The 60,948-nt window shown below is 37.8% G+C and overlaps 5 protein-coding genes across 5 annotated transcripts; 2 read left to right on the top strand and 3 right to left on the bottom strand.

The window, feature by feature from the left end:
• The first annotated feature begins 5,875 nt into the window (after positions 1–5,875).
• On the top strand, positions 5,876–6,817 carry LOC105733816 (olfactory receptor 5G9). The gene has a single exon (XM_012476461.1). It carries the CDS (start codon positions 5,876–5,878, stop codon positions 6,815–6,817), a length of 942 nt encoding a protein of 313 aa, XP_012331884.1.
• A 13,512-nt stretch (positions 6,818–20,329) lies between these two features.
• On the top strand, positions 20,330–21,307 carry LOC105733815 (olfactory receptor 9G4). Its single transcript, XM_012476460.2, has one exon. The coding sequence runs from the start codon at positions 20,369–20,371 to the stop codon at positions 21,305–21,307; it is 939 nt and encodes a 312-aa protein (XP_012331883.2). The 5' UTR covers positions 20,330–20,368.
• Positions 21,308–29,619: 8,312 nt separating this feature from the next.
• Positions 29,620–30,543, bottom strand: LOC105733785 (olfactory receptor 9G19). Its single transcript, XM_021676482.2, has one exon. The coding sequence runs from the start codon at positions 30,541–30,543 to the stop codon at positions 29,620–29,622; it is 924 nt and encodes a 307-aa protein (XP_021532157.2).
• A 13,292-nt stretch (positions 30,544–43,835) lies between these two features.
• LOC135270175 (olfactory receptor 9G1) lies at positions 43,836–44,831 on the bottom strand. The gene has a single exon (XM_064365507.1). The coding sequence runs from the start codon at positions 44,829–44,831 to the stop codon at positions 43,911–43,913; it is 921 nt and encodes a 306-aa protein (XP_064221577.1). The 3' UTR covers positions 43,836–43,910.
• Positions 44,832–54,057: 9,226 nt separating this feature from the next.
• On the bottom strand, positions 54,058–54,978 carry LOC110569455 (olfactory receptor 9G1). Its single transcript, XM_021676480.2, has one exon. It carries the CDS (start codon positions 54,976–54,978, stop codon positions 54,058–54,060), a length of 921 nt encoding a protein of 306 aa, XP_021532155.2.
• Positions 54,979–60,948: the final 5,970 nt, after the last annotated feature.

A 60,948-nucleotide genomic window follows, 5' to 3' on the forward strand; every position in this document is an offset into this window, starting at 1 on the left:
GTATTAGTGTTATCTCCATCTTAGCAGGTATATTGTCAATTTGTCTGTTTATACTATTTTCTGCTTGTTTTATCTTATCGATTCTCAAATATAATGTTGGTGGGAAAATATAAAATCTGCAATTGTACAAAGCATTTTTGCTTTAGCTATTGATTGCATAAATTTGAAACACAGTTTTCAGAATCAATCTGATACTACTATAAAAAGACTGATAAAATCACTTTTCTTTTTTTCCCCTCATTTTTAACTAAAAATGTGCAAATCTTTGATGACATAAGGTGAATATTCTGTGGTAAGGCATGGCATAGTTTGTACCTTTCTTTCTCTCTTTTGCTAACCGTTTCTTGCCCAGTGACATGGTTTGGCTGTGTCCTCGCCCAAATCTCATATTGAATTGTAGCTCCCATAATTCCCATACGTTGTAGGAGGGACCCAGTGAGAGATAATTGTATCATGGGGACAGTTTTCCCCATACTGTCCTCATGCTACTGAATAAGTCTCACAAGATCTGATGGTTTTATAAGGCATTTCCCTTTTCATTTGGCTCTCATTTGCTCTTACGCCTGCCACCATGTAGCCTTTTGCCTTCTGCCATGATTGTGAGGCCTCCCCAGTCACGTGGAACTGTGAGTCCATTAAACCCCTTTTTCTTTGTAAATCACCCAGTCTCGGGTATGTCTTTATCAGAAGTATTAAAAACGAACTGATACACCCAGTAAATCATTTAGGTAAAGGAAGAAAATGATTTCGAAAGCACACACATGGCTGGGCATGGTGGTTCACACACATGGCTGGGTGCGGTAGCAGTATGTGAAGAAATAAAAAATCCAAAAATTTGTGAGGCCAAGGTGAGCAGATCACAAGGTCAGGAGTTCAAGACCAGTCTGGCCAATGTGGTGAAACCCTATCTCTACTAAAAATAAAAAAATTAGCTGGGCGTGGTGGCGGGAGCCTGTAGTTTCAGCTGCATGGGAGGCTGAGGCAGGAGAATCACTTGAACTGGGGAGGTAAAGGTTGCAGTGAGCCGAGAGCACACCACTGCACTCCAGCCTGGGCAACAGAGCAAGACTTCATCTCAACAACAACAACAACAACAACAAAAACAAAAACATATACATTGAAAATAAATCTAATTATCTACCTTTTCTTTGATATATGGGTTTATTCTGTAAGTTTAACATCTTAACTTTAATCACAAGTAATTATCCCATTATGGCTAGAAAAGCACTATCTAGAAATTTAAAAAACTTAGAAATATAGATTCTAAAGATTATTCAGCACAGAATTATACAAAGAAATTAAAAATATGTGATAAGCAACATAGGAAGAATTAAAATACTAATATTGATTCTTATTTAAATCAGTGAATGCAATTTCAAAGCAATTAGAAAATACAAATACCCTCATGGAATAAATATTTATCTGTTCTTCAAAGAAAAGAGTTTTAACCAACTATTAGAAAGATGGTAAATAGGATCAGAAAGCTTCCAGTAAGATCTCAGATGTGTTTGTTTCCATGAAGAGGGAAAATGTCATAGGCAAAATTATAGTAAAGAAATAATGAAGAGGATTTGTGAACTTAAGGAAACTACAATGTAACAGCAGAAATGAAAGCCACATGGGAGGCTTTAAAAGGAATCGACACTTGGAGGATCAAATTTTTGTGTGAGAATTTTTTTTTTTTTTTAAATGGAGTCATCCTCTGTCATCCAGGCTGGAATGCAGTAGTGCGATCTCGGCTCACTACAACCTCTGCCTCCTAGGTTCAAGCTCTTCTCCCACCTCAGCTTGCTGAGTACCTGGGATTACAGGCATGTGCCACCACGCCCAGCTTTTTTTATTTTTTTTTATTTTTAGTAGAGATGGGGTTTCTTGAAAAGTTCTTATAAAATGCAGAGAGAAAAGAAAACATAATTAAAAGGATGAAAAGACACATACTAATATCGAAAACATAGGATAGAGATTCATCCCACAAATAGTGTGTGTATTTTTAGGATAAGTCAGAACAATCAGGGCAGAAGAGGAAATCAAGGCTACAGAATGTTTTCTGGGCTAACAAAGGGTCACATACTTAGGTCCGCAGTGGTAGCTCACATCCGTAATCCCAGCACTTTGGGAGGTGACAGAAGGTGGATCACTTGAGGTCAGAAGTTCGAGACCAGCCTGGCCAACATGGTGAAACCCTGTCTCTACTAAAAACACAAAAATTAGTGGGGCGTGGTGGCGCACCTGTAATACCAGCTACTCGAGAGGCTGAGGCACGAGAATTCCTTGAACCCAGGAGGTGGAGGTTATAGTAAGCCGAGATTGCACCACTGCTCTCCAGCATGAGTGACAGAGTGAGACTTCATCTCAAAAAAAAAAAAAAAAAAAAAGAAAGAAAGGCACATATTTAGATTTAAAATGTTTACTACATTTAGACAAAAATCAATAAAAAGAAGCTCACACCTAGACAAGTCCTAGAATAGATGGTTCTGTTGTAAGGTTGATAAAATAATTATTTATGTATGAAGCCATTCAAAACTGCTACCCCATAAGGGGGAAAGGTTAAATAATTCTTAGTATTTTTAACAATATTAAACATAGTAAAAATTAATGTATTTAGTAATAATGAGTAATGTTAATACTATTTTAGACATAAAAAAATTAAGAGGTGATACCTAAAGGATTTTCAGGAAAAAGGTAAATTTGTTATTGGTACATATAGTCAATAGACTTATCAAAAATTTAAGTTTTATAAAAATTGCTTTAAAGAACATAGCAGTATGTGAAGAAATCAAAAACAAACAAAATTCTCTAGAGTAGGGACGTTCTGTTGTATGCTGAAAGACTTGTAGTTGACTAGAACCAAAATTCAGGGTTCTAGTTTGACTTTTAAGTCAGGCTAATGCTATTTTCACTGGAGGTAAAACTTAACCATGAAGGTTGTAGTGAGCCAAGATTGTGCCACTGCCCTCCAGCTTGGGTGACAGAGTGAAGTGTTTTGTTCAATTGCTTTTTATTCTTTTCTTGGCAACACGAAATGTGTATTCTTTACTATACTCCAGCGTTTCAGATATAAGCTGCTGAAGTTTAATGATCAGTTAATACATCATCAGAAGTCGTCTCCAGCTTAAAATAATTAAACTCTTTGTGTGTTTTGGTAAAGGGAAAATTAACTTCTTCAGCAACATGTGTTAAATGCTGTATCTAAGGAAAATCCTTTTTGTACAAATTTTGCTTGTGTTCCTAAGATATGAATGCAAAACAGAGTAGGGACAGAGATAGCTGAGGTCCTCCAGTGGCCCTTCCTCTCCTGTGCTATGGCAGTTTTCAAAAGATACTTTGTAAATGGTGTTTCCTTGCTTAGCATGGAACTAGAGAGAATTGGAGTTACTATATCCAGTTAGAAGCAAAACACAAAGTTATCAGGAAACAGATCTCACCGGACTTATTTAGATTATGAAGCAACTTCAATTGCACTTTACCTTAAGGAGGCTTATTCCCAAGATATGGCACACTTTGGGGATGGAGTGCCTTCAATAACAACAGCAAGAAGAAAATGACGCAACTAGTTCAGGGAACTTTTATCTAATTGACAAATAATCTGATTATGTTTTACACGGAAGTCTTCCACATTTATTTGGAAGAAGATAAAGAATAAAATCAAATGAGTAAAGTAAATATTGACCCATTCTTTATGTCAAGGTAGCCACGTGAAGAGCAGGGATGAAACTTGAGACAGGGCTTAGTTATACTTCAGTTTCTTTTGTTGTTGAAGAGGGAGCCCATTAAAATGTAAGTTGAGAACTTTAAAATAATCTCATTTTGTTGTTGTTAAAGAAAAAGGAACCTATTAGAATGTAAGTTAAGAACTTTTAAATAATTTTCTGCTTTTTAATTATCTGCTTATTAACAAGCTCAAGAGAATGTAAATTTTTTTCAAGTGGAATTCAAGTAGATTATATATTTGGTTCATGGCAAGATCAACATGATCTTGTCATTGATGGATGATTCAGCAAGAGCTAAGAAGAGATGATGTGTGTAGGGTTAAGTCAAGGTCCTGCAACCAGATCAAACTATGATCACATAACTATAAAGTGGGACAGAGATGCTTTAGCAGCACTATAATGGGACAAGACAGCACTGAATTCCATTCATTTCATGCCTAAACCCCACTGGGTGATTTCCTTGCTAAGCGAAGGCTGTTGTAGGTTGTGTTGCTGGTACGCTAGTGCCCTGAATATGAGAGCCAACTGTGTTTCTCACTCTGTGTGGTTTGATCTCTATGGAGCACTGTATTATATTCTAAGTACTGAATAAAACAGTTCTATGGAGCACTGTATTATATTCTAAGTACTGAATAAAACAGAAGCGGAGAAGCCAAAATGTGTCTAAAGAGATAGAAAGCTTGAACAGTTATAGAAACCAAGATTGACAAAGAAAGGGTGAGGAGCTTTGGACAATTTTCAAGTCAAAGGCTGAAATACAGTGTGATCCTGGAGAAGTTATGAGACTCCTGATTTAAGCAAGAGGTGAGTTGATGGGTGAACACTTAGACTGGCTACCTCATCTGTCTTTTTAATTCCTCTGAAACAAATGATGTAATGCAAAATATATATGTTATTGGCCTTAAAGGAGGTCTGTTAAAGTCAAATAATAAATCTCATGTTAGAAAAATAAAAGTTTCTATCATAGGTATGCTATTGAACTTCCATATTCGAGGCTAACAAAATTTTTAAAAAGTAAAGTCTAAGTAGTTTTCTGTACTTGTACATTGATCCTCTCATTTTAAGTGGGTGATAATTCTCAGAGACCAAAGAGCAAGAATTTTTGCCATATTTTATGAATTAAGCAGCTAAGGTTCAGAGAGATCAGCTGAAGATCACCCTTACAGTGGGGGACAAAAGAATGTACAGAGGATACAAAATTTGGGCTCTTTTTCTAGATTTTTTTTTCTTTTCTTTCGGATCTCTTTTAAGAGCAAAGGAACGATGAAGGCACAGGAAGCATTCAAAAGTGTGAAAAAGGAGTACAGTCCTTCTTTTGGTTGAAGTCCAAATATAGGGTCCATGTTTGAAGTTTGACAGACACATGTTCAAAGCTCACCTCTGCCAGTCACAAGATTTATAAATGAGGGTTGAGCTTCAGTGTTTTTCGTTGGAATTAAAATACAATACTTAGCATGCAGGCTTTCTAGAGGGATTAACTACTGTGATAACATGAGTAGTAATTATTGAGCACTTATCTAGGTGTTCAGTAAGACTCTTCTAGATCTTTTGCATGCATTATCTCATTTAAACCTCACAACACTTACACGGTAGATATTGTTATTTCCATTCTAGAGTTGAAAGTGAGTTACTTTTTCAGGGTCAGAAAAGGTGGACTCCAGTGCATTTGGAAAACATGCATTTAGCCTTAGGTTGTAATCATAAAGTGCACAGCATATGGCCTAGAAATGAGTGGCTGCTCATTTCCTCTCCAGCTTGCTCACTCCCACTCTCCTGCATCCCTTCACCAGGTGTGTGTCTACCTGGTGGACTCAGGTAAGGGTCACTAAAGTGGAAGTTATCAGGCAAGCATTCTGGAACCAACTCTGCCAGTCATTAGTTATGGGACCTTGAGCAAGCTGCTCCTCTTTGGTAGACTTCTATTTTCTCATCTACATACAGATGGATTTTCATGGAATCTTAAATGTCATAGCTTCAGGTCTGCTATTTTGCACTGGTGTATATTTCTCACTTTCGTTTGACTGCATGGTGTCACTAACTTATATCATTCTTAACTTTGACTAAGTTCCTGGTGTATTATTTGCTGTGTCTCATTTTTGAAGTCACATTTACCAAGTCTGCTGTGAATTCTTTGCTCTTCTTCTAGTAGAGACCAGAACCAGCCAATGGCCAACGAAAACTACACGAAGGTCAACGAGTTCATTTTCACAGGCTTGAATTACAGCCCCCAGTTGCAGGTCTTCCTCTTCCTACTCTTTGTGAGTTTCTATGTCATCAATGTAACTGGAAACCTGGGAATGATTGTCCTCATCCGACTCGATTCCTGCCTTCACACACCCATGTACTTTTTCCTCAGCCACCTGTCCTTTGTGGACATCTGCTTCTCCTCAGTCGTGAGCCCCAAGATGCTCACTGACTTCTTCGTGCAGAGGAAGGTCATTTCTTTCCTTGGCTGTGCATTGCAGCAGTGGTTCTTTGGGTTCTTTGTTACAGCAGAGTGTTTCCTCTTGGCATCCATGGCCTATGACCGCTACGTGGCCATCTGTAACCCATTGTTATACTCAGTTGCTATGTCCCAGAGACTCTGCATCCAGCTAGTGGCGGGTCCCTATGTCATTGGATTCATGAACACCGTGACTCACACCACAAATGCATTTCGTCTCCCTTTTTGTGGCCCTAATGTCATCAATCATTTCTTCTGTGATATGTACCCCCTACTTTCCCTTGTATGTGCTGACACCAGGCTCAATAAGTTGGCAGCTTTCATTGTGGCTGGAGCTGTGGGTGTCTTCACTGGACTGACTATCCTGATCTCCTACATTTACATCCTCACGGCCATCCTGAGGATCTGCTCTGCTGATGGGAGGTGCAAAGCCCTTTCTACCTGCTCTTCTCACCTGACAGCTGTTTCTATCCTGTATGGTACTCTTTTCTTTATTTATGTACGTCCTAGTGCAAGTTTCTCCCTGGAGCTCAATAAAGTGGTATCTGTGTTTTACACAGCAGTGATTCCTATGTTGAACCCACTTATCTACAGCTTGAGAAACAAGGAGGTCAAAGATGCCATTAGCAGGACTGTCATTAAGAAGACGTTTTGCAAGGCCTAAATTCTTATCTAGGGGGAGAAAAATTTAAAAGGACAGAGTAATTGTGTGGCTTCCTAAGAGTCCAAGACACTTGCGAGTGTTTGGGGGCTGTTTAGCATGCCTTTATCCATTCAACCATCCAACTATTCGTTTATTTAGTCAATCCATGTGGATTTATTTAGCCCTATATGTAGTCTTTTTCCTATAACCTACTAATATTACAGTTCAAACCCAAGGTTCATTTAATTTTACTTCCCTCAGACATCTCATGGTCCAATTATTTTCAACAAAGCTTTACTTTATTATTTATTTTTTGCTATTTTTTAATCACTCTGCTAATGTAATTTTTGATGACTCCCTGGCATTAGAATATAAAAATTCAGTGCTGTAAGTTTGGCACTCATGTCTAACTCCCATCAATAGGAATTTGTAAATAAAAGAAAATGATGTGGGATTCCATCATGAATGGAATGAAACTCTCGGCTGTATGTGCCAGGTTTTTTAGGGTGACCTTGACACAAAGAACTATGTATATCTCTGGGACTGAAAACAGATCTGTTTTGAACTCTATGACAAATGAAGTGGACTACTGGTCACATTTATGGCAATAGAGTGACTTGTGTGCATCTCAAGTTAATTTCATACCTGAAAGAGCTTCTGATAAAATCGGTTCCATGTTTTCTCAGGGTTTGATTTTCTGATAGATGTTTAGAGGCCGTCTTGAACTTATAGGTTGTGGTTTTGTTGTGCATTTGAGAATGTCTTCTATAACCTGGTAATGGCCCAGCCAAGAATGCTATAGTAGAAAGTAGGCCCCTTATAGATCTGCTGGTTCTAGTGAGGTCAGTAGATTTCCAGCATCTTAAAGGAACATATCCATGCAACTCAATTTGGTGGGCATGACTCCTGGGCATGATGAGTACAAAGCACCCTTGTGGTCTGTAGCCCAGTGATATGTCACCATGGCATGAGGAGAGTGGGCACCCATGCCAAGGGCTTCATGTTCTCTTAGAGACCTAGGAAGATTACCCAATTCTATCTTGTCTCTCCCAACCTAGCTTTACCTCTTGACTTTGTAATGAAGAGACAACAAAGAGAGAGCTTCACTAAGGAATAAATTAGCTTCCTAGACGACGTTATAAAATCATAGCCAAATTATTACAGAAATGTCCTAAGATTTTTTTTTTTTTTTTGACAGAGTCTTGCTCTGTCACCAGGCTAGAGTGCAGTGGCACAATCTCAGCTCACTGCAACCTCTCCCTTCCAGGTTCAAGTGATTCTCCTGCCTCAGCCTCCTGAGTAGCTGGGACTACAGGCACACACCACCACGCCCAGATAATTTTTTTTTTCTATTTTTAGTAGAGACGAGGTTTCACCATGTTGGCCAGGATGGTCTTGATCTCTTGACCTCATGATCTGCCCACCTTGGCCTCCCAAAGTGCTGGGGTTACAGGCATGAACCACTGCGTCTGGCCAAAAAATGCCCTAAGATTTTTAAGGAACTCTTGGTTCCACCTATTTGCCCAAAATGAATTTGGCAAGGATAATAAAAAGTTTTCTCTGAAGGTGATAGTCTACTGGCTAGGTAAAAAAGTAAAGTTTCTATATTTTAGAGTACATTATACATACAAAGTATTATGAACTATTGTTATTGATTATTCTATAATACACAATTTCTGAAAACAGACAATTGCTCAATGAGTGCCCACACAATTATAATGTGTTTGGCTGGAGGGCCTTAGAGATCCTAGCCAGATAACTGGCTAGTTACGGAGGCTTGGGAAAAATCTTTTTTATTATCTTGTGGTTTATAAAAATCCAAAATTTGGCTTGCCATAAAATGTATTTATGGTAGTTCCATTTGGAATTCTGGAACCTTGGGTGAGAATGAATTTCCTAGGTAAGATAAAGTTTCTCCCCCAGATAGTAGAATATTTGTTGATTATGGTAGAGAAGAAATGTGATGTAATAACAATAATTATAGGATTTAAAATTGGAAGACTTCATATATTAATTTATTTTAACAAATAATTATTGAGTGTCTTCTGTGACCAGACACTGATCCTGGTGCTACATATTATGGTGAAAAATGTGAATATCACTCCCGCATCTGTGGAGTTTATAGGATAGTGGATCTAAGATACATTTCTGGTAATTACACTTTTTTATGTGTCAGTCAAGTCCATGATGAGATAAATGGAAGTAATGACAATATCTACCACAACATAGGGCTTCTGTGAAGATTAAATTAGATAATAGATGTGGAATTATTACATAACCTCTAAACATATTGTGCTGCTTCCTAATTAAACTTATTCAATGCAAACAGCAAAATTTGGAACTAGGATGTTACCCTAAGTGTGCCAGATTCCCAAATATTGGTTCCTTTGCAAGATCTTAATGTGAAATAATGGAAGGGGTGACGGAGGCAGCATGGGTCCAGAAAGAGCTTGGGTTTTTGAGACCGTCTAGTTCTAACTGAATTCTAATCTTCATTTTATCACTTGAAGTTTTGTGGTTTTAGACGTGTTTTTAATTCAACCTGTAAACTTGGGATAATACCAAATTTGCTGAATTTTTTGAAGGAGCTGAAGTACACAAGAGGAAACTTTATTATTTTTATAATTGGCCCTTTAAAATGCTATTATCTCAAACCTTCCTACCACTCACTGACATTGTAGCTCTAATTGTTTTCTCTTTCACTCAGAAGTAAAAAACAAGTGATTTTAAGTATTAAAAAAATTGAGTCCACTGTAACATCAAACTGTACACCCTATCCCAATTAAACATCCTCACTACCTTTTCTCGGGCTCTGGAGCGTTTGGTAGAGAAAAGAGGTAAATCATATTCCCCATTTACTGCTGTTCCTCCTTTCTGACTCTGTAGTTGCTGTGTGGCTAGCCCAGGATCAAATGCCAGGATTGAAAGAAGAGGCAGAAGAGAGCAGAAAAATGTGACTTGAGTAGTAGGAATCTGGTGTCAGCACATTCTAACAATGTGTGCATGATTGCTGATTCTTGCTCTTGGGAGATGCTTTCATGGGTTCCTCAGAACCAGAACTCCTGCTCTCCCTGCCCATCCCGAAAGACTTCACCTCTTAATTCAGTACTTTAGTTTCTTGTGAGGCCAGTGCTTTCTTTGGCTGGACATTATTGTTCCTCCAGCAGTTCCTTAGCTTTTGGCCTTGACTTCTATACCATGATAATCTCACCCCCCAGGAGGTTGCCTCGAAAGAGCTCCTTTTTAAGGTGATACAGAATCTTCCTGCTTCAATGAGACTCATATCTGGCTCATGGGAACACAGACACCTCCTGGTCCCTCCATACTCTGGAAGAGCAGACTTTTCCTAGAGATGTGGATCTTTTGCAGGCTCTATCACTTGGTTTAGGTAGAGGGAAAAGAAAAGCCATTGACAATTCTCTCCAAGGAAATTCTCCCCCAGTTCTCTTCACTCCCTCTTCCCAAATTCTTTTCCTCTAGGCTTAGAGAGTTCAGAGGTGAATGATTAAATCTACTAATGGTAAAAGGAACCAGTATGGGATATTCTCATCCCCTTAGCAAGCAGATGTCCATATACTAGCTTTAGAATTCAGTGACTTCAGACATCCAGCAGTTTGCCCTTGATTTGGGGACCCCTGCTGAAACTCAGAGACAACATTTATTATCCTGTTATAATTTAAATCAGATAAATATTAGGTCCTAGTTTTGTGCCTAGATGTAATAAATGCTCAAGAATAATTTTATCATTGCAACACTGATTGTTTTTTGACAGGTGTCAATCTGTAAATGTTGCCGCATGTCAAATAATTTGATTTTTATGTTATTAGTAGCCACTTCACCAATACTTTAAAATTATAGTCTATATTGCTATCATCATTGCCTCATGCTGAACTCACAGATTGCTATCCTAGACTACATTTGTATATATCGCTTTCTTCTCTTTTGGTTCATGTTTGTCATGAATGGTTTCCTGTGACATTTTTACATACTCCAAATGGACTTTAGATGGAATGCAGTCTGCTAAATGAGGTGGTCGGTATTTACCTGACTGTTATGGAGCCTGTGTCTACTAATACTAGAAACCAGTGAGCTGTGGGGAATATACTGACAAGTATGCAGGACTCCACTGCAGTCAGTGCCTTAGTTTGGGATTAGGTCCTCTTTAGTATATCACAAGCGTCCTTGTTCTTTGGCCCCTATGTGCCGGGGATGGAGGGAGAGAAAGATACCACAAATACTGGAGGAGATTCCCAAAGTAGTCTGCCCCAGATAGTTCTTCCCCAATTGTGGAGTGAATGGTAGACAGAGAAAACAAGTTCATAGTAAAGTATTTTGGAGAAGGCTGTGTCTTGTATGGTCTAACTTCCTTCCCCTTGGTGATTCAAAAGGAACTTTAGCATAGAAAGTGTTTCCAGAACTACAGCATTAAATAAACCTGTTTAAATGGATGGAGTCAGTGTTATTTGACAACGGAACCCTTTGTCTGAGTTATAGGCAGAAGTTCTGTCCCAGGATTACAGTTTGAGTAACAATGTCATTTAGGGAAAAAAAGAACATGATAGGAATACGAATCTTTCTTGTCACTTGAGGCAAAATAAATTGAGTTTTGAGAAATGATAGAGAGAAGCTTTGCCACTTAAAAAATATGAACTGGCAACCAACAGAATGGGAAAAAATTTTTGCAATCTACCCATCTGACAAAGGGCTAATATCCAGAATCTACAAAGAACTAAAGCAGATTTACAAGAAAAAAACAAACAAGCCCACTCAAAAGTGGGTGAAGGAGATGAACAGATACTTTTCAAAAGAAGACATATATGAGGCCAACAAACATATGAAAAAATGCTCATCATCACTGGTCATTAGAGAAATGCAAATCAAAACCACATTGAGATACCATCTCACGCCAGTTAGAATGGCGATCATTAAAAAATCTGGAGAAAACAGATGCTGGAGAGGATGTGGAGAAATAGGAACACTTTTACACTGTTGGTGGGAGTGTAAATTAGTTCAACCATTGTGGCAGACAGTGTGGCAATTCCTCAAGGATCTAGAAATAGAAATTCCATTTGACCCAGCAATCCCATTACTGGGCATATACCGAAAGGATTATAAATCGTTCTATTATAAGGACACATGCACATGTATGTTCATTGCAGCACTGTTTACAACAGCAAAGACCTGGAACCAACCCAAATGCCCATCGATGATAGACTGGACAGGGAAAATGTGGCACATATACACCATGGAATACTATGCAGCCATAAAAAACGATGAGTTTGTGTCCTTTGTAGGGACATGGATGAACCTGGAAACCATCATTCTCAGCAAACTGACACAAGAACAGAAAATCAAACACTGCATGTTCTCACTCATAGGCGGGTGTTGAACAAGGAGAACACATGGACACAGGGAGGGGTGCATCACACACTGGGTTCTGTCAGGGGAAATAGGGGAGGGACAGTGAGAGGTGGGGAGTTGGGGAGAGGTATCATGGGGAGAAACGCCAGATATAGGTGATGGGGAGGAAGGCAGTAAATCATACTGCCATGTGTGTACCTATGCAACAATCTTGCATGTTCTTCACATGTACCCCAAAACTTAAAATGCAATAAAAAATTCAAATCGCATATGTTCTACTTTATGCAAACTTGTATTCTTAGTTTTGTGAACAAAAGTTTGAATGAAAAACAAAAATTTGAATGAAATACATTACAGTATAATGTACTTCCAATGGTATTATAAAATGTGGTTAGAATAATAGATTTTTTTTTCCATGCAAATCTCTGAGAAAGGACAAAATAAACACCTGAAAAGATGTCAGAACATTCTTTTAAACTCCCCCACCAAGAAGAGAAGATACACAATTCACCTTCTTCCCAAGAGGAGGAAAAGTTAGATGTAAAACAGGTGATGTGCAGCATGTTCTGTGCCTAACAGCTAATCTCTCATTGCAGCTTAGAACTGATTTCACAGCCATCTAAAAGGAATGATACCAACTTCAGCACAAACATTTCTCACAATGAACTGACATGAAATGATGCCAATTTTAGCATAAACACATCTCACAATGAACTGACATGGACTGACGCCAACTTAATTGAGTCTCACAATGACCTGATATGAACCACTTGAATTTTTCAGTTTTCCGGAAAGGAAATGATGGGGGAATCATACAGTGAGTGCTATCTGAAGTCATGGCATCTGTATTAATATTTTCACAGAAGGGATTCACAGAAACCCAAAATTAATGGATGAGAGAAATTTCACCAAAGTAAAGGTGTTTATCCTTTTAAAGTTCACAGCAGATTTGGGGTTACAGCAAGTGCACTTTTTCATATTTCTCACCATTTATGTCATAAGTCTCTCAGACAACATCATTCTGATTTCTCTCATCTGTGCTGATTCTTGGCTCCACACACCCATGTATTTCTTCATTGGAAACCTATTGCTTCAGAATCTCTGCTATTTTTCTATATCCCCCAAATCCTGATGACCTGCATCTCTGATGACAAAATCATCTCCTTTGCTGGCTGCCTGCTCAGTTCTTCTTTGCTGAGCTGGCCTATAGTGAGTGCTACCTGCTGGCTGCCATGGCTTATGACTACTGTGTGATAATCTCCAAGTCCCTGCTTTATTCTCAGGCCATGTCCCCAAAGTTATGTGCCAGTCTTGTCGTTTCATACCTTGGTAGCTTTGTAAACTCAACCGTCATCACCAGTGAGATATCCCTGAGCTTCTGTGGCAGTAATATCATTGATGATTTGTTCTGTGATCTGCCCCCACTTGTATAGTTGAAGTGTGATGTGAAGGAGAGCTATCAGGCTGTGCTGCATTTTATACTTGCCTTTATTGTCGTCATTTCTACTGTACTTATTCTTGCATCCATCTCTTCATCATTGCAGCCATCTCGAAGATTCCTTCCACTGAGGGCCACCTCCAGGCCTTCTCCACTTATGGGTCTCACCTGACAGTTGTCACCTTGTATTATGGTACTATATTCTTCATTTACTTCTGACAAAGCACTAGCTTTGACCTAGAAAGGGATAAAGTGGGGCCAGTGTTCTATACTCTGGTGATTCCAATGCTAAACCCCTTAATCTATAGCTTAAGAAATAAGGATGTCAAAGATACCTCGAAGAAAATGTTAGTCTTAAGTTTCTTAAATAAAAATAGTTGATAAACGATTTTTTAACAGAATATCTCCATGTCATTGTTTTTGGTTTATATTCTCAGAAATAAATGAAAGATAAAATCATTTTATAACGTGGAAACAGAAGTCTGCATTTGTGTTTTTAAGTTGGAAGTAAGATATTTGAATGTATTTTTTAAATAAATGAGGCTGGGGCATTTGCAAAACCTACTATGCATGGTAGTGTGGAATAGAGTCTTTAAAACTGTTAGGAGTCTGAGAAGATTGAAAGAAAGGAGATTAAATGTTTTTTTTTTTTAAATTGACATTTCATAAGTTTCCTATATGTATAGTATTTTAAACAATAAATGAGAATACTATAGCTTGTTACGTAATCATTATCAGGATTAAATAGATTAAACGATTTACCTGAAATCATAAAGTTCATTGGTGAGAAAACAGAATGTAAACTCAGAACTTACAAAAAATAACAAGAAAAACAAAAAACAAAGGTATTTATCTCAGCTGTTAGATGAGAGAGTGAGTTAGGAAGTCTCACACAAAAAGTATATACTGTATGCATTAGCTATTTTTCCTGATGTGCTCCCCTCCCTGCCCTCCCCTACATGCCCCAGTGTGTTTTCTTCCCCTCCCTATGTCCATGTGTTTTCATCGTTCAGCTCCCACTTATAAGTGAGAACGTGGTGTTTGGTTTTTTATTCCTGCATTAGTTTTCTGAGGATAATGGCTTCCAGTTTCATCCATGTCCCTGCAAAGAATATGATCTTGTTCCTTTTTATGGCTGCATAATATTCCATGGTGTATATGTATATCTAGGTGATGGGTTGATAGGTGCAGCAAACCACCATGGCACACATTTACCTATGTAACAAACCTGCAGTTCCTGCACATGTAGCCCAGAACTTAAAATAAAATAATAAAAAGAGTACTGTAAAATTCCTCTAAAAACAAGTTTTTTTTTCTTTCTGGTTTTAATTTTTTAGCTTGCCATTATACAAAAGTGACAGATTTCCTTAGCAATAGACAAAATAGACAACCAATATCAATACTTAGAATCACTGTGTACTTTCAATAAAAGAGTATTTTCCTCAACAATGAAAGAATTAAGGACAGAAGTGGAGCAGTCATATGAGATAGACAGAAAGGAAGATGTAGGTAGGACACAGAAACAGATCGAGAAGTAGGGCCAGAGGGAGATTTCAGAAAACTTTACGTGCAAGGGAAGATTTAGAGTGAAAATCTTTACCAGGAACACAGTGACTGATAACAGTCAAGGATATATGAATTTTTGTATGTTGTTTTTTAGTGTTATGCTATAAATTAATAAAAATCAGAGACTATTTAACTGAGAAATATTAAATTTCCCAGTTTTAGTAGTCTTTTTACAAATAAAACATGAGATTGTTCCAACATAAAAAGGCCCTCATTCTGGAAATGCAGTGCATTAGTGTTCAAGTGTTGCTATAACAAAATAGTGTAGCCTGGTGGCTTACAAAAGAGAAATTTACTCTCCCATCGTTCTGAGGGCTAAGGGTCCAAGTTGAAGGTGCTGGCAGGATTCTGAGATCTCTCTCCTTGGCTCTCAGGTGACACTCTTGCTGTGTTCACACATGGTTTTCTTTCTGTGCACTTAAATCCCTGGTCGCTGTCTATGCTCAACTTTCCTTTTTTATAAAGACACCAGTTAGATTGGATTGAGCCTGCTCTAACTTATTTTAACTCATTTTAACTTAATCACCTCTTTAAAGGGCCCATCTTCAAATACAGGCAGATTCTAAGGTACTGTAAGTTAGGGCTTCAACATATGAATTTCCAGAAGACACAATTCAGACCATACCCCAGGGATAGGTAGTAGATTTCCAGTGGAGGAGACAAGGGTGGGTAGTCTGGACAGAGAAAAGAGCATATGACATGGAAAAAAATATAAGACCACATGATACTTTTTAATACAATTTAAAAATTCAATTATAAGACACATCCAATGTAACAGAATTATATTATGACTTAGATCCATTAAGAGAGTCAACTTTTAATGAAATATTTACTCATTTCATCATATTCTAATTTATTTAATATCCTTAAACTCCCAATGAACTCTAATTGAGTCTTTGGAGACAGAGGCACATATTTCCGTGCTTCTGTGAGGGAGGTGTCTCAAAGGGCTGTTGAGGAAATACATATGTTGAGTGCAACAAAGGCACATCAAACACCAGAGGAGAGGGAAAAGTGCCACTTCCAAGAGCTGACCTTCCAAACCAAGGGTAAGCACCTGGGATCAGGGCAGCTAGGTAGTCTGGCCTCTCTGTGACCTCAGCTGCAATTCAGAATGGGGATACAGAATCTGGCATGTATCTCAAAGAATTACTGCTGTGCCACACATGCACACAGGTGCACAAACACGCACATGCAGACTCCCTAGTAAATCAAATTCCATTTAATGATACATCCTGCTCTCCCTTAGAATTTGAAACACAGTCTTATATCTATGCTGAACCATTATATATTCACTTACACAGTGAACAAATCAAGAGGACAAAAGAATGTGACTTGCTTTTTGACTCCAGTGACTGTGCTACTCTAAACTGCTAATGTATGGCATTTTCACTTCTTGGCACTAATTTTCAGGTGCCAGAGAGGCTCATTCCTTCCAAAGCATTTTTCTCGCTCCAGTGAAGGGAACAGAGACCTGGGCTGCAGCAGGGGAAGATGCATCTTGATAAGCCACTCCATAGGAGATTCTTTAGCATGATCGGCTTGGGCATTTTCTGTGCCTTTTATTTTACATTCAGAGATATTTGGTAATTTGTTTCAAATTCAAGATGGACTTGAGGTCTTGGGAGTGAGTCTTCTCTTTTATTTACTCTTCCTTTTTATTATGATACAGCACACTGTGCTGGAAAAGTCTACTTGAGGATAAATCTTGATCTGAATATTTTGAACCAGCTTAGAAATAGGCAGTACTTTGTTAAACCAGCTTCAAGATATGAAGGTAATTAAGCAATTACTCATTCGAGAAATATTTACTGAGTGTCAATTTGTTACTAGGAACTGTTCTTTGTGCTGGAATACAGCAATAAACAGGACAGATAAACATTTTGCCCCATTCTGGTGGGGAGAAGCAGGCAATCGATTTAATAAGCAGGAGTTAGAGGATGACAATAGATGTGGAGGATAACACAGCAGCATCGGAGTAGAGTAATAAGGATGAGGATTGTTGGAGGGAAAGGGGCGTGGAATTTAAAAGGCGTGGTTAGTCTGGACCTTTGTCAGAAAGTGACATTTGAAAGGAACTTAAAGAAGATGGATGGGTGAGCCATGCAAACATCTGGAGAATAGTGTTTCAGGCAGAGGGAACAGATAGTCAGAAATCTTTGATGCTGGGACAGAGATGGCACATTTGAGAAAAAGTAAGAAAGCCATCAAGGCAGAAGGAAGGAGGAGGTGGTGAGTGTTAGGAGGAAAGTTTCTTTAGGTAAGAGAGGAACAGAAAATGGGTTTTAACTTCGAATAAATGGGGAGCCTTTACAGGGTTTTAAATACAGAAGCAATTTATTTATTTATTTAATGGCCCATGCTGGTCGTTGTATTGAAAATATACCGTAGGGAACAAGGGTGTAGATGAGTTAGAAGGCAACGGCAATGTTCTTGGCAATAGATCATGGAGGTTTGAACAAGGGTGGTAGCAGTGGAGGTGGGGAGAAGTGGTCAGGTTTGGGATACATTTTGAAGGTAGGAAAATCGCAATTTTCTGAAAGATTGAAAAGTAGATAGGAAAGAAAGAGAGTAGGTTGATTCCAAATTTTTGACTTCAGACACTGGAAGAGTAGAATTTTATTAACTTATAATGAACAATCAGTTTTTGGAACTGAACATTAGGGGTTCAACTTTAAACATGGTTAGTTTTAAATACCTATTACTTTTCTCTTATTACAGAATATTAGCACCGGATAGAAACTTAGTTATCTTCCAGTGGTAGAATTTTTAAATATGAAATCATAACTAGCAAATTAATAGATTTTGGGGAGTTTGTGAACTCATTGAAATTTCAGTGTTTTTACATATGTACATTTAAATATTTGAGAATTACCATTGCTAATTTTATCAAGTTCTCAAAGATTTTCATGAGTCCAGAAATTTAAGAGCCATTACTTATTTGCAGATAAAGAAATTAAGAAATGCAATGGTTAGAAAATGTGCACATCATAGAATTAAATTTTAAGGAAACAAGAATGTGTATGCAAATCATGAGATGAAAAGAAGGATGCAATTGTTTGCAGCAAACTTCATTTCTCACTCCAACCAAGACAGTGGTCATGTCCTGTGTATCTGAAGGTACTATTTCATGAAAGTTTTTCTTTTTCTTTCTTTTTTTTTTTTTTTGAGACAGAGCATCTCTCTGTCACGCATGCTAGAGTGCAATGGTGTAATCTCAGCTCACTGCAACCTCTGCTTCCCAAGTTCAAGCGATTCTTGTGCCTCAGCCTTCTGAGTAGCTGGGATTACAGGCATGTGCTACCATGCCTGGCTAACTTTTAGTAGAGACAGAATTTTGCTATGTTGGCCAGGCTGGTCCTGAACACCTGGCTTCAAGTGATCCACCTGCCTCAGCCTCCCAAAGTGCTGGGATTACAGGCATGGACCATGCCTGGCCCATGACAATTTCTATAAAATATTTTAACAAATTGGAATCATAGAAATTTGGTGCTTGGAATAGTAGCAACCAAAATTTTCAGATGGGTGAATTGTGTTCCTGAGATGAGGAATTACTTTCCTAAGTCAGATAGGTGATTAGTGTCATGGATATGTACCAATTATTGGACTCCACAATCCTAAACCCTATAATGCCTTTGTGAAATTACATGGGAGTAGTTTACAAAAACATTAAATTCTAGGATCTTAGCAAGATACAGAATGATACCATCATTCTGGCTTAAATTGCTTATTTATATAAACTTGGCCTTATTTATTTATTTATGTTTTACAAGCTCAGACTTTATAAATAAGTTGGATAATTATCCTCTCACTCAGAATAATGATAGTTACAATTTTATACATTGATTTTCTGTCCAGAAAATGGGCTTTTGTCTTAACACAGATGTTCTCTTACTGTTTTGGATGTGAATACATGTATGTTGGGGATTGTTAGGATACTTTTCCAAGATTACAGAACTAAAAAGTGAGAAGATCTGGTTTTAAACTCAGACTCCATATCACTTGGGAAATTCTGCTTATGCCAAGTCTGTCTTTTCTCAGCTGGGCTTGCTCATATGTCTGTGGGTAACTCTTAGCTCCACTGTAGGCTGACTCATATAGAAGAGTCCCACCTACATATTTGGGGGACTGCTTGCAGCCAGCTAGGGTGACAGAGAGAGCACAACCAGATGTCTCATCCAGCAAACTAACCCAGGCTTTTTTACATGGTGGTTGTAGAATTCTAAAGTGAGAAGAGAAGCATAAAAAGCCTCTTGAAATCCAGGCTTTGAATCTATATGGAGCTGCCTATCTTTCAATCTATTGGCCAAAGCAAACCACCAAGTCATCCAAGTCTCAAGGGGTTAAGTATAAGAGTTAGAATAGTATCTGGTACATTGTCAGTAATGTATTTATATTTGTACTAATAGCAGCAGAGGTAGTACAGTATGTTGGCATTTGTATACCTACCACCAAAATACTTGACACATAACAAATTTTCAATAACTTATGGAAACACAGTGAAATTTTTTGAGTGCCCACTAATGTACTCAATATTGGGTTTGGTTATTTTTAGGTATGTTTTCTTTATTCAACCAGACAGTCTGTCGAGAAGTTATTAGTTGCTGTGCACGGTGGCTCACGCTGTAATCCCACCACTTTGGGAGGCTGAGGGGTGGATCACCTGAGGTCAGGAGTTTGAAACTAGCCTGGCCAAGATGGTGAAACCCTGTCTCTATTAAAAATACAAAAATTAGCTGGGTATGGTGGTGGGCACCTGTAATCCCTGCTACTCGGGAGGCTGAGGCAGGAGAATTGCTTGAACCCAGGAGACAGGTTGCAGTAAGTGGAGATCATACCATTGCACTCCAGCCTAGGTGGCAGAGTGAGACTCCATCTCAAAAAAAAAAAAAAAAAAGAAGTTATTAGTTATTAGTCATCTTTTTGAGCTTCATTTTTCTCAAGATTTATGAGAATATGGGACTTGCCTATAATAAATAGTTAATAAGTAAAATTCTTAATTTTCAAATTATTTCTGACTCCAATTCCAGTAATTTTTCCAAGTCATGGACTGAAGTCCTATAATTCTAGATAACAAGGGAGAAAAATCTACAAGCTTCTTAGTAATTGTTGATTTAATTGATGCCCTTGTTAACTTATGTCAATAGAAAAATCACTAAATGATACTTCTCCCTTCTCATGAAAGTCAGGCTTTCACCTCTGTGGACATGGAAGTAGGAAATCGCACCATCCTGACCGAATTCATCTTGGTGGGTTTCTCAGCAGACCCTCAGTGGCAGCTGATTCTATTTGGAGTGTTTCTGATGCTCTATTTGGTAACCTTGTCAGGAAACATGACCTTGGTTATCTTAACCCGAATCGATCCCCGCTTGCATACGCCTATGTACTTTTTCATTGGCAACCTGTCTTTTTTGGATTTCTGGTATACGTCTGTGTATACTCCCAAAATCCTGGCCAGTTGTGTCTCAAAAGATAAGCGCATTTCCTTGGCTGGATGTGGGGCTCAGCTGTTTTTTTCCTGTGTTGTAGCCTACACTGAATGCTATCTCCTGGCAGCCATGGCTTACGACCGCCATGCAGCAATTTGTAACCCATTGCTTTATTCAGGTACCATGTCCACTGCCCTCTGTACTGGGCTTGTTGCTGGATCCTATGTAGGAGGATTTTTGAATGCCATAGCTCATACTGCCAATACCTTTCGCCTGCGTTTTTGTGGTAAAAATATCATTGACCACTTTTTCTGTGATGCACCACCATTGGTAAAAATGTCCTGTACAGACACAAGGGTCTATGAGAAAGTCCTCCTTGGTGTGGTGGGCTTCACAGTCCTCTCCAGCATTCTTGCTATCCTGATTTCCTATGTCAACATCCTCCTGGCTATCCTGAGAATCCACTCAGCTTCAGGAAGATGCAAGGCGTTCTCCACCTGTGCTTCCCACCTCATCTCAGTCACGCTCTTCTACGGATCGCTGTTGTTTATGTATTCAAGGCCTAGTTCCACCTACTCCCTAGAGAGGGACAAAGTAGCTGCCCTGTTCTACACTGTGATCAACCCACTGCTCAACCCGCTCATCTATAGCCTGAGAAATAAAGATGTCAAAGAGGCCTTCAGGAAAGCAATACAGACTATACGACCACAAACATGAAGGTTGTTCTCTTTGCAAAAGCTTATTGATTTTTTCAGATTATTGGTTTATAAATGTGTTCATATACATTTCTGTAGTTCAATTAAATCCAATAAGTCACATCTAAAACATTAAAAAGATTGAGCAAATGACTCTTTAATTGTTATTAGTTTGTTGTGATGTAAACAAAACAAACTAATCTTTAAAACTTATAGTATTGGGTTGTTTGACATTCTGCAATATGGTATTTTGTCTCAGCAGTATTATATTTTTCATAGATTTCATTGTGTTTGCTGCCTTTGGGAGATCTTGGGAACAAAACAAATTTTGTGGTTTAATGAATATATTTTGATTTTGAAGCTAGGTAAGCAATCTTTACTAGGTGAGAAGAATATCTGAAATGGTGACACTTCTGGAAATATGCTCAAGATTTTATAAATATTTAAGAAAATAATTTCCTCAAAATTTCTTCAGAAAGCTCTAGTTGAGCATATAGGAAATATCTTTGTAAACCTCATGCTTTATACGTAAAGAAAATATTAGGAAAATGTTTAAGAGTTGTTTAGATTACAAACAACAATGACAATAAAACTATTTATAAATTTATGAATAAATATGTGTCTTTAGAATTGCATACCATCTTAAAAGAGTGTTCTCTCTTACATGGAGTGAGTACTCACTACTCTCTCTCAGACCACACAGCGAAAGCGATGTAACAACACCAAAATGAAACATATGAACAACAACAGTTACCACTGTTCCCTAGTTCACTTTCTTTTTCCTTTGTCTTGACCAAAAAACATAAGCTGGATGTTTTTCCCTGCCCTGCACCAAGCCTGGGCCTTGAACATTCATAAGAACTGATAAACTTGTTTAGGTTGATGTCTGAAACCCTGAAAAATCAAACATGTTGCTAACCACATGGAAACTAGCCCTGTGAGCCAAATTCCTTAAACCCTTATGCAAACTCCATAACTGAACCCCTCTTGTGATAGCAGGTTGGGTTGATATTTCATTTAGTAGCCTTTAGAAGACTGCAAGTTAAGGAATATTGGTAACATTTTTCTTTTTTCTTTTTTTCTTATTGCATTTTAGGTTTTGGGGTACATGTGAAGAACATGCAAGATTGTTGCCTAGGTACACACGTGGCAGTGTGATTTGCTGCCTTCCTCCCCATCACCTACATCTGGCATTTCTCCCCATGCTATCTCTCCCCAACTCCCCAGCCCCCACTTTCCCTCCCCTATTTCCCCTCAACAGACCCCAGTGTGTGATGCTCCCCTCCCTGTGTCCATGTGTTCTCCTTGTTCAACATCGGCCTACGAGTGAGAACATGCGGTGTTTGATTTTCTGTTCTTGTGTCAGTTTTCTGAGAATGATGGTTTCCAGGTTCATCCATGTCCCTACAAAGGACACGAATTCATCGTATTTGATGGCTGCATAATATTCCATGGTGTATATGTGCCACATTTTCCCTGTCCACTCTATCATCGATGGGCATTTGGGTTGGTTCCAGGTCTTTGCTATTGTAAACAGTGCTGCAATGAACATTCGTGTGCATGTATCCTTATAGTAGAATGATTTATAATCCTTTGGATATATACCCAGTAATGGGATTGCTGGGTCAAATGGAATTTCTATTTCTAGGTCCTTGAGGAATCACCACACTGTCTTCCACAATGGTTGAACCAATTTACACTCCCACCAACAGTGTAAAAGTGTTCCTATTTCTCCACATCCTCTCCAGCATCTGTTGTCTCCAGATTTTTTAATGATCGCCATTCTAACTGGCGTGAGATGGTATCTCAGTGTAGTTTTGATTTGCATTTCTCTAATAACCAGTGATGATGAGCGTTTTTTCATATGTTTGTTGGCCTCATGTATGTCTTCTTTTGTAAAATGTCTGTTCATATCCTTCACCCACTTTTGAATGGGGTTGCTTGTTTTTTTCTTGTAAATCTGTTTTAGTTCGTTGTAAATTCTGGATATTAGCCCTTTGTCAGATGGGTAGACTGCAAATATTTTTTCCAATTCTGTTGGTTGCCAATTCACTCTAATGACTGTTTCTTTTGCTGTGCAGAAGCTGTGGAGTTTGATTAGGTCCCATTTGTCTATTTTGGCTTTTGTTGCCAATGCTTTTGGTGTTTTGGTCATAAAGTCCTTGCCTACGCCTATGTCCTGAATGGTTTTGCCTAGGTTTTCTTCGAGGATTTTTATGGTGTTAGGTCTTATGTTTAAGTCTTTAATCCATCTGGAGTTAATTTTAGTGTAAGGTGTCAAGAAGGGGTCCAGTTTCTGCTTTCTGCATATGGCTAGCCAGCTTTCCCAACACCATTTATTAAACAGGGAATCCTTTCCCCATTGCTTGTTTTTGCCAGGTTTGTCAAAGATCAGATGGTTGTGGATATGTTGTGTTGCCTCTGAGGCCTCTGTTCTGTTCCATTGGTCTATATCTCTGTTTTGGTACCAGTACCATGCTGTTTTGATTACTGTAGCCTTGTAGTATAGTTTGAAGTCCAGTAGTGTGATGCCTCCTGCTTTGTTCTTTTTGCTTAGAACTGACTTGGCTATGTGGGCTCTCTTTTGGTTCCATATGAAGTTTAAGATGGTTTTTTCCAGTTCTGTGAAGAAGGTCATTGGTAACTTGATGGGGATAGCATTGAATCTGTAAATTACTTTGGGCAGTATGGCCATTTTCATGATATTGATTCTTCCTAACCATGAACATGGAATGTTTCTCCATCTGTTTGTGTCGTCTCTTATTTCATTGAGCCGTGGCTTGTAGTTCTCGTTGAAGAGGTCCTTTACGTTCCTTGTTAGTTGTATTCCTAGGTATTTTATTCTCTTTGTAGCAATTGTGAATGGCAGTTCGTTCTTGATTTGGCTCTCTTTAAGTCTGTTATTGGTGTATAGGAATGCTTGTGATTTTTGCATTTTGATTTTGTATCCTGAGACTTTGCTGACGTTGCTATCAGTTTCAAGAGATTTTAGGCTGAGACAGTGGGTTTTTCTAGATATAAAATCATGTCATCTGCAAATAGAGACAATTTGACTTCCTTCTTTCCTATCTGAATAACCTTTATTTCTTTTTCTTGCCTGATTGCTCTGGCTAGAACTTCCAGTACTATATTGAATAGGAGTGGTGAGAGAGGGCATCCTTGTCTGGTGCCAGATTTCAAAGGGAATTCTTCTAGTTTTTGCCCATTCAGTATGATATTGGTTGTTGGTTTGTCATAAATAGCTTTTATTATTTTGAGATATGTTCCGTCAATACCTAGGTTATTGAGGGTTTTTAGCATAAAGGGCTGTTGAATTTTTTCAAAGGCCTTCTCTGCATCAATTGAGATAATCATGTGGTTTTTGTCTTTGGTTCTGTTTATGTGGTGAATTATGTTTATAGATTTGCATTATGTTGAACCAGCCTTGCATCCCTGGGATGAATCCTACTTGATCTTGGTGGATAAGTTTTTTGATGTGCTGTTGCCATCGGCTTGCCAGTATTTTATTGAAGATTTTTGCATCTATGTTCATCATGGATATTGGCCGGCAGTTTTCTTTTCTTGCTGAATCTCTGCCAGGTTTTGGTATCAGGATGATGTTGGTCTCTTAAAATGATTTGGGAAGGATTCCCTCTTTTTGGATTATTTGGAATAGTTTCAGAAGGAATGGTACCAGTTCCTCTTTGTATGTCTGGTAGAATTCAGCTGTGAACCCATCTGGACCTGGGCTTTTTTGGGGTGGTAGGTTCTTAATTGCTGCCTCAACTTCAGACCTTGTTATTGGTCTATTCAGGGTTTCGACTTCTTCCTGGTTTAAGCTTGGGAGGATGCAAGTGTCCAGGAATTTATCCATTTCTTCTAGGTTTCCTAGTTTATGTGCATAAAGTTGTTTGTAATAATCTCTGATGATGGTTTGAATTTCTGTGGAATTTGTGGTGATGTCCCCTTTATCATTTTTTATTGCATCAATTTGGTTATTATCTCTTTTCTTTTTTATTAATCTGGCTAGTGCTCTATTTTGTTGATCTTTTCAAAAAACCAGCTCCTGGATTTATTGATTTTTTGAAGGGGATTTTTGTGTCTCTATCTCCTTCAGTTCTGCTCTGATCTTAGTTATTTCTTGTCTTCTGCTAGGTTTTGAGTTTTTTTGATCTTGCTCCTCTAGCTCTTTCAATTTTGCCAATAGGGTGTCAATTTTAGATCTCTCCTTGCTTCTCATGTGGGCATTTCTTGCTATATATTTTCTTCTAGAGACTGCTTTAAATGTGTCCCAGAGATTCTGGTATGTTGTGTCTTCATTCTTGTTGGTTTCAAAGAACATCTTTATTTCTGCCTTCATTTCATTGTTTATCCAGTGAACATTCAAGAGCCAGTTGTTCAGTTTCCATGAAGCTGTGCAGTTCTGAGTTAGTTTCTGAATTCTGAGTTCTAACTTAATTGCACTGTGGTCTGAGAGACTGTTTGTTATGATTTGCATTCTTTTGCATTTGCTGAGGAGTGATTTACTTCCAATTATGTGGTCAATTTTAGAGTAGGTGCAATGTGATGCTGAGAAGAATGTATATTCTGTGGATTTGGGGTGGAGAGTTCTGTAAATGTCTATTAGGTTTGCTTGGTCCAGGTCTGAGTTCAAGTCCTGGATATCCTTGTTAATTTTCTGTCTCATTGATCTGTCTAATATTGACAATAGGGTATTAAAGTCTCCCACTATTATTGTGTGCGAGTCTAAGTCTCTTTGTAAGTCATTAAGAACTTGCCTTATGTATCTGGGTGCTCCTGTATTGGGTGTGTATATATTTAGGATCGTTAGCTCTTCTTGTTGTATTGATCCTTTTACCATTATGTAATGTCCTTCTTTGTCTCTTTTGATCTTTGTTGCTTTAAAGTCTATTTTATCAGAGATGAGAATTGCAACTCCTGCTTTTTTTTTTTTTTTTGCTCTCCATTTGCTTAGTAAATCTTCCTCCATCCCTTTATTTTGAGCCTTTGTGTATCCTTGCATGTGACATGGGTTTCCTGGATACAGCACACCAATGGGTTTTGGCTTTTTATCCAATTTGCCAGTCTGTGTCTTTTGATAGGGGCAATTAGGCCATTTACATTTAGGGTTAATATTGTTATGTGTGAATTTGATCCTGCCATTTTGATGCTAGCTGGCTGTTTTGCCTTTTAGTTGATGCAGTTTCTTCATTGTGTTGATGCTCTTTACCATTTGGTATGTTTTTGGAGTGGCTGGTGCTGGTTGTTCCTTTCTATGTTTAGTGTCTTTCAGGAGCTCTTGTAAAGCAGGCCTGGTGGTGATGAAATCTCTGAGTGCTTGCTTGTTCACAAAGGATTTTATTTTTCCTTCACTTATGAAGCTTAGTTTGGCTGGATATGAAATTCTGGGTTGAAAGTTCTTTTCTTTAAGGATGTCGAATATTGGCCCCTACTCTCTTCTGGCTTGTAGGGTTTCTGCAGAGAGATCTGCTGTGAGTCTGATGGGCTTCCCTTTGTGGGTAACCCGACCTTTCTCTCTGGCTGCCCTTAGCATTTTCTCCGTCATTTCAACCCTGGTGAATCTGACGATTATGTTCCTTGGGATTGCCCTTCTTGAGGAATATCTTTGTGGGGTTCTCTGTATTTCCTGGACTTGAATATTGGCCTGCCTTGCTAGGTTGGGGAAGTTTTCCTGGATGATATCCTGAAGAGTATTTTCCAGCTTGGATTCATTCTCTCCGTCACATTCAGGTACACCTATCAAACGTAGATTAGGTCTTTTCACATAGTCCCATATTTCTTGGAGACTTTGTTCATTCTTTTTTACCCTTTTTTCTCTAATCTTGCCTTCTCGTTTTATTTCATTGAGTTGATCTTCAACCTCTGATATCCTTTCTTCTGCTTGGTTAATTCGGCTGCTGAAACTTGTGCATGCTTTGCAAAGTTCTTGTGTTGTGTTTTTCAGCTCCATCAATTCATTTATATTCCTCTCCAAGTTGTCTATTCTCATTAGCATTTCATCAAATCTTTTCTCAAGGTTCTTAGTTTCTTTGCATTGAGTTAGAACGTGTTCTTTTAGCTCACAGAAGTTTCTTATTACCCACCTTCTGAAGCCTGATTCTGTTGATTCATCACAATCATTCTCCATCCAGCATTGTTCCCTTGCTGGTGAGGAGTTGCGATCCCTTGTAGGAGGAGAGGCATTCTGGTTTCGGGTGCTTTCATCCTTTTTGCTCTGGTTTCGTCCCATCTTTGTGGATTTATCCACCTGTAGTCTTTGAAGTTGTTGACTTTCTGATTGGGTCTCTGAGTGGACATCTCGTTTGTTGATGATGAAGTTATTTCCTTCTGTTTCTTAGTTTTCCTTCTAACAGTCTGGCCCTTCTTCTGTAGGACTGCTGAGGTCCACTCAAGGCCCTGCTTGCCTGGAGATCACCTGCAGTGGCTGCAGAACAGTAAGGGTTGCTGCCAGTTTCTTCTTCTGCTATCTTTTTCCCAGAAGGATAACCACCAAATGTCAATCTGAGCTTTCCTTTATGTGGTGACTCTTTGGATATATGGGGGTCAGGGAGCTGCTTGAGGAGACAGTCTGTCCTTTATAGGAGCTCAAGTGCTGAGCTGTGATCTCCGTTTTTTATTTAGAGCTGCTGGGAAGGTACATTTAAGTCTGCTGCAGCAGAACTCATAAACCCCCTTTTTTTTTCCCGAGGTGCTCTGTTCTGAGTAGTTAGGGCTTTATTTATCAGTTTCCATTGTTCTGCTGCCTTTTCATCAGGGCTGCCCTGCCCAGCGAGGAGGCAGCCTAGTCACTGTCTGCCTGCAGAGGCTTTGCTGAGCTGCTGTGGGCTCCACCCAGATGCCGTGTGAATTTCCCTGCAGTCCTGTTTATACGGGTGTAGTTAGGACTGCCTCGACAAAACTGGCCCACCTCTGTAATGGTGGAGTCTTTCTGTAGTGGCGGGTTGCCTCAGCAACGGTGGGCTGCCTCAGCAATGGCGGCCTACCTCCATAGTGGTGGAGTGCCTCGGTAATGGCAGACACCCCTCCCCCACAGAGCTGGACCTTCCTGTGTTCAGCTGTGCTTGCTGTGAAATTCTCAACCCAGAGCATTTACAATTGCTGTTTTTTTGTAGGGGTGGGACCAGCCGAGCCTGAGCACCTGGCTCCCTGCCTCAGAGCCTTCTTTTTCAGTTGAGCGGTTGACTCTCTCCCAGGTGTTCCAGTCTCCCATTGAAAAGGTGCCAGGATCTGTGTGATTTCCTGTGTGGCAACCCACTGCACCGGCTGAAAAAGCGGCACTGAGATTTGTGGCATTTTTTTTGCCCGGGAATCTCCTGGCCTGGCTCCCTGTTTCAGTCTCCTTTTCAATCAGATGAATGGGTGACTCTGCCTTCCTGGAGCTCCAATTGTAAGCTAAAATGTTGCCCGGACCTGTGTATTTTGTATGGAGAACCACCGCCACAGGGCACCGGCAAAGCAGCCATGCTGGGCAAAGCAGCTGCGCCAGCCAAACCAGCCACGCTGGTGACCCGTGGGGCTCCTCCACCTGGGAATCTCCTGGTCTGTGGGCAATAAAAATCCGTCTGGAAATGCGGCGTCCACTCACCCTCTGCACTTTCACGGGGAGCTGCAATCCTGAGCTGCTCCTAATCGACCATCTTGAATCTTCCTCCCCAACATTTTTCAAATCAGAAGCTTGCAGCTCAGATGTTATCACTTGGTTAATGAAAGGCTATAGCATTTGCTTTAATGAGCATATTTACAAAATTAATTAAAATTAAAAAATTTATGACAAATAGTTGTAGCCATTTCATCTGTCTTTGCTTTGACATTTCTCATCTTTCTGTTCAGCTGCATTTATTTTCTAACATGTCCTACCTCTTTGTATCAAAATAATCTTAACATTCCTTATGCCTCTATCAAAAAGGAAGCTTTTTGAGTACTTGACTAGAAGGATTTGGGGTGTATTCCCCAAATATTAATGATCCATATTATGTTTTCTTTTCTTCTCCATAATACTCTCTATGTAGGAAAAACATTAGGGGAAAAAACAAAGTAAAATATAATTTTACTTTAGGATGCCAGAAGTATTACTCTTTCATTTTGCATTAATCGAAGATACTGATATTTAAAAACTGTATTAATATCGAATGGAATCTACAATTCTGTAGTATATATTATAGTCTAATCTCAAAATCAAAACAAACAAACAAAAAATGCAAAGAAACAAAATTTTTCCTGTTGAATTTTGTTCAATGGTAAAAAAGATACAAAAATCCAGTTCCGCAACCTCTCTGAGCAGTTTGTTATCACTTAGCACTGATTTGAGAACTTTATGTCAATTCAGACTTTGGATTATGCTGACTTGAAGAATTTTTTCAGAGCTTCTTTCACGTCTTTATTTCTCAGACTGTAGATCAAGGGGTTCAACATGGGAAACAGCACAGTATAAAAGGTAGAAACTATTTTGTCCCTCTCGAGGGAGTAGCTGGAACTTGGCCTAGAGTAGATGTAAAGAATGGAGCCATAGTACAAAGTAACAGAGATCAGGTGGGAGGAGCATGTGGAGAAGGCTTTGAGGCGGCCCTGGGTGGAGCGTATCCTCCGGATGGTGGCGATGATGGAGAGGTAAGAGGCCAGGATGAACACTGTAGGGGAGATGACATTGGAGGTCAGCAGGAAGCACAGCACAGACTGGTAGCTCTCTCTCACATTGCATGCCAGCTTCACCAGAGGTGGGACATCACAGAAAAAGTCATCAATAACATTGTCACCACAAAAATCCAATGTGAATGTATTGCTGGTTAATATTATTGCATTGACAAAACCACCAGCATAGGAATATAAAACCAAACAGATGCACAATCTCCTTGGCATGGCCTGAGCATAAAGCAGGGGCTTGGAGATGGCCACGTAGCGGTCATAAGCCATGGCAGCCAGCAGGTAGCACTCACTATAGGCAAGCCCAGCAGAGAAGAAAAATTGACACAGGCAGCCAGCAAAGGAGATTCTTTTGTCTTCAGAGATGCAGGTCACTAGGATCTTTGGGGTGTAGACAGAGGAGTACCAGAGATCCAGAAACGACAGATTTCCAATGAAAAAATACATGGGTGTTTGGAGACGGGAGTCATTACAAATCAACACCATGAGGGTGATATTTCCTACCACAGTCAGAGAGTACACACCCAGGAACACCACAAATAGTCCCAGCTGCATCCCTCGATCTGTGGTGAAGCCCAGCAGGATGAACTCAGTCACTGTGTGATTGCTCCTCTCCATGGCTTATGGATACTGCACCTACAAATAGAGTAGAAAAGAGTTTAATTGCCTCAACCAATACCAAATGACGGCATTTTCTATGCTAAGCACCTGACATGTCATCAACACTAAGGAAGAATTTTGGCTACTTTGGGCAGGTGGTGGGAGTTTTCTGAGCTTCACTATATTTCTTGTGATAAAATGCATTTAATAACAGGAAAGCCTTAATGCTATTAATATGGTTATTAATTTTACTTGAAGAACAAAATTTTTATTGAGTCTCATGTGCTGTTCCAGACAGTGGGATATAGCAGTGAAGATGACAGGCTGACTCCTATCCTACTGAGCTTTTATTCTAGAAGAGATAGATATGTAAAAAACAAATAAGTACAGTGTCAATTAATGTTCAATGCTAATAAGAAAATAAAACTAGATGATGGGATAAAAACAAACTAGGAAGAGTTAATCAAATTTAGACCCAGGGAGAAAAAAATCCTTTTCCTATTCCCAGCTGTGGATGGACAAATTGTTCAGTGCCTGTGAGATCTGGGAAGATTCCTATGGTTTAGAAGATGGTAACGATGTATTTTTCCACAATCACAGAAAAAATTATCCTCTCAGTTACTCTGCAGGAGTCTATGGTACATTTATCTTAAATCTCAGGGAAGGAATCAGATTGAGAATCAAGGTGAAGCTTGGGTAAAAATCAATGAATTTATCTGTTTCTGCCAAGTAAAAAAATGTGTGATGTCTTTATGGTCTTTAGCGTATAAAATGTTGAGACTCAGCATTATTTCTTGGTCTCTGTAAGTAGTCATGGACATAAAATGTAGCACATATACACCGCGGAATACTATGCAGCCATAAAAAATGATGAGTTTGTGTTCTTTGCAGGGACATGGATGAACTTGGAAACCATCATTCTCAGAAAGCTGACACAAGAACAGAAAATCAAACACTGCATGTTCTCACTCATAGGTAGGTGTTGAATAATGAGAACATGTGGACACAGGGAGGGGAGCATCACACACAGAGGTCTGTGGGGGGCAACTAGGGGAGGGACAGTGGGGGCTGGGGAGTTGGGGAGGGATAACGTGGGGAGAAATGCCAGATATAGGTGATGGGGAGGAAGGCAGCAAACCATATTGCCATGTATGTACCTATGCAGCAATCCTGCATGTTCTTCACATGTACCCCAAAATCTAAAACACAATAAAAAAAGAGTTATTCCAAGTTGATATTATCTACAGAAATAGTTCTGAATGCTATTAAATTGGAAAAATCTTCTTGTAAAACAAACATTTAGAAATACTTCCTTTAGAATCTTGAAATAATATGTATAGTTAATGTAACCTAAGTATAAACATATGTATGTATGTATATGTAAACTATCTTGTCTAATGTAAAAGAGATATAAAAGAAAAATAATTCATAATACAATTATTACATGTAATAATTATAACATAGGATTCATTATAAAATAATTTGAATTTCCATATATAAATGCTTGATCACTTGGTGAGATATAGAGAGTAAAATCGACACATATAGAATCATCATAAATGTGTTGGTGACTCAAATATCAGGAGTCACATTTACATTGGTGATATTTTTCTGACAAGTTGGTCAAGTCTTGACAAAGTTCCAAATAAAATATATGACAATCTTTCTTTGGTTTTATTAAATTATTATATAGAAGAACCTTGCAAAATATAAGTTTTCTTTGTAGAGTGGATTTCAAACTCATGTAATTATAACAATCTTTCTAATGTACAAATATGCATTGAGAGTCTGGATGAAAGAAATGGAACATTTTTCTTTGCATAGGGCTGTCTGTATAAATGCAGGATGTATTCATACTTGTCTACTACATATTAAATATCCAGCAGTCCTCTGATCTTTGTGATCACAAAACATGCAACCACACACTTAAGAAATGCCCATCAATGATAGACTGGATAAAGAAAATGTGCCACATATACACCATGGAATACTATGCAGTCATAAAAAGAATGAGTTCATGTCTTTTTCAGGGACATGGATGAAACTGGAAGCCATCATTCTCAGCAAACTAACACATGAAAAGAAAACCAAACACCACATGTTCTCACTCATAAGTGGGAGTTGAATAATGAGAACACATGGACACAGGGAGGGGAACATCACACACTGGGGCCTGTTGGGAGGTGGGGGGCCAAGAGGAGGGAGATCATTAGGACAAATACCTAAGCATGCAGGATTTAAACCTAGATGATGGATTGATAAGTGCAGCAAACCATCATGGCACATGTATACCTATATAACAAACCTGCACCTTCTCCACATGTATCCCAGAACTTAAGAGTAAAATAACAATAAAAATAAAGAAAAATAAAAACCAGCAGCCATGAGCACACATGATGCACAAGTTTTGGTAACTAAATACCATTTTTCCACTGAAAGGACCAAAAACTCCTTGAAGAAATGGCTAACCCAGGTTTGGATTAAGGAATGGAGAAGATGAGTCTGGGACATCTTGTGGCAGAAACTTATATTAAAAAATTATAGGGACATGTTAAAAGGACCCCGAAGCTAGCTTGAAGAACCTTCCATTGGATACATTTTAGACAATTTCATATCAAAAAGTATAATGACAATAATTGAATAAAACATATTGAATATAAAATAAAAAAGAACACTCTTTAAAAGATGTTCTCATCTATGGAGACTCCACCCCAAAACTTTGCATTTTACTTTGTGAATCTTCATAGATTTTTCCAGGAATTATGTAAAGAAATACAAAATAATGAAAACATTCTGAAGTGGTCGAATTACCTGTGGCAATACAGCTGTCAACTTGCTTTTTATCACTGGGTTACTGGGGTGAAGTAGAGATAGAAGCCAGCAGGATAAACTCTGTGAGAGCACGGATTTTTGTTTCCTTTGCATGTTACATATCATACCTCCACTGCCTAGAATAGTACCTGGCATATAATAGACATACAATAAATATTTACAAAATAAACAAATGGGTAACCCTGACTCAAAAGAGAAACAAGTCAAGAGAATTGATTTTCTGGGTGTCCTCTAATGATGTCATTACACTCTAAAACCATTAAAGAATTGCTTGATATTCCACATGCATTTTGTGGCACAAGCAATCCCAGGTCATTTGTGTTTTTTGAAGACAGGTGCAGGGACAAACAAAGAAATCATTCCGTAATATAGTCAGCCTAACCAAATATTTGCTTTCCCAAATGGAGTGTCTGTGAAGAAAGTGTTTTTCATCTGAGCAACAGATTGCATGTCATATGTCATGACGTTTAGGAAGCATGCCTAAGATATCAGAGCTGACTGCTCACACTAGAGACAGATGGGATATCCTGGAAAAAGCATTTGTCTTTCAACGATTGAGGATTCAAGTCCTCCATCACTAGTCAACAATGTAAATTTCTTCACTTGTAAGATAGGGATGATTTATCACTTCTTAGTGTTGTTATAAAGGAGTTTACTTAAGTAAGGACTATGTACAATACCTAGCATGTGACAAACACTAAAGTAACAAGTGGTTCTCAAATTCTTTGCACCTAAGAATGCCCCAGTGTTTTTAACTCAGCAGGCTGCAGGTGAGCCCCCAAAAATCTGCTTTCATTAAAGCAGTCCAAGTGTTTGTAATGTGGATTGTCTGTAGATTATGTTGAGAAATGCTAAAACGAATATCAGTTGTATTTATAAAAGTTGTCAGAATCAAAATGAAATAACTCATGTTAGAAAAAAAAAAGTGACAAATATGGCTGGGCATGGTGGCTCATTCCTTTAATCCCAGCACTTTGGGAGGCTGAGGTGGGGGGGGCCTCTTGAGCCCAGGAGTTCATAAACAGTGTGGGCAACACAGTGTGACCATGTCTCTATAATACATACATACATAAGACATAATTTAAAAAGTGACAAAAAGAGCCAGAGAAGGCAATTAAGAAGGTTTCTCACGCTTGTATGACTGATAAAACTATCATGAAAGACTGCAAAAACCACATCCTCGCACAGAGGTCATCACAACCTTACACAAAAAGTATTTCTGCAAGGACATTTGCCCAGAAGCTGCCTGTCCAACTGGTATCTACCGGGCCATGCACCCCATCTGCTACTGCTGGGTGCCGGAGAACCTGGTAAAAGCACATGGTGAAGCAGATGAGGATTCTGCATGTTAATGGGTTTAATGGAGAGGATGCTGAAGAGGACCTGCAGGCTGCAAGGAGCAACAGTGATGAAATATATTATCTCTAGATGAGGGCTACAGTTTCTCATTTTCCTAGGTATGTCCTGTCTCAATTCGCATGCCGGAATTGCTTGGTTCTAGGAACTTTTAATAAGAATACTATTCTGTTGTCTGGCAGGGGAGGGGGCAGCGGGTCCCTACTACCTGACCTTGAACTATGATAAAAAAAAAAAAAAAAGAACTGAAATTTTTAATTGGTAAAATGTTTTATGACAACTTTCCAAAAAGGCATCTATATAAGAAATGACTAATTGACAATCTACTGTACCAAAATTTGGCATTTGAGCAAAATATGACAAGTCCTTAGTGAGCAACCTACTGTGTACTAGATGTTGTGCTAAACCCTTGAATCCTACTAATACCTTGCCTGCATATATCTCTGTGACTCTGTTCTGCAAGTAAATATAAGTATTAACATTTTTGATAAATAAAAATTCTCTGCATGTTTTAGCAAAACAAACAAAACAAAACAACAACAACAAAAACCAGGCATCACCCTTGTCATCTATCTTTGTAGCCAAGGATTATTACTTCAAAATAATCACATAATTCCCACTTTAAAAAAACACTTTTTTTTCCATTACCTCCTGAATATGCATATAGTTTACTGTGGCATTTGTATTCCCATGGCAACACTCTATCCTCAGATAAATCTACTTTTCTTTTAGATAGCCTCTCTGTGTTTGTTATTTAGGTTGACATATGTGGTGTCAGAATTAGAACCTGAAAAAGATAACGATTGAATGAAATTGGTGATTCTTGAACAGATGTGCAGTGATCACTGGAGGCTTTTGCACTTTACTTCCTTGGCACACTTTTCTGCCCTAATGAGTCTTCTCTTAGGCTGAGCCTGCCTCTTTCAGTAAAGGCTTTTTGATACCAGTTAGGATCTGTTTTTTATATAGTTACCTTAATAAGGGACCATGCATCCTTCCTGGGGTGATAAAAGACTTTTTGTCTTTTGTGGTAAATCTTTTTTGGTGTAAAGACACCTGTCTTTCTGGATTGAGTACTCTGGTTCTACAGAATTTACATTCTATCTAAGAGGCATGTCTTTTCTGGTGAATTCACTTTTGATCTCTGTGCCTAGTTTAATATTTTGTTTGATTCGTATGCTGAGCTTGAAATTTTTATGAACACTCTTATCTTGGTTTCTTTTGATTTGATTTGATTCTTTTCCCTTGTTTTTTTCTAAAATTATTCTGAAAGCAAAAATACATTCTAAATGGTGGGTGCAGAAAGGCCAATTAAAAGCCATTAGTGCAATTGCTACCATGTAAAACCCTGGTCTAAACTCCTGACATTTCCTGATAGTAATGGTAGGAATTTCTTTGCTCTCAAGAGATGAGTAAGAAACAGAATGGGTTTTTTAAACATAAAGGCATAACAGGTTTTTGAGACTCCAGTTAGCCAAATTTTATGACCCATACTTATGCATACTTTAAAATTGATAAGCAATGCTACATCAAGAAAAATTCAGAGCTCAAATGTTTATTTAAACTGTTTGTAAAGACCTGCAACTGTCATGCTAACATTTAGAACCTTCTAAGTTCTCTCTCTCTCTCTCTCTTTTTTTTTTTCTTACTGCCCACTTTGAATTTGCTGACTTTTCTACTGGGGTTGACATAAAACTCACTGCTTATGGCATTCTAGTCAAGATTTTAAAAAAAGTCTTAAAGGGGTTTTAAATTAATAGCTTCACAAATTACAAGAGCTCCATGGTTACCAACAACCTAGGCATCATTAGAAAATGTAAATTTAGGTTTGCCTGACTAAAATTTGTTTATGGTGAAGACATAATTTATTGAAAAATTAGTAATCTATAAAAAGTACTTTATATATGCACACATATATATACACACACATATATATGTGCTAAACCCTTGAATCCTACTAATACCTTGCCTGCATATATCTCTGTGACTCTGTTCTGCAAGCAAATATAAGTATTAACATTTGTGATAAATAAAAATTGTCTGCATGTTTTAGCAAAACAAACAAACAAAACAAAACAACAACAACAAAAACCAGGCATCACCCTTGTCATCTATCTTTGTAGCCAAGGATTATTATTTCAAAATAATCACATAATTCTCACTTAAATAAAAAAACAACTTTTTTCCCATTACCTCCCGAATATGCATATAGTTTACTGTGGCATATATACACACATATATGTGTGTGTGTGTGTGTGTATGTGTGTGTGTGTGTGTGTATGTATATATATATATATATATATACACATTAATGTTAGGCTCTCAGGTCTAACCAGGTCAAAATCTTGAACTCAGAACAATATAAGGCATCTCTGTCTGGCATAAAATATTTGCTTTTTCTGCCACACAAAGACCAATCCCCTAGTCCCCGCCAAAAACCTGACAAATCCTGCTAAAATTCTTTCTTGCCTTCATTTCTTAATTAAGCAGAATAGACATGCGAAAAAAAAAAAAAAAAAAAAGGATAGATTTGTTACTAGTTCAACACTGTTTGGAGATTTTGTTTCCTAATACAATTCAACCAGTCCTGGCTAAAATTTAAACAATGGAAAATTTAACCCTAAACTCATTTGAGACTGAATAAATAAAATAGAAATATTAAAGAGGCTAAGAAAAACAAGCAAACAAACAAACAAGAAAAAAACAAAACTACTGTATAAATTGCATCACCCCAAATTTTGGTTTGCAGCCTTCATTAGATTACTTATTGATTAAAGCTATCACATCTTTATTTGTGTGTGCACATATGTGTTTAGGTGTATTTATGTGTACAAACATGTTGCATGTTTCTACATGGTAAAATCTGGCATTCTTGGCAAAAAATTTCTTAAGAAATTCTATTCACATTAGCTTAGATAAATGAACATTCATATAAAATGTATAATAATCCACTTTTTAGTTCACATGACTTACGTAAATCTTTAATAAATAATATGGTTTGAAAACTATCAATAAAATGTAACTGTAAATATCTTCAAAATTGTCAACATGTGTTTTTGCCCAGATGTACTGGTCGAAGTTTTATATTTGTCTTTGCTAGATGTTTTAGTGTGTTGGGGTTTGACACAAAGGTTATAAAACTATAAATCCAGACTAAAATAGAATAATCTTTGTGCAGCTCTTTGTAATTAAGACTAGTTTAATAATGTTTGTTTGGCAAAAATAGCTGTATCTTCTAAGTTATAAGTTAATTATTCATGTATTTATCTTTAAGATTTCTACTTAGGTGAATAGCTGATATTCATAAGCTTTAAAAATAGGAAAATAACTAGAAATTATGATTAGCTTTATTTCATATCTCAATATTCATAATGAATCTCTGTAAACTGTAAAAAATTGAATAAATTAGATAATAGAAATGAGGTAAATGTTTGTAAATATAGTTTTCATGTAATTTGAAATCTTAACGTTATGTTATATTGAATGAAAAGATAGATATTCATTAAATGTGTGAGTCATTTCCAAATAAGATTATAAGATAAAACAAAACTCTGACCATAATGTATGTTTCTTTTCCTGGATTTTTAAATAATATAAAAAGACTAAATAGATTTGATTCTACTATTATACATAAAAATATGTTTCTAAAAATTATAAAAGTTTTTCTGTATAAAATACTGATATGACAGATAATTGAAGATTTCTGGCTTCCTAGGTTTTCACTAAAATTTAAGGTTATTAAATTAAAAATACTAATTAATATGTATAGAACTATAATATAAAATCTCTCAAAAAAAGTAACATGTGTTTTAGTGAAAAATTATAAGAAAGTCATAAAAGTATATTCTTTATCAAGGAAAAAGAATAATTTGTCCAATTTAGGGGTTACTTAAAGTTTTTTTTTGCAAAATATAAATTTAAGAGGTATAAAAGGATAGGATAGAATGCAATGGAAAAGAACCAGTAAGTAGGAGAGAGACAAAGCTAGGAAAAAAGTTATGGGTGTGAAAATACACTTTTGCCAAAAAAAAGTTAAAAAGAAGATATGCGTGTGTGTCTGTGTGTATATATATATGTATACATATAATATATATATATAACCTGACAAATAGAGCTGGGGAAAGCATGAAGAGAAGGCTGAGCTCAGGAGTTCAAGACCAGGCTGGGCAACATGATGAAACCTTGTTTCTACAAAAACTAATAATAAAAAAATTGGCAGTTGTGGTGGGGTGTGCCTACAGGCCATGTTATTCCAGAGGCTGAGGTGGGAAGATTGCTTGAGCTTGAGGGATTGAGGCTGCAGTGAGCCATGATAGCACCACCATTGCACTCTAGCCTGGACAACAGAGTTAGACCCTGTCTCAAGGAAAAAAAAGCTTTCCTTAGCACTTGTTATATATTACTATGTAAATGGTTATTGGACTGGTTGTGAGGAAGATGCACAATTTTCCATCTATATTTAACATTTGAATTAAGCAACTTACCTAAAATTCTCAGCAACACCATCATCTCAATAGAATTTAAGTTTGTCTTTCCCAGAATCTTTTATGTCAGAATATGAATTCCCAGGGTTACAAATTCCTGAAATCCCTCAGGATTTCACAGTTTGGAGAATAGCAAACAAGGCAATTAAGCAAAATTGTGTGTTGACAAATCAGGGATTATTACTAAGAAAGGAGGAAAAATTCTGGAGACTATGATTCCCTGGTGAAAAATGTAATTCGTTGTAATTTTTATTCTCATTCTCCCTTGAGTTGCATAGAAGCTTAACTATAATATGTATACACATATATTATGTGTGTTATAAATATTCATATGTATATATATGCCTATTAAAGCACATATGACCTTCCTTACTATTTCTACTGTATGTTGGATATATCTCGTTTGTCCCTCCAAATCCATTCTCCATCCTTCTAAACTCCTTTTTTTGCTCCAAGATCTTCACCTGTATTAATTGCATCAGTGGGATCTTTGCTTTCTATTTAATAGGTTTACCCAATGGTTATCAATGGCAGGGAGGAGAGTGAAGGCCGAGGGTTTCCCCCAGGCTCCTTATCTCCAGAGATGGCACAGCTGGTGTATCCATGGCCTCAGACCATAGCTCCTAACAGGTGACCCTTTTTCAAAACTCTTTCTTCAGTGCCCATAACCTCTCTCTCTTCTCGTACCATTAAGGATAGAGGTGGCAACAGCTCTCAGAAGTTATTAGTCCTAGGATATGTTAGTGAGGTTTCTCCAGAGAGACAGAACCAATAGGCAATAGATAGATAGATAGATAGACAGACAGACATAGAGGTTGACAAGAGGAGGTTTATTAGTGACAGCAGATTACACATGTGGCATCAGTTACACTATATCTACCTTCATGTACTTTCAGACATCATCTTCAATAGTTTAAGTTGATCAAACATTTTTACCTCAATAACTGTAACCTCTTTTGGTTTAATATTCAGTTAAACAGCTTAGAAAATTATTGCCATTATTCCAGGAGCTCAAGCTATCACATTAAATCTCAAATCCTTATTGAATATGCCCAAGTCAATAAACTTGGCTATATGAAACTTAATATTTTTTTCTCTTTGGTCCCATAAGAATCCATTCCTGCACCTGTTCCCCAGATACTTGCCAATAGAATTTGATAAGGCCCTGTAAATATTACCAGATCAGATTTTTTTTTTTTTTGAGATGAGGTCTCACTCTGTTACCCAGACTGGAGTGTAGTGGCACAGTCTCAGCTCACTGCAACCTCTGCCTTCTGAGTTCAAGCAATTCTCCTGCCTCAGTCTCCTGAGTAGCTGGGATTAGGTGACTTCCACCTAATATATAATCTCTATTATATAGCTCCATCATATAGCTCCATTATAATCTTATGGGGCCACTGTCATATATGCAGTTCATCATTGACTGGCTGTCATTCTGAAGGGCATGACTGTACTTACATCTTTTTCCGAGCATTTTTGTGAATCATTTTCAGGCATTTACCAGAGTAATCCTACACTCTGCAAAACACGTCCCAGAATTTTTGGCTTTGATACAGGCTTTGAACTAACACTAATGTCTAGAGGTGGAAAAATACCAGTGAGGTACATTGTCACCAATGTGGTAAGAAAGATTGTTTTGGCCTGAGTGCATCTCTAGGTGGGCTCAATGGCACCAAGTTTATAGTTCATGCCCAAAATCATACTGGGTACAGATACAGAGAAAGAAGCAAGAATCTTCATTTTAGTTTTATTTCTCTGACACTTGAAATGAAAATTATCATTGTTGAAAGGTTCACATGCAAATGAAGTTCTTGAAATTGCTCCCTGTAAGACACTCTCTGCTATAATAGTAAACAAAAGTCAACATCACATCCCTGAGAGAAGTGCTTTTTGATGGAATCCCCAAGAATTCATGCCTGAGTTCTGGAAATAAAGGGATGAGAAAACACTGTGTCAAGCAAAATACTGTATCTTTGAATGTCTGAAAACCTGCAAGTCACCTCTTTATTGTGCCATGGGAATAGTATATCACCATTGCAAGTGGATTTGAAGAAAAATTCCTCCACCCAACTCACCCAGTGCTCATTCATACAAACCCACTCTTGAAGTTCAGAATGGAGAAAGGACTGATGGAAGACAAGGGACAGAGATCAGCACAAAGCACTGCTCAGTAGGCCAACTCCAGTGCTGGGTAGCGTTAAGGCCTTCCTCCGTGGCCTGGATTGCCAGGTTCCCCAGTGGGCGTGTATACCCTGATGTAGTTCCTCCCCATCTCATGCTCTGGAAACTCACAGTTTTCCACCTGGCATGGTGAAGGCTGCAGCCACGACTTCCTTCAAAGGGTCTGTGGTTTCTTTCAGTTTTCCTGTTAAGTTCCTGTGTTGCTTCTTGGAAAAATCCTCACAGCATGTCTTTGCACTATTTAGTCTGTCCAAGTGTGAGACGCACACTAACCAAACCTCCAATCTACCATCTTAAAAAACTACTAAGTCAATCTTAAATAAGAAAACCAATCAGTTAATGGCCAAAATAGAAAAAAGAAGAAAAAGAATAGTCCCTCCCTAAGCAAGAGGGACTTCTCTGGCACTCTGCTCTTGGACTTAATCTGCACCATTGACTCTCCTGGGTCTCTAAACTGCCAGCCTGGAAGTGCACCCACAGCTCTCCTTGGTCTCAAGTCTCCTGTGCCACACTGCAGATTTAGACTTGCCACCCTTCAAAATTAATATGTGTCTATTGTAAATGTAATATGCAAATTGAATACACACACATATGCACACATTCTATTGGTTCTGCTTTTCTGAAGAATCCAGACTAATACAACCACTAGGAGTTGTGCATTTTTCAAAGGACATTAAGTTTAAGAAAATTTTTGTAAGGAAGAGACCACCCATATACTTTTGTACTTTTAAAAATGTTTTATTTAAGAAAACATGTATAAGAAAAATCTTACAAACCACTTTATCTCAAGAATTTAAACTTTATTTTTGACCTCAGTAATCAAATTCCTTTAGGAATTTATATTTTAATTTCAAATTAATATAAAATATTTCTCTGAATACTTCAAATCCATAATTTGCAGGTGAAACATTTCCAAAAGTGAGTGAAAAACTTACTGCTAAATTTACACTTAAACAGATTTATAAATTATTTTATAAAACATCTGGCCACATGCTTAATTACATTTTATGTTCTTCTTTATTTTTATGTCTTCCTAACATTATTATTAGCTGTACTTTATCTTTTCACTAAGATCTCTGCAATATTACTTAGACATGATTCTAGAGCTAACTTCCAAACATAAAACAATATAAATATGTATGTAGGCCAGCCATGTTTACAATATATGGGCATATTCTTATTTGAAGAATAAATTTTGGTAGCCTCCCCTAAAAATATTAGAAAAGAAGCCCTCAAATAGTTTGAGGACTCTCCTCTATAGTTACCTGTCAGGGTTTATGACACCGCGGTGTTTTAAGAATAGTTGTGTCACATCAGTTTTACTTTCTGTAATTGATGCTTCCCTCTGAAATGATGTATTTTCTAGTTACAGTCAAGCAACATAAAGTAATTGATTTACTACACTGTAATATATTAATTGAGTCTGTTAACATTACGTTAAAAAATGTATTTTATAGGAATTTTAATATCATTAGTGAGCAATAGAACATGTATTTTAGACAACCAGAAGACTGGGTTGGCATAAACAGCGTTCCTTTTTAGAACATTGCCTAAATTGAGCATCTTAGAATTACACTGTTGGACTCTGTTTCGGCTGTGTTACTGAGTGTTACAACTTGTATTGATTTTATTTCTTGCACCCACTTACCATGTTAATGCCCATGATTGCCAATGTGGATTTACTCTTCCACTCTGTGTGACTCTCCTACATTTTCTGGGTTTACCTGCCTGATTTAGTTTCTTGCATTTTCTTTCTTTACTGCTTATGCCACTTCAAACAAGGAAGTATATATGTTTATAAACAAATTACATTAGTTCTGACTTACATTGAAAAACTAATCAAAATTAAATGCCACTTGTCATATTCATCTTTTTGTTTTTAAATTTTTTTTATTGACAAACCATAATTTTATATGTGTACGGGGGTAAAATACAATGCTTCAGTATATGTTTACATTGTGGATTGAACATCTCAGACTAATTATTACGTCCATCACCTCGTACACTTATAATTGCTTTGTGGTGAGAACATTTAAGATCCACTGTTTAAGTGATTTTGAAATACACAATACACTACTATTAACTGTAGTCACCTTGTCCTGTAGTAATTCACCAGAACTGGTTCCTCACATCTACCTGAAACTTTGTTCCCTTTGATCAACAATTCTCCTTTCTCCACTCACCCTGCCCCAGTCACTGGCAACTACTATTCTATATGTACCAGTCAACCAAATCTTAGGCTAATGAGGTAGGCTGTTCATCACTTTATGAATATATAGGAGAGGCTTTGGGCCTTAAGTTTTAGGTTTGCTTTTAATTTAGAAAGACAAGACATTCACCTCAAATTCTTATATATTCAGAATTTTTCTTCTAAATTTTCCTAGTTTTCTTATATTACATGTCTGTAACTGTCATGTATCATGGGTGGGATTGGTCATGATGGAGCACAGTGGTAACTCTGCTTGAAATTAAAAAAAAAAAAACTCAATCTCAAATCATCTTTGTTTCTCCTCTGGTGGAGATAATCTTGATTTATGGGAGGAGTTTATTTAGAGCCTCTTTCACATCCTTATTCCTTAGGCTGTAGATCATGGGATTCAACATGGGGAATACCACAGTGTAAAATGTAGAAACTATTTTGTCTGATTCAAAGGAATAGCTAGATCCCCGGGGGAAGGCATAGATGTAGAGAATGGAGCCATAGTATAAAGTGACAGAGGTCAGGTGGGAAGAGCATGTGGAGAAGGCTTTGAGACGACCCTGGGAGGAGGAGATCCTCAAGACAGTGGCAATGATAAAGAGGTAAGAGGCCAGGATGAGCAGGGCGGGGGAGATGACGTTGAAGGCCAGCAGAAAATACATCAGAACCATATAGCCACCCTTCTCGCCACAGGCCAGCTTCACCAAGGGAAGCAAATCACAGAAAAAGTCATCAATGATGTTTTCACGGCAGAAGTAAAAGGAAAACGTCTTTTTGGTGATGATTGAAGAGTTAATAAAGCCCCCCAAATATGAGACTGCTACCAGAGATGCACATAGCTTTATGGACATGGCCCGAGCATAAAGCAGGGGCTTGGAGATGGCCACGTAGCGGTCATAAGCCATGGCAGCCAGCAGGTAGCACTCACTATAGGCCAGCCCAGCAGAGAAGAAAAACTGACACAGGCAGCCAGCAAAGGAGATGCTTTTGTCTTCAGAGATGCAGGTCACTAGGATCTTTGGGGTGTAGACAGAGGAATACCAGAGATCCAGAAATGACAGATTTCCAATGAAAAAATACATGGGTGTGTGGAGGCGGGAGTCATTACAGATCAACACCATGAGGGTGATATTTCCTACCACAGTCAGAGAGTACATGCCCAGGAACACCACAAACAGTCCCAGCTGCATCCCTGCATCTGTGGTGAAGCCCAGCAGGATGAACTCAGTCACTGTGTGATTGCTCCTCTCCATGGCTGTAAGGAATCTCACCTATGAGGAAGGAACGTTAGCTCGTTGTGAATCACTGTGATGAATATGTAGAATTATGCTACATAAGATCACATCTGTGGTAATTCTTGATGTCTAGAACCAACAATCTAATTAATTGTTTGTTTTAGAAAGTTTTCATTTTGCAACAATTAGACACTGTAATTATGTATTCAGTTTTAAATTTCTTAAGTTGATTAATTATGTTTTTCCTTAGGAATGACTGTTCACGTAAAGAAAAAACATACTCATAATTCCTGTTTTTCTTAAACTTTGATCATCTTCCTCTTGTTAATTTTCTTTTTTGCTAAATGTGTAAATTTCTATCTTTAAGTGTTACTTGTTTGTGTTTAAAATACTGGGCTTCCCTCTTAAATATATTTTTTAAAAAGTATTTTTATTCAAGTGCTTCTATATATTGAAACATTATGAAAGTGTTATAAATTCATATCTAAATATTATATATAGGCTTAAGAAAATACTAAGAAAATTATAAAGGAAAAAGAGAATAGATGCAAAGTTTTGGGGAAATTGTGTACAGAATGATATACAATGATGAAATTACAAAGTACACAGTACTTGCTATATTTTACATATATTCTGGAATAAATACAACAATAATAATTTTAAACACCAATTTTAATTGCATATACTACAGTATCGCTTATGATGACTTGTATATTCACCCACTCTTTTAAGGTTCTCTACATATAGAATTTACAAATGTACTATTGAAATTGGTAGACACAAATATATCTATCAAATGTATATCCATCTTACACTTTGAAGACAATTCTTGTTACACTAACTTCTCATTAACCTAAATCATTTTTTAGGTAAATAAATAGAAATTCAAGTGTACATGATTTTTATTTGTATGCTCATCCTCTTGGGACCTAGGATAAAACACCCGCTTCACACTCAACTCTCAATATGAGCATTAATAAACATCGATGTTAATAAACAGTGTTATTTCTAAGTAAATAGAGAACAATATCAAATTGTTCCTTTTGAGCTTTTGCTACCTCTACTTCACTCAGGTTTCAATGACTTTACATGGCTAAACCCAATGTGAAGTCCTCATCTGATTAGATCTATCTCCAGCATTTCTCATAGTTTATTGCTCCTTCTTTCTAGAAAATCTTTACTTGGGTTTCAGGTTGCCATACTTGTCTGGTTTTCTTCCACTTCTCTTGCTCGCTGAACCAATGCTTGAACCTCTTGTCTTCTCCGTCTGCCATCAATTTCTGGTAATCTCATCCAATCTGATGACTTTAAATGCTTCAACATGCCCATGACTCTAATGTTACCTCTCCTGACTATGCCTCCTCCCTGAAGTGTGACTCACGGATTCAAATGCCTAATTAATATTTCTTCTGTAATGTCTCCTGGGCATCTCCAGAAAATTTGAGTTCACAGGGAATACTCTTCTATCATTGTATTCTAAGAGCTATATTATTTGCTTAAGTGTTATCATTAAAAAGAAATTTTTACTGATAATTCTTTCTAAACCTGATCCTCATTCAGTCTTCTCCACTGCAGTGAATGGCATTATTCCATGTTAGGGACAGTCATTTTATGTTATTCTTGAGCACTCTCTTGCTTTCACTCTGTCACTTATTAATTTGCAACATGTCCTGGATTCCGTCTTTGAAATATAAATGGAACCTGACTAGTTTTTCCCAGCCCTAATGTTTTCACTCTATATGAGGTCATGATTAGCCTCTAATTGGTCTTCCTGCTTCCATTCTTTTCTTAAAAATTTATTTATTTGGGGAGGGATAGCATGGGGAGAACTGCCAGATATGGGTGAAGGGGAGGAAGGCAGCAAATCACACTGCCACGTATGCACCTAAGCAACAACCTTGCATGTTTTTCACATGTACCCCAAAACCTAAAATGCAATTAAAAAAAAAAAAAAAAAAGAAAAAGTTTTGCCAAAATAAAAAAAAAAAAAAAAATTTATTTATTATACTTTAAGTTCTTGGGCACATGTATACACGTGCCATGGTCATTTGCTGCATCCGTCACCTCGTCATCTACATTAGGTATTTCTCCTAAGCGATCCCTCCCCATTCCCCACAGCCCCTGCTATCCCTCCCCTGGTCCCCAACCCCCCAACAGACCCTGGTGTGTGATGCTCCCCTCCCTGTGTCTGTGTGTTCTCATTGTTCAAGACCCACTTATGAGTGAGAACACGTGTGTTTACTTTTCTGTTCTTGTGTCAGTTTGCTGAGAATGAGGGTTTCCAACTTCATCTATGCCCCTTCAAATGACATGAACTCATCAGTTTTTATGGCTGCATAGTATTCCATGGTTTATATGTGCCACGTTTTCTTTATCCACTCTACCTTTGATGGGCATTTGAGTTGGTTCAAGTCTTTGCTAATGTGAGCAGTGCCACAATAAACATATGTGTGCATGTGTCTTTATAATAGAATGACTTATAATCCTTTGGGTATATACCCAGTAATGGGATTGCTGAGTCAAATGGAATTTCTATTTCTAGATCCTTGAGGAATTTTAGCACTGTCTTCCACAGTGGTTGAACTAATTTATACTCTCAACAACAGTGTAAAAGCATTCCTATTTCTCCACATCCTCTCCAGCATCTGTTGTCCCCGGTGTTTTGATGATCGCCATTCTAACTGGAGTGAGATGGTATCTCAATGTGGTTTTGATTTGCATTTCTCTAATGACCAGTGATGATGAGCTTTTTATCATATGTTTGTTGGCTGCATAAATGTCTTCTTTTGAAAGTGCAGACACTTTCTATCCTTTGCCCACTTTTTGATGAGGTTTTTTTTTCTTGTAAATTTGTTTAAGTTCTTCGTAGATTCTGGATATTAGTCCTTTGTCAGATGGGTAGATTGCAAAATTTTTTCCCATTCTGGAGGTTGCTGGTTCACTCTAATGATAGCTTCTTTTGCTGTGCAGAAGCTCTTAAGTTTAATTAGATCCCATTTGTCTATTTTGGCTTTTGTTGTCATTGCTTTTGGTGTTTTAGTCATGACGTCCTTGCCCATGCCTATGTTCTGAATGGTTTTGCCTAAGTTTTCTCCTAGGGTTTTTTTATGGTGTTAGGTCTTATGTTTAAATCTTTAATCAATCTGGAGTTAATTTTTGTATAAGGTGTAAGGAAGGGATCCAATTTCAGCTTTCTGCATATGGCCTGCCTGTTTTCTCAACACCGTTACTAAATAGGGAATCCTTTCCCCATTGCTTGTATTTGTCAGGTTTGTCAAAGGTCAGATGGTTGCAGATGTATGGTGCTATTTCTCTGGCCTCTGTTCTGTTCCACTGGTCTATATCTCTGTTTTGGTACCAGTACCATGCTGTTTTGCTTACTGTAGCCTTGTAGTATAGTTTGAAATCAGGTAGTATGATGCCTCCAGTTTTATTTTTTTTTTTTTTGCTTAGGATTGTCTTGGCTATGGGGAGTCTTTTTGGTTATGTATGAAATTTAAGGTATTTTTTCCCAATTCTTGAAGAAAGTCAATGGTAGCTTGATGGAGATAGCATTGAATCTATAAATTACTTGGGCAGTATGACCATTTTCATGGTATTGATTCTTCCTATCCATAAGCATGGAATGTTTCTTCATCTGTTTGTGTCCTCTCTTGTATCCTTGAGCAGTGATTTGTAGTTCTCCTTGAAGAGGTCCTTCACATCCCTTTTTAGTTGTATTCCTAGGTATTTAAATCTCTCTGTAGCAATTACGAATGGAAGTTCACATGATTTGTCTCTCTGTTTGTTATTGATGTATAGGAATGCTTGTGATTTCTGCACATTGATTTTGTATCCTGAGACTTTGCTGAAGTCGCTTATCAGCTTAAAGAGATTTTGGGTTGAGATGATGGGGCTTTTCTTATCCCACTTGAGTCTTTCCACATGGCAGCCAAAATGGTCCTGTTTAAATGTCAGTTAGATCATGTTATTTTTCTGTTTGAAGAACTCCAACGACTTTTCCACTTTATCAGAATAAAAGTCAAATTCCTTGCAAAGATGTGCAAGATCTCCGTGCTCTTGCCCTCTTTACCTATTTGTTCCCATCTCCTACTCTTTTCATCTCTGTTCAATCCATTCCAGCCATGCTATCTTCCTTTCGGTTTCTAGAATAACATGGTATGATCAATGCCTTGCCTTCACTCCACCCTGTTGTAATGCTCTCCCCTTTAGGAATCTTTACTGTTGTAATGCTTTTCCCCTTAGGAGTCTTTATAGCTAGTTCCCACATATTTTTCAGTTCTTAATGCTTCTAATATTGCCTCCTAAAGGTGTTTCCTGGTCACCATATTGCAGTCTACTTCTCTGCAATTCTTATGGCCCTTTCCTGCTTTATGGCTCTCCTGTAGTTCTGCTCATTATCTAATATTACATCTCATTAGTTTAACTTCTTTTCTTTTCCCTTCACTAGAAAATTTTCTTTTCCATCTGCATTTGATGGAAAACATATATCAGTTCAATGTTAAATCATATTTATTTGTAGTTTTGTTCTGTGGCTATGTGGGCTGTTTTTTTTTTTTTTGAATTGACTACTTTATACAAAATAAGAGCAATTTTTTTGGAGCAAAATCTTTGAAAACGTGATTCCAGGGGAATTGCAAGAGGTTTCCTGAAGAAAAAAGCTGAAAACTGCTGGGCTCAACATCTTCTGATTCTAATATTCTCTCACTCTAATGACGATTAAAGATTTTGATCATTTATAAAAGTAACAGGAGATATTTGGTTTGTCATTTTTTAAAATTTATTCTGCCATTCTGTATTCACATTCAGTGTTAATATTGAGGTATGAGGTTCTGTTCCAGTCATTATGTTGATTGCTGCCTAGTGACTTTGTTTTCTTTACTGTGTTTTTGTTTTAAAGGACCTGTGAATTTTATGCTTTCTAGACATTGTATTCTGGTCCATATCAACTTTTTACTTCAAGATTCAGAAATCCTTTTAGCATTTCCTTTCTGGTAGTGACAAATTTCCTCAGTCTTTGCTCATCCGAGAAAGAGTTTACTTCCCTTTCATTTATGAAAGTTAGTTTTGCTGCATAAAAATTAATTGGCTAGCCATTATTTTTTTTAAGGAGGCTACAGACAGGACCCCAATCTCGGAGTATGCTGTTAGTCTGATAGGTTTGTTTTATAGTTTACTTGCTGCTTTTTTCTCACTGCCCTTAGAATGCTTTCCTTTATGTTGACTTTAGAGAGCATGATGACTATATGCGTTGATGAGGACCATTTTCAGTGAATCCCCCAAGAGTTCTTTGAACTTACTGTATTTAGATGTCTAGATCTCTTACAGGGCCAGGGAAATTTTCTGCAACTATTCTCTTTAATAAATTTTCCAACCTTTTTGCTTTTCCTTGTCACACAGGAATACAAGTTATTTTTAGATTTGGATGTTTTATATAATCTTATATTTCTTGGAGACTTTGTTCATTTTTTTTTCTTCTTCTCTTCTTTAGTTTTGTCTGATTGGGTTAATTCAAATTCTTGCCTTCAAGTTCTGAAATTCTTTTTTCTACTCTGTCTAGTCTATTGTTAAAATTTTCTACTTTATTTTGTAATTTTTAAAATATGTCTTTTGTTTTCAATAGTTCTGAATGGTTTTTCTTCAAATTATTCTATCTATTTAGAAAACTTTTCATTTCTGTCCTTGTTTTAAAAATTTCTTTATGTTGGTTTACACCATTTTCTGGTATATCCTTGAGTAGTTTAATAATCAATCTTTTAATTCTTTATCTTGTATGTCAAAAATTTCATCTTGATTTGGATCCATTGCTAGAGAGATCGTGTAATCTTTTGTCAGTGTTACAGAACACTTTTTTCACATTATCAGAATTATTTTTCTGCTTTCTTCTTACTTGGGTAGACTATTTCTTCTAATTTTTTTTATTTTCTTTTTTATCTCGTGGTTTTGATTTGCATTTCTCTGACTAGTGATCTTCTAATTATTTTTAAATTTATTTTTGATTTGACTGTTTTTTTAAGTTTATTTTTTACCCCCTTGAGGATGTGACTTTATCTTTATAGTTTATTATTGTAATCTAGTTCAGCTCTGAAAGTTTTAAGGGTTGCAGACTCCATGAGTTTCTTGGTTATAGAGAGTCTTTGTATAGTGGCTTTCTCAGATGCTGATTGTAGAAGCAATGTTCTCAGTGTGTGAGCAGGTTCACTGTCTCTTGTGGAGCTCGAATGGCAGAGGTCTCATGAATCTTATCTTGTTCCCTAGTAATGTGCATTTTATTTATTATTAATTAATTAATTCCCCCAGTACTTTATTCCCTGGATTGATAAGTTCAGGTTTCAGGCCAGCAGGAGTTATTCATGGGTAAAAACTAGCTATAGCTAAAGCAAGTGGGTAAATACAATACCCAATGGTAGGCAGAGGTCCCAGCCTTGACAGAGACAGCTGAGGGAGTCCACAGTGAAATACAGTGAGCTATTTACAGAAATAGGGAGAGAGCAACCTTAACTCCTCTATCAAGCCAGCAAGAAAGTGATTCACCTCCCAGTCACATGAATCACACTCTCACCCCTGACCTAGTGTTCCGGTCATTCAGATCAGACCAGCACCTCTTTTCATCTGCAGGAATGCTGATGTTCCATGTAGAGAGGGATTGTGACTTTACTTCTCAGGCAAGCCTGAATCTGGAGGGCACTCATCCTGGGGGGATGCAATTACCCTGAAGCATTCCAGAAATGCTACAGGTACACTGCACTGAGGTCCCTTGGGAGAAGCCCCTTCTGTGTCCACAATGGTAGGTGAGAGGGAGAAGAAGTAACCTCCAGACCCTTCACAAGCATCAGGGCTGCCTGACTGTCAAGGTACAGCTACAGATTTTTCCCACTGAGCCAAGCATTGCACTTGTCCCTCTGCTAAAATTTACCACAAGTGGAAGTCTAAGACTCAAGACCTGACATCTGGATTATTTGTCGCATGGGGTGCTCTCTTGTTGTAGCATACTTCCTGTTCCCTTAAGAATAGGAGTCTCTCAGGGACAGTCTACTGTGAATTCTGCTTCTTCTCTGGGTTTAGACACCCAATGTTGGTGCTACACTCCAGTCTGGTTCTGGGAATGTCTGCACATGATCCAGCAATGTGACCTGTCCTCATGTCTCTCAGAAGCAGGCATCTGATGGGGTGGTAGGGGAGTGATGTAGACTCTGTAAGATTTCCTTGGTTATAGATAGCCTTAGTGTGATGGTTTTCTCAGATGCCAGTTGTAGTAATAATGAACAGGTCACATGGGCAGATAGAAGACCTCCTGGTTAGCCAGGGTGATGCGGGCAATATTGACAGCTGAGGTCACACGAAAGTTTTTTCCTTCCTGGGTGCTGTGTTGCTCTGCCTGCAGATACCGTAATGAACAGTGTTGATTTGACTCTATAAAGCAAGTTGTACTTACAAAACAGCACCAGCTGCGGTGGTAGCAGTGGGATTTGTGCTTGCCTTATGTTACCCAGAGAGGCTACTCTGCTGTTTTAAGCAGTGGGCATGGCCATAGAGTTAATAAATCATGATTTTATATGTTTGTGGGGATAAAATACAATGCTTCAGTATATGTATACATTGTGGATTGAACATCTCAGACTAATTATTATGTCCATCACCTCGTACACTTATCATTGCTTTGTGGTGAGAACATTTAAGATCCACTGTTTAAGTGATTTTGAAATACACAATGTATTACTATTAACTGTAGTGACCTTGTCCTGTAGTAATTCACCAGAACTGATTCCTCACATCTACCTGAAACTTTGTTCCCTTTGATCAACAATTCTCCTTTCTCCACTCACCCTGCCCCAGTCACTGGCAACTACTGTTTTACTCTCTACTTGTAGGAGTTCTAACTTTTAGATCCCACACCTAAGTGGGATGATGCAATAATTTTTCTTCTCTGCCAGGCTTATTTCATTTATCATAATGAGCTACCACCTCATATATCATACATTAAACATTATATTATGATGATTATTATTAAAAAAATGAAAGTTAACTAGATTTGGCCAGGATGTGGAGAAAAGGGAACTCTTGCACACTGTTGATGAGAACATAAATCAGCACAGCCATTTTGAAAAACAGTATAGAGGTTTCTCCAAAACTAAAAATAGAATTACCGTATGATCCAACAATTCTACTTCTGGATGGATGCTTAAAGGAATTTTTTGAAATCAGTATGTTGAGGAGATGTCTATGCCCTCGTGTTCACGGAAGCATTATTGACAATAGCAAAGATAAAAACAACCTAAGTGCCCATCAACAGATAAATGGATAAAATAAAAAGTGACATATAGTACACAATGGAATACTATTCAGCCTTACATGAAATGAAATTCTGTCACTTGCAGCAACGTAAATGAACCTAGAATATATTATGCTAAGAGAAATAACCTTTTGTTGAATCAAACCTATACATAATCTCTCTGTAAAATATCTATTGAAAATAAATAAATAAATAAAAGTGTACTCATAGACTTTTAGTTTTTAAGTTGTTTCACTTTGGCAAAATTGTTATTTTTTAACTGATGATACTTGCCTTTTGATGCTTAGGAGGTCACAATTTGAATGTAAAAGTCCTTGCAAGTTCACGCCTGTAAAATAAAGAGGAGCTCTGGGAGTTACGTAGTAAATTACAAAAATCATATGTATGGGATCTTGAAGCGTTTTTTCATAATCAAGAAACTTATATAAGAGGCATACATCTTAGCAAGATCATGCCTTGCTGGGTCTCATTTATACTGAGTTATTTCTTGGGTATCTCTGGAACTTTGTGCTAATACTTCTGGGGAGAAATAACATGTATAACAATACTTAAGATATTCGGTTAAGGGAATGGAAAGTCATGAATGTCATCTAGTTACTAATCATAGGAAAATATTAAAAATAGACTGAGCACAATTCTTCCTAGTTCTAGGAATTATATAGATACTATTCTATATGTATCAGTCAGCCAAATGTTAGGCTAATGAGGTAGGCTATTAATCACTTTATGAAGGTATAGGAGAGGTTTTGGGCTTAGGTTTTATGTTTGTTTTTAATTTAGAGAGACAAGAAATTAAACTCAAATTCTTATAAATTCAGAATTTGTTCTCCTAAATTTTCTTATTTTACATATCTGTAACTGTCACATATCAAGGGTGGGACTGGTCATGCTAAAGCACAAAAACTCCATCTCAAATCATTTTTGTTTCTCCTCTGGTGAGATAATCTTGATTTATGGGAGGAGTTTATTCAGAGCCTCTTTCACATCCTTATTCCTTAGGCTGTAGATCATGGGATTCAACATGGGGAATACCACAGTGTAAAATGTAGAAACTATTTTGTCTGATTCAAAGGAATAGCTAGATCCCCGGGGGAAAGCGTAGATGTAGAGAATGGAGCCATAGTATAAAGTGACAGAGGTCAGGTGGGAAGAGCATGTGGAGAAGGCTTTGAGACGACCCTGGGAGGAGGAGATCCTCAAGACAGTGGCGATGATAAAGAGGTAAGAGGCCAGGATGAGCAGGGCGGGGGAGATGACGTTGAAGGCCAGCAGGAAATACATCAGAACCATATAGCCACCCTTCTCGCCACAGGCCAGCTTCACCAAGGGAAGCAAATCACAGAAAAAGTCATCAATGATGTTTTCACGGCAGAAGTAAAAGGAAAACGTCTTTTTGGTGATGATTGAAGAGTTAATAAAGCCCCCCAAATATGAGACTGCTACCAGAGATGCACATAGCTTTATGGACATGGCCCGAGCATAAAGCAGGGGCTTGGAGATGGCCACGTAGCGGTCATAAGCCATGGCAGCCAGCAGGTAGCACTCACTATAGGCCAGCCCAGCAGAGAAGAAAAACTGACACAGGCAGCCAGCAAAGGAGATGCTTTTGTCTTCAGAGATGCAGGTCACTAGGATCTTTGGGGTGTAGACAGAGGAATACCAGAGATCCAGAAATGACAGATTTCCAATGAAAAAATACATGGGTGTGTGGAGGCGGGAGTCATTACAGATCAACACCATGAGGGTGATATTTCCTACCACAGTCAGAGAGTACATGCCCAGGAACACCACAAACAGTCCCAGCTGCATCCCTGCATCTGTGGTGAAGCCCAGCAGGATGAACTCAGTCACTGTGTGATTGCTCCTCTCCATGGCTGTAAGGAATCTCACCTATGAGGAAGGAACATTAGCTCATTTTGAATCACTGTGATGAATATGTAGAATTATGCTACATAAGATCACATCTGTGGTAATTCTTGATGTCTAGAACCAACAATCTAATTGTTTGTTTTAGAAAGTTTTCATTTTGCAACAGACACTGTAATTATGTATTCAATTTTAAATTTCTTAAGTTGCTTAATAATATTTTTCCTTTAAGAATGACTGTTCAAATAAAGAAAATATGTGCTCACGATTCCTGTTTTTCTTAAACTTTGGTCATCTTCCTCTTGTCAATTTTCTTTTTTGCTAAATGTGTTAATTTCTATTGTTGTCACTTGTTTGTATTTAAAATACTGGGCTTCCCTCTTAAATATATTTTTTAAAAAGTATTATTTATTCAAGTGCTTCTATATATTGAAACATGAAGGCATTATAAATTCATATCTCATAATATTATATATAGGCCTAAGAAAATACTAAGAAATTGAAAAAAAGGAAAAAGAGAATAGATACAAAGTTTTGGGAAAAATGTGTACAGAACAATGATATACAATGATGAAATTACAAAATACAGAGATTTACTGTGTATTTCATACATTCTATAATAAACACAATAACAGAAATGATTTTAAATACCAGTAAAATATAATTTAGATATACTACAGTATTGCTTATGATTACTTGGTAATCCGCTCACTCTCCTAGGATTCTCTGTATATAGAATTACAAATGTTCTATTGAAATGGGTAGACAGAAGTATACCTAGCAAATGTACATCCGTCTTATGCTTTAAACACAATTCTTGCCATATTGACTTCTCATTAGCCTAAGTTATTTTGTAGGTAAGGAAATAACAATTCAAGTGTACGTGATTTTTATTTGTATGCTCATCCTCTTGGGACCTAGGATAAAACACCCGCTTCACACTCAACTCTCAATATGAGCATTAATAAACATCAATGTTAATAAACAGTGTTATTTCTGAGTAAATAGAGAACAATATAAAGTTATTCCTTTTGAGCTTTTGCTACCTCTACTTCACTCAGGTTTCAATGACTTTACATGGCTAAACCCAATGTGAAGTCCTCATCTGATTAGATCTATCTCCAGCATTTCTCATAGTTTATTGCTCCTTCTTTCTAGAAAATCTTTACTTGGGTTTCAGGTTGCCATACTTGTCTGGTTTTCTTCCACTTCTCTTGCTCCCTGAACCAATGCTTGAACCTCTTGTCTTCTCCGTCTGCCATCAATTTCTGGTAATCTCATCCAATCTGATGACTTTAAATGTTTCAACATGCCCATGACTCTAATGTTACCTCTCCTGACTATGCCTCCTCCCTGAAGTGTGACTCACGGATTCAAATGCCTAATTAATATTTCTTCTGTAATGTCTCCTGGGCATCTCCAGAAAATTTGAGTTCACAGGGAATACTCTTCTATCATTGTATTCTAAGAGCTATATTATTTGCTTAAGTGTTATCATTAAAAAGAAATTTTTACTGATAATTCTTTCTAAACCTGGTCCTCATTCAGTCTTCTCCACTGCAGTGAATGGCATTATTCCATGTTAGGGACAGTCATTTTATGTTTTCTTGACCACTCTTGCTTTCACTCTGTCACTTACTAATTAGCAACATCTCCTGGATTCTGCCTTTGAAATATATTTAGAACCTGACAATTTTTTTTCCAGCTCTAATGTTTTCACTCTGTTTGAGGAGCATAATTAGCCTCTAATTGGTCTTCCTGCTTCTCTTCTTATCCCACTTGAGTCTTTCCACATGGCAGCCAAAATGATCCTGTTTAAATGTCAGTTAGATCATGCTAGTTTTCTGTTCTAAGAACTCCAATGACTTTTTCACTCAATCAGAATACAAGTCAAATTCCTTACGAAGATGTGCAAGATCTCTGTGCTCTTGCCCTCTTTATCTGTTTGTTCACACATCTCCTACTCCTTTCATCTCTGTTCAATCCATTCCAGCCATACTATCTTCCTTTCGGTTTCTAGAATAACATGCTGTGATTGATGCCTTGCCTTCGCTCCACCCTATGCTCTTCCCCTTAGGAATCTTTATAGCTAGTTCCCTCATATTTCTCAGTTCTTTCTGGTTTCTAGTGTTACCTCCTGGAGGTGTTCTCTGATCACCATATTGCATTCTACTTCCCTGCGATTCTAGTGTCCCTTTCCCACTTTATTGTTCTCTTGTAGTTCTGCTCATTATCTAGTATTACATCTGATTAGTTTAACTTCTTTTCTTTTCCCTTCACTAGAGAATGCTCTTTTCCATCTGCATGTGATGGAAAACATATATCATTTCATGTTAAATCATATTTATTTTTACCTTTATTCTGTTGCTATGTGGGCTGTTTGTTTTAAATTGATTACTTCATACAAAATAGGAATAATGCTTTTTGGATGAGGTAGAATCTTTGAAAACATAAATCCAGGGGAACTGCAAGAGGTTTCCTGCACAAAAAAGTTGAAAACTGCTGGTCTCAACATCTTCTGATTCTAATATTGTCTCACTCTAAAGATGATTCAGGAATTTGATCATTTATAAAAGTAGTAACTAACAAGAACAGTTTACTCTAAATCTAGTACTGTGTTTAGTGTTGTATTTATTTATTCCTCACAACATCCATCATAGGTATGTTTCAAGATTAACAGCAATGATTTTACACAAGACCAAACTAAGGTTTAATAAGTTACTAATTATTATGCAGTTGGTAAATGATGTTGTCTTTCTCAGAGGATGTAATACTTAACAGTAAATCACCTTCTTTCATACTTCATGTTAGGCTAGCAGTTGCTATTGGGCTTCATGGGTCCCCCTCTTTTTGGTTACAAATCCTAACTCAAAACTGATAGGATAATGTTGAGAGATTCAGATTTTGTCACCAGTGATTATGTCATATATGCTGGGCCAATAAATGTTTCCAAGCACTGGCTCAATTGTTTGCTATGTCTCTTATATTTACAGTCAACCCTGAACATGAGTAAAGAAACATTGTATTATCCCCACTCAGTACCAGAACACTTACCTGCAATTGTCACAGTCACAAACAACAGAGGATTACATGGTGGATGCTGTGATTTATACCTGGTCAGGGTCCTCAGTGTATTTGATTCCTTAAGCACCTCAGGAGTTGATAGTTTTGAAAGTCTCTAAAAGGGAAATTAATTTAAAAAAATGTGGCTTACTTTATTTTATTACTGAGTGCAAATGAATGAAATAATTTAAACATAATGATAATATCTATTATATATTGGGAATATATTCTTTGCAAAATGACTTCCTGGGAATTTTATTTGTTAAATAATTCCTTGAATATGTATTACTGTTCATATTCTAGACAGGAAAATATATCGAGACTAGCATTAACTTGCCCAAAGTAAATTTAGAAATAAGTGCAATTAGGATTCGACCCAAGGCAATCTGATTATAAAATTCTTGGTTTTTCACCTATATCAATGATATTTTAGAGAAGTATAATATTTGATTATCAATTCACTTATGACTATATGCCTTTACAAGTGGACTTTACTTATTCTGAGTGTCTAGAGAGGTATATTTTGCAACAAACATATCCATTCTCAATTCTCAACTCATTATTTAATTTTGAAGTGATAAGAAAATTATCATATTAGCAAATGTGGCAACTTTGGTTAATGTAACAATTTTAACCAAGGTGTCATACTGGCTAAAAGCAACTTGTCAGCCTTCCCCATAGTAATATTTTTTGAGCATTTATTATGTGCCAGGTACCCTGCTAAGTGATTATCATCTCATTTAGACTTCAAAATAATCTCGTAAAGTAAGTGTAATTGTGGTTCTTATTTTACAGATGAGATACTTGATACATAAAAATGGTTGTATATATGTTGTTCAAGGACGTAAAATTAAAAGGTGCTACAGCCTTGATTCAAAACCAATCTTTCTAAGGCTCATCACTTGTCCCAAGAACTGCATATTTTTCTAGAATTATTATGTTCTAGATACTCTGAAAGGCACTGGGGACAAGATATAGGACTAAAGCATGTGCTCTGGTTCTAAGAATGAGGTAGTTTATTGGGAAAAATGAATTTTTTTAAAACAACTACTGCAATACATCTGAGAAAATTATCATACCAGATGATAAGAAGCAGGCCAGAGTGGAGACCCTGTTGGGAGAGGTGAGAGCAGGTTTTATGTGCTATGAGAGGCTTCACACAGGAGGAGAAAACATACCTCTTTGCTTGAAAAATGAGTGGGCAGTTACCCATTTTTTCTGTTAAAGGATCCCTGACTCTAGTAACTTTCACTGGCTTACCAAAAATAATTCCTATCAGACTAATCTCACTGCTTTGAGAGGATTATTTGACTGGTGAAGCAGGAAAGTAAATGTTTCCAGACTTCAGGAAGGCAATAATTTTGTGTGTCAATGTTATCCCTTTTATAGAAAAAGATCTGCCCCATGTGGTAGGAATGCATTCTTGCAAAAGAAACCACAACTTTTCAAGGCACAGAAGCAATCAGTGGAGTGTAGGGTGGAGGAATGGTTGGAAATGTGTCAGAGCTCTCTGGTGTACAGAGTGTATTTGAGGAAAGAACAGGAATGAAGTTAGATGAGTTCAGAAAGGATTTTTTAGGGTGTACTCAGAATATTGTTGGAGGTGGTATTAATCATGTTATTTTTTAAGTTTTCTGTATTTTATGATACTTGGGGGCCTTGCTAATCCTTAAGCAAGATTGCTCATCCCAGAGCCAATTCCTAGATATAAGAATCAGTATGTCCGAGTGACTGTTTTCCATATGCAAACCAGTCAGTTTAAAGCCTGTGTCCCCAACCACTTCCTTTGTCTTACTCCCACATACACCAAGCCAATTTTTCTTCTGCCTTAAATCACTCCAGGGCCAGGTACCTGACATCTAGAAACCACAACTACAGCCCAGAGCTGGTGAAAAGCATTCAAATTATCCATTTGAAAACTTGCTCAAGCTTACGTACCCTGCCTTGCCCATTCCTTCACACAGAAGCCTCAATAAGGGCTCTGAGCATTTTGGGAGATCCGCTGCTCTCTTCAGAGCTGGTAGCAGGAAGATTTAAGTCTGCTGAAGCTGTGCCCACAGATGCCCCTTCCTCCAGGTGCTCTGTCCCAGGGAGATAGGAATTTTAGCTATAAGCCCCTGACGGGGGCTGCTGCCTTTGCTGCCTTTGTTTTAGAGATGCCCTGGCCAGAGAGGAGGAATCCAGAGAGGCAGTCTGGCTACAGCAGGTTTGTGGACTGAGGTGGGCTCCACCCAGTTTGAACTTTCCAGAGGCTTTGTTCACACTGTGAGGGGAAAACCACCTACTCAAGCCTTAGTAATGATAGGGCCCCCTTCCCCACCAAGCTGGAGTTTCCCATGTTGACTTCAGACTGCTGTGCTGGCAGTGAGAATTTCAAGCCAGTTGCTGGGCTCTGTGGGGATGGGATCCACTGAGTTAGACCACTTGGCTCCCTGGCTTCAGCCCCCTTTCCAGGGGAGTGAATGGTTCTGTTTCACTGGCCTTCCAGGCGCCATTGAGGAATGAAAAACAAACAAACAAAAAACAGCTTCTGCACTAGCTCAGTGTCTGTCCAAATGGCTGCCCAATTTTGTGCTTGAAACCCAGGGCCCTGGTGGTGTAGACACCCAAGCAAATCTCCTGGTCTACAGGTTGCAAAGACCATGGGGAAGTGTAGTATCTGGGCTGAAATGCATTGTCCCTCATGGCTCCCCTCATGGCTTCCCTTGGCTAGGGGAGGGAGTTCCCCAACTCCTTGTGCTTCCCAGGTGAGGTGATGCCCCACTCTGTGTTAGCTTGCTCTCTGTGGGATGCACCCACTGTCTAACCAGTCGTAATGTGATGAACCAGATACCTCAGTTGGAAATGAGGAAATCACCTGCCTTCTGTGTTGATCTCACCGGGAGGTGCAGACCAGAGTTGTTCCTATTCAGC

Source organism: Aotus nancymaae, unplaced genomic scaffold, assembly GCF_030222135.1.
Source record: "Aotus nancymaae isolate 86718 unplaced genomic scaffold, 86718_ANA_hifiasm-v0.15.2.pri h1tg000059l, whole genome shotgun sequence".
In the NCBI taxonomy this organism is placed as follows: Eukaryota; Metazoa; Chordata; class Mammalia; order Primates; family Aotidae; genus Aotus; species Aotus nancymaae.

Excerpts from the sequence above, each read along its gene's own strand:
- LOC105733815 (XM_012476460.2), top strand. The coding sequence starts at position 20,369 with ATGGAAGTAGGAAATCGCACCATCCTGACCGAATTCATCTTGGTGGGT.
- LOC110569455 (XM_021676480.2), bottom strand. The coding sequence starts at position 54,978 with ATGGAGAGGAGCAATCACACAGTGACTGAGTTCATCCTGCTGGGCTTC.
- LOC105733816 (XM_012476461.1), top strand. The coding sequence starts at position 5,876 with ATGGCCAACGAAAACTACACGAAGGTCAACGAGTTCATTTTCACAGGC.
- LOC105733785 (XM_021676482.2), bottom strand. The coding sequence starts at position 30,543 with ATGGAGAGGAGCAATCACACAGTGACTGAGTTCATCCTGCTGGGCTTC.
- LOC135270175 (XM_064365507.1), bottom strand. The coding sequence starts at position 44,831 with ATGGAGAGGAGCAATCACACAGTGACTGAGTTCATCCTGCTGGGCTTC.